General features: G+C 44.5%; 2 protein-coding genes and 2 long non-coding RNA genes across 5 annotated transcripts; 2 read left to right on the plus strand and 2 right to left on the minus strand.

The window, feature by feature from the left end:
• The first annotated feature begins 1010 nt into the window (after nt 1–1010).
• Nucleotides 1011–19338, plus strand: LOC311219634. 2 transcript variants are annotated; one of them, XR_014619189.1, is made up of 3 exons: nt 1011–1112; nt 4778–5370; nt 16941–19338. It is a non-coding gene; the product is annotated as an uncharacterized lncRNA (long non-coding RNA). The 2 variants fall into 2 exon arrangements; XR_014619190.1 differs by lacking the exon at nt 16941–19338 and having other exon boundaries at nt 4778–8610.
• LOC311219621 (protein FAM243B) lies at nt 9431–16924 on the plus strand. The gene has a single exon (XM_084302825.1). It carries the CDS (start codon nt 11084–11086, stop codon nt 11843–11845), a length of 762 nt encoding a protein of 253 aa, XP_084158951.1. The 5' UTR covers nt 9431–11083; the 3' UTR covers nt 11846–16924.
• Nucleotides 19339–22890: 3552 nt separating the features above from the next.
• Nucleotides 22891–27545, minus strand: LOC311219628. The gene is made up of 3 exons (XR_014619187.1): nt 27486–27545; nt 26989–27050; nt 22891–22978 (listed from the first exon to the last, which is right to left on the minus strand). It is a non-coding gene; the product is annotated as an uncharacterized lncRNA (long non-coding RNA).
• A 2055-nt stretch (nt 27546–29600) lies between these two features.
• Nucleotides 29601–29978, minus strand: KCNE2 (potassium voltage-gated channel subfamily E regulatory subunit 2; the record flags this gene model as incomplete). The annotated part of the gene is made up of 1 exon (XM_084306288.1): nt 29601–29978. The coding sequence occupies one exon, from the start codon at nt 29976–29978 to the stop codon at nt 29601–29603; it is 378 nt and encodes a 125-aa protein (XP_084162414.1).
• Nucleotides 29979–72089: the final 42111 nt, after the last annotated feature.

Below are 72089 nucleotides of genomic sequence, written 5' to 3' on the forward strand. Positions count from 1 at the left end.
AAAAAAAAAAAAAGGGTAGTTTGAACTGAGTCCCAGAGCAAGATTTATGAATCTGTCTGACTGCAATTTAATAGCAATAGCTGCTGCTGCTTGCAGACATACCCTGCTGTCATGGGGCCCTGGTTACCCTCAACTTAACAGTCCTACTCCCTCCTGTCTTTTGGCATGGAAGGAAACCAAGCCCACATTAACATGAGCTTTCCTCTTCCCTGAGGTGCCTTCAGTTTTGTTCTGGTTGCACAAAGCAACCCCAGGGCAGCAGTCATTTGTGACTCCCATCACGAGGCTTGAGTTAAATCTGAAGTGTTGCAAGCCGTGGCTGGTGTTATATGTTGATCCTAAAAAGAGACTTAATTGTGAAGGGGTGTAATGTGTGCTGTTTTGCCATGTGGAGGGTGTATGAATGGAATAAAACACCCATGCCCATCTGGCAGAACAGGATATAAGACATTGTGGCAGGAGGATGCGAGATGAAAGATAACAAGGTTGCTTCATCTGACATCTTCTTTCCTATTCCCATCTACTTTCTTTCCCCATCCTTTCACCAGAAGGGTAGAGCAGGAAGAGCAGGGCTGTACGTGTGTACTACGAGCAGACATAACTGCCTAGCCTCTTGCTTCTGGCACAATGAAGTGGCATCAGCCAAATGCATTGGGGGGGAACAGGGACATAGACTCTTTCTTTCCCACTTCTGAGACCTGTTGGCTTTTCAAATGACAGATCTTGGACAAAACTAAAAATCACCCCAGGCTCACATCTTCTCTCACATGGGCTCTGTCCAGCAACAAGCACTTGCCTGGAATGGCCTTCATGCCTTATTTTTCCCAGTATTGATGCAACTGAGTCCTGGTCAACACTATCCTCATCCTCTGCAAGATGAGGGAACACAAATGACCACTTGCCTACAAGCCTGATATGCCTGTAGTATCCTGTTACCACATTATTTTGGCGACACTCCCTCGTGCATAATGTGCCCGTGATTACTTGCTAGAGGCGAGAAGCAGAGGCCACTCCTCTCCTATGCTCCTTAAATAGTTAAATGCTTTGGTCAGCTGGGCGCAAGCCTGACAGCTGAACGAGGTGCTGCTCCCCAGACACAGACAAGTCTGCATGTAAGTAAGCTGTCCGAGCAGGTACAACATTTCGTAGCTCTTGGTATGTCTTCCTCTATGTAGTGATAAGTAGGCATTGTTTAAAATGTTTATTTCATTTTTTTTTCCAGTGTTTTGGATACATCTACTAGATCGTTCTTTTTCACAGGTGCTGTCCTCTGAAAAGCAGCTCTGCTTATCACTCAAGCTACCAGTCGTTCTTTGAAAATTTCCTAGATATGGCATTATACATGTATAATATGTGGTTGTTTTTATATCTTAGTGTTTGTTTGTGTGTGTAGGGAAAGAAGTATGTGGATGCACATCTGTGTGTGTGCATTTTTGTTCATGGACTTATGCCAACTTATGAGACAAGTGATAGTGTGTATTTATGGTTGGTGTGTGTGGAACACCGCTTTGGACATATACAGAAAACAGCTGAAATGGAAAAAAACACAGCAACAACAACGACAAAACAAAACAGTCTTTAGGCTATAGAAAAGTGGAGAGGGGAATTGGTAGAAAGGGGATGAGTCCCACCATGGAAAGAAAGGTTGATTCCTAACCTATGCGTCCAACACAAGGGTGGGGAAGAGGTCACCATACAGATGGCTGAAGTCTTGAGGGGGTGCTGATGTGTGGGGGATGTGAGGGTACACGTGTCCATAGACCTGTGACACACAGCCCTATTTATACAAAACCACCTGAGACCTCTTTTTTCTCTTTTAGAGGCCTGGTGTGGCACAACCGCAGTCACTAATCCTTCCCTAGTTGCCACCAAAGACCTTACCCTAGGCTTCTTTCTCACTTTTGAGTGAACTCAGGTTCTGCCTTTCCATGACGTTACACTCGTGCTTGGCCCCCACTACCTGCTGGTTAAAAAATCCCACTGTACTGCTGTCAGGCCTAAGGGGAATGTGGTGGCTGTTCAGGTTAGCAAGTGATAATCTGCCCTTTCAGCTTGTTATGTCATTTGCCTCAAGCCTTTCATTATTGTTTTCTGAGGATCAGTACTCACACCTTTGTTTTTTTCTGTCGTATTTTGTACAGAAAAGCATTAAAAATGCATATATACATCCACCCCCCCTAATTTTCTGCATGTGCAAGATTTCACTATGGTGAGGTGGCACGTGTCTCAGTGATACCTATGCTTGCAGACCCTTTAAGTGACAGTCTAGTGATGTTTAGCTAGTTGCACTTTTTAGAGCACAAAGCAGTGTACCCTTTCAAAGGCAGTGTCTGAGAACCGTGTGAAAAAGCACTGTGCTTTTGTATTAAATCTTGAAGCCCAGCAATTTGTATGCATCATGAAAGGACCAGTCCTGCTCCTGTGGTGGCAGGAGTCATGGGAGCCTGTGCCAAGGGACAGGGAGGGCAGAGCAAGGCTGTGGTTCCCAACCTGAGGTCACCCTCCAGAAGGTGAGAGGGAAGGTCCATCCAGCCTGTCCTTCCCCTTACTGCAGCAAGTTAAAAAGTCTGCCTGTGAAACAGAATAAGGGCAAATGGTATAACCCTGAACTTTGCTCCTCTCCAGGCACTGCAGCTCATCGTGGCATTAGCCACAAAACTAATACGTGGGGTGTGGAAGCAACAAAGAAAATCTTATCAGAAAGTCAATCTACTTTCAGTAAATATTTTTTTTCAGAGTAAAAATAGCTACTGTTGAGGCATAGATCACTTTTCTTCACATTGTGCCCCATTCCCTCTCTGGAAGGGGAACACCAGGACACATTCCACTTCTGCAGAGCATCGTGATCACCAATTTCTACCACAGGCAAGCAGATGTAGCCAAACACCCTTTTTAATCTATGGGGAGTTTTCTTGCATCTGTCTTGGAATCTGGAGTGAATTTTGCCTGTTTTTCTGTACAGACTGAAAAATCTTGATTAGCTAAGGGCTGTACTCTACATGAACCATGTGGTCCCAAACACCCACTTTTGTTGCAGTTCCTGATGTTCCCCAGGCACGTCTCCAGTTCCCGTACTGTGGTTGTAAATCTCTGTGTGCCTCTGTGAATGGGTCCCACAAAACCTCTGTGCTCAACTGATGTAACTGCTTGCAGTGGTGATCTGGCTATTAATAGATGCCAGGTACGCCAGTCACCACCCAGCCAGCAGAGTAAACACCTTCATTAGAAGATAATAGTTGCAAGAAGGAGGAAACCTAACCAGGAATAGCCAGCCTTAATTATCCAGGATGTTCAGACAATTTCAGACACCGGATCAGTGGTTCAGCACTCAGGTGACCGGCTCATCCTAGCTGGACGGAGAGGAAATGCCTGCCTTCCCTGAGTCAGGAGCAGTGCTCGTCCTGGTGCGAGCACAAGCAGAAAAGATCCATCACCTGCTCTGGAGAGAGAAGGGAGGGAGGCTGCCAGGCGGGGATGATGGGCACCGTGACCCAGGCCATGAGCTTTTCCAAGGGTTACGCTTGTTTTAATCCTATCAAATATCTCTTGGGTGACCGACAGGTGGAGTTGCTCTGAGGAAGCTTGCTATAGTGTCCATCAGAAAATGTTATTCATAATTAGCTCTTTAAATAGCTTATTGAAAATATTTATGGAAGTGGTCAGATCATCAGGTGTTGTTAATTCCCAGATCTCTTTATTGCAATACATGGGGTTGCATCCTCAGTTTGTACAGAGCCTTTCCAACAGGAGAGCTCCCCAGGTTAACCAGTGCTAGCTGCAAAGCAGTGAAAACAGCAACACGGAGAGTGAATGACTTTAAATTAGTGGGGGTTACACATTCAGGATAAAAGTCTTTGCTTCTATTTACAGCTGGGCAAGACCTTACAGGCAGATTTACACAGAGCTTTTCTAAGATTAACACATACTTCCCAAAGAAGGGGATTTCAGAGAACCAAAAATTACCCATAGATTTGTATCAAAATTGGAAAATTCTTGCTGCCAAAAGAAAAAGCTTATTATCTGGATGTGGAATTGGGAGAAGGAGTCAAAACTTTTTTGTCTTGAGGTTTTTGAAAATAAAATGACTTTGTGGTTTGCTTAGAGACAATGTGTTAAGTTTTTCTTGTGCTAAAAAAAAACTTTTAGAAAAGCTCATAAAGAAAAGGAAGACGACCTCACAAAATGTAATTTGGCAGTAAATTGTTTCTCTCTCATTTCCTTCTCAGCAAGATAACAAACTTACATAAATTTGGATTTATTTAGTTCCTCCCGACAGCTCTTTTTCAATTCAGCATGTTCTGCTGTGGGTGATTTAGTGCTGATGGCCCTTCCACTCAGGAGTCAGAGCTTAACACTAGTTCTGCCCTCCTCTCGCCTCGGTGTTGTTGTTGTTTGCGTTGCGGTGGTACCTTGGAGTGAGCCGTCCTGTTTCCTTTGGGATAGTCACTGGAATCACCAGTGTTATGCATTGACATGTCCTGATTTGGATGCTACGTCACCAGCAAAACAAAGCCAGCATGCAGGAGTAGCATGTGCCCGTGCATGTGTGTGCACGTCTTTTTGAGCGGGTGGCAGAAGTGTTTAATTCCCTTGGTTTCTGCATTGATTTCCTGCTGGCTTTCACAGCAGCTCCATGCATGTAAGCTGTGTAGCTACAGGACAGCCAAAAGCAGATAGTTACACAGCAAAGGAAAGTGTGTAAGGCCTGAGCTAGAAGACACGAAGGACAGGAGTGCGTTAGCCTGCTAAGTTGGTTCTTTTGCTCTGTTTTGTTTAGCTTTTGCAGCCAGAGTGGAAACAGAAGATGGCTTTCAGCAACCACACAAATGGCAGTTCAGCCGTGCCGGATTTACTCCACATGCTCGTGGAACAAAAGAAGACCCTACGCTTCAATAATTACAGCAACCCGGCCTTGGAGATGCAAGAGGAGATAATGGCCTCTTTTTATATCCTCATCATCGTTGGCTTTTTCGGCTTTCTGCTGTTTGTCATGATGCTCAGCAACATTGTTTCCAGCAAGCCTGAAAATTACATCGACTATCTCTATTCTGGGAAGTTTAACCCTCAGAGAAGCAAGGTGGAGCTTCCAGGAAAGGAGAGCAAAGACACTTTTGTTATCATTAACAGCACTGCCTTACTGGAGCTGCAAAGGCAGGACGGTAAATACAACACCGGGCCTGAGGCACCAAGTGCAGATGCAGTTCTGAGGAATGTATAAAAATGGTTTCTTTTTTATTATTATTTTTCTGTTGTGCATAAGGAGCTCAAACAGGAATAATTTTTTTCGTTCATGAAAACAAGAAAGGAGGAGCTGTGCCAGGAAAGAAGCAGACTGGTCTCGTGCAAGCTTCCCATATGAACGATGTGAAGGTAACAAGTGCAACGTGCAACCTGTGTTATTTCAGCCCTAGGCCTTTGGAGAAGAGGCCGGGAATCATGTCCTTGCTGGTCTATCTCCTTCATGGCTGTGTGTATCATGCATTTTTATAACCTGCCTCTTGGGAGAACGGAAGCTCTTCCTTTTCATGCTGTTGCTTCAAGCAGGGCCAGTATGCTTCCAGCTGGGGCATCGTCGTTGTGCCTGTTTGCTGTTATTATTTTTTATTTGTTTATTTATGTGGGGGGGAGGGGGTTGGAGCTACACGTGAGCCCACTGTGTGTGTGCTCTGCAAGCAGAAGGAGCAGCAGCTGCCTCCTCATCCACACTCCTCACCATGCTGGGCACCAGAGGTGGTGACAGGCTGACCCATGGAGGACCCGTGAGACTTGTACTTGTGTGCTCGCTTGGCAGGCTTGGTCTGCAGCGGGTTTTGGACAGTGGTCATGCATTTCTCAGCAGCTCTCTTCCTGCACATTGGACTTTTACAAAAGCTCAGGACGACAATGAGGTGGTCTCAGACATCCTGATGTCTCTCCAGGGTCCATCACAGGGCCTACCTGGCCATCATCAGGGCCTTCCAGGCCTCAGCAAATACAAGAAGGAGCAATTTGCCCACCACACAGCTCAGGGTTGTTCATCCCATGTCCTGCAGAGCCCTGGCACACAGGGGTTCAGGACAGTAGCTATGGGGAGACAAACAGCAGTGAGCTTCAGCTTTCTATTATCAGTGCATGTATTGGAAAAATCTCTGGAGTCTGGAGGTCAAAACAATTGGAAACTGCTGGTGCAGGTACTCTGAGAACATGAAGACGTTTTGTTATAGCTGCAAAAATCCTATAAAACCCTATAAAATTTTGTGCCTGGGGGGTGGCGTTGCTGGCTCCACTCAGCTTCCTTTGTGTTGCTGCATTAGCATTTTGCTATTGATAGGAAGAAAGCTCTCAACAATTTAATATCCTAAAAAACATTCCTTCCCTTTTCTTCTCTCTAATTTTTCCCAAACAGGGTGTTACTAAACCTGTATCTTAATTTTGCTCTTTTTTAATGCATCCTTTGCTGCCATGATATAGTGTTGTTGTCATGGGTTTTGCCACCATTTGGCCCAGGCCAATTGCCTGGAAATGATTTACTTCGTGTGGTCCATCTCCTTAAAGGGAATTTCCATAGCCTGATCTCATAAGACACGTTCCAAGGCTGATACTCCCAGCTGATAGCCAAGATGAAATCCACACTGCTCTCTTGGCTTTCCACACTCCTTGCTTGAATTCCAGAGATTCAGCTTTCCAACACAGACGTGTCCTTTTTTGGACAGGTGAATATTCCCCAGACACTGTCTCCAGCAGAGACCAATTAGGCTGTTCAGATAGTTTTGGACCCCATTAGCTTTGGCTTCATCACCATGTCTGGTTTAATAACTGCTTGGCTGGAGCCAGGATCCACTATTTATGCTCACTGCTCCTGACTGCACTTGGTAGCCACGCTCCCATTACTGCAGCTCAGCTATTCAGATCTTAAAAAAAAAAAAAAAAAAAAAAAAAAAAAAGAGAGAGGTGTTTTGAAGGTGGAAAAAAAACATTTGCAGTTCCATTTGTTCCTTCTGCTCAGTGTGTGTATTTTCCACAAGAAGGCAAATATTGCAGTCAGTTTTGAAGAAGGATCAATTTCTGCCAGCACTGAGAAGAGATTTTAGCCTGCCTCCTTGCAGTGGTGACAATTCCTCCTGCTTTGTGGACTCATTTTATCATTTTTATAGATATTCAACAGTCCAGTCAAATCTCTTTTTCCATCACGAGTGTTATAAATAGGCTTCAGACATCCATCACCCCCATGAGGTTCTGTGCAGTGAAATTTCACCTCCTTTAGCAGTGGCTGCTCCTTTTCTTGACAGGCTGAAGCAGGGGAAGCACCAGGCTAGAGGGTGAACTCCAAAGCCCTGGGAAGTACTATTTGCCTCCCTCCAAGCTCAGGGTGAAATCAGAAGAGTGATCCTCTCCGTGTTCTCTGCAAAGGAAAGCTCTCTATGAGGGATGCTTTAACAGGTTCTTTCAGTCTGGATGTCTGTGGGACCATGAGCTCTAAGTGCCACCTGAGTGTAGCTCAACCTCTATGCTGAGGGAGCTTCCGCATCACCACCGACCTGGGCCATACTCATGAGGGAGGCAGTCTTCCCAAAAGTTTTTGGGTTGTGGTGGGTCAATAGGGATGAGGTGCTGTCCCCTTTTTCTGGCTGTGCAGGGGCAGCATATTTCCTTCTTTCTGGTGGTCCTGGAGGGTTTGTAAGTGCTACAAACAATGTCCTGCCTTGCAGAGCTCCTCTGTTTTTCATCCAGGTGGTCAAGTGCCAGTGCACTTTGAAACACTTTTCCTTTTCTTTTCCCTTCCTCACTTCAAGGAGATGCAAATGTGTGTACATACAAATTCCACCATGAAATATAAGAGCTTTTGCTCCTAAAGGTGCCCCATTCGTACACATTCCAGGTAAAGGTGGCTGTGTATTTCAGCTTAGCAGCGTCTCTGATACTACCAACAGGAAAGCTGCTAAAGTCGACTTTTGCAGAGAATCCCTAATGCTGGAAACCAAAATTCATCAGTTTTCACAAGGTGCATCACAGATCTTTGTGGGAAACCTCTGGCAGTTGTATTAATTCTGTTCTGAGGAGTTTGGCACTGTTACTTGAGATATGAGCTTAATTTATTTTCTGAAGTTTCCACTTTTTTTCTGTGTTTCTACCCGTAGGACATCTTTGATTTTGGCAAGTGCTTCTCTTATTGGTTCCATCGTGGACTGAGAGCTATAATTACACACCTTTGGAAATTCTCTTTTGATACCAGACTTTGGAGTGAGACTTTAGCTAGTGGTCAGGACTTCATCAGACAGCTAGGAGGGAAAATGGATTATTTAAATTGGGCATGGTATTTGTCAGAAAAAATAATCTTATTTTCCCTCATTCCACATAAGACTGGAAAAAAAGCCACCACAGATTTCCTGTAGAATAATATTCTCAAATATTGTTTTTTGGGAAAAAAAAAATGTACTTACATTTTATATAGATAAATATAAAATGTTAGATTAACTTAATTTAAGCTGCTGTACTTAATACAGTACATCAGCAGAAACATTCACTGTTTGCCTAACATCATGCCTACTGTCTATGTGTATTTCATTATGTTCCATATTTCATTATGTTTTCATTTTGTATTTTAAAATAAAGGGTTTGTGATGATTTTTAGCTTGTGTAAACATGGTGAGTGGTAACCTAATCACATAATTACTACTGAAATGGGTAATTGGTATGTACTGATAATTGGTATCCTAATTGCCTCATTAATAGGGACTTTGTTCAGGGGTAATTGGTAAATTTGCCATTTAGCTAAGTGGTACACTGGAATTCCAGAAAGCACCAAAAAAGCTCGTTAAGGGGGGGGTCAGGCCTCACCGTCCTTCCTGGGCATCCCTAGGGAGTGCTCCACATGGCTCTGAACCCACCACCCATGCCCACAGCAGCCAGGGGGCAGTCACCCCCATCTGGTGCAGTGTGCTCAGGGTGTCAGGTGCAATGGCTTTGCACAAGGAGGACGGTGGTCCCAGCCACAACCTTCAGGGCACTGCCTTGCTGCCAGAGGCAGAGCTCGAAGGAAGGGCAGCAGGGCAAGAGGAGAAGGCTCTGGTTCAATATTTGAAGGATGAGGTAACAATTGGAGGTGTCTTTTCCCAAATCCTAGATGCACTTCAAGGCAGGGGCTATGTCCATGCATTTTGCACTGTGTGGCCATGTTAGGAAATATCAGAAGTCTGAAACTGCAAAAGGAAAAAAGGTCCCTGGCCAGTGCTCACTGTCTGTGTAGACAACAGCTGGGAGGGAAAAGAGGCAAAAAGTAACAGAGCAGACTAAATGTAGCATGGAATATAAAATACGTGTTTTTATGTCAGCCTACTACCTTATGTCTGCTGCCCAAGGTTTTTTTTGTTTTGTTTTGTTTTGTTTTGTTTTGTTTTGTTTTGTTTTGTTTTAATAGTATTGAGATGTTGGAACCATAAACAATTGTTTCTAAAGCAGGTTAACAGATGGTTTTCTGCCATATACTTGACTGGAGCAGAGGGGAATCCAATTCTCAAATAAATCCTCTGAAAAGGAGATGAGAAGAGTTCATCCCTCTGGTCTCAGTAGGTATCAGCGACTAGCATCATAGTTAGTGTTTTTGTAACCACTTAGGTTCAGACCAATTTTATTAGGGGCTGAAGGAGACAGGGCACAGTGATGTCACCTGACAGGCCAGGAGGGACACTGTCTTCCTGGGACAGCACCAAAATACAGTGGAACAGACCTCGCCCATGCCTAAGGCCTCACAAGCAGAAAGGCTGGTTTGAGCCTCCTTCATCCACCTTGCCAAAAAAAAAGATAAACAAAACAAGTGGTGCACAACACAATTGCTCACCACCAGCCAACTATGTCAGCCAGTCCCCAAGCACTGGCAATACCCTTGCCCCAGCCAACTCCCCTCTGTTTCATTGTTCAGCACGATGCCTGTGGCATGGGACACCTCTCTGGTCAGCCTGGGCCAGCTGTCCTAGCTGTGTCCCCCCAGCTCCTGGTGCACCCCCAGCCTCCTTGCTGGCAGGGCAGCATGAAAAGCAGAAAAGTCCTTGACTTAATGTAAGGTAATATAAATTACTTAACGTAAGGCTTAATGTAAAGTAAATCACAGGTGTGTTATCAGCATTATTTTTTCTCTAAAGCCAAAGCATGGCACCGTAGCAGCTACTAGGAAGGAAATTAACTCTATCTCAGTTGAAGACAGGGCAATCTTATATCAGATTTCCAGAGTTCTGATCTCCACGTGATGGTGCTAACATGATGTGACCCACCACTCATCTGCCTCAGCAAGGAGAGCATGTAGACAGCTGAGTTAGCCCCCACATTCCTGCTCACACATATTTTGAATTCACAGTTTCCCACTGCTTTAGGGGAAAGGTGTTAAGAGGAGAAATGTTTTGGAGAGAATGACCTGTCCTATGGGGTATCTTCATTTGCTGCTACCTTTCACTCTCAGACTTGTAGGTACAGCTAAGTGTGAGCAATTTACCAGTCAACTGGTAAATTTACTGACAAGCTTGTTCCTGTGGTAAGAGTCTGTGTGAGCATCTAAGGGAGGAGAAAGGAAAGGTAAGAAACCAAGCAGGTCAAGGTAGTCTTCACGTGTGTGTTCAATAGTACAGCATGAGCAATTTTCTTTTCCCCCCACAATCACTTCCCTTTCTCTAAAGGGGCTGCTCACCTTTGGATGGTGTTGGTGTCAGGCTCAATGCAGGTTCCTCAGGGGTTCATCTGTAGAAATGGGTGCACAATGTGGAAAGCTAAAGGTCTCTAAAAGACAGATTAGTCCTGAAAATACATTACCCTGAAGCAATGCCCAAGGCATCAAGATTTCTTCTCCCTCCAGGGCCTGAAACTGGGCAGGCTGAACATGGTGGACATCATACACATGGCTTCAGTGTTGGGATCCAGGCTCGCTGATAAGTTGCATCCTCCTCAGCCTGATGGGACCACTGATTTCCAAGATTGGGTTATTTCTGATCAGCCCCCTGGAAGCCCCAGGGCTGCTGCTGGCTGAGTGTGACACCACAGGTGGCACCAGGGCAACCGGGTTCTTTGTGAGCTCAGCGGCTTCCTACCCCAACTCTCTGTCCCTTGAGATGCCAACATGCAGCGCTTCACAAACCCGCTTCTCAGGCACGTAATTTCCAGGGGCTGCTTTGATGCTGCTTCAAAGAAACAGTGCTTGCAGTATTTAAGAGCTCTGAGGGCTCTGCAGCTTAATGGTTTCAACACTGTTTTTTTAGGGGAAACAGATATTCCAGAAAGTCTTATTACAGGAGAAAAAATCGACGAGGAGGCCAGCCTGCGCTGGCCAGTATGGACACTCGTTCACGCTGGCAGCAGCCAAGGGTGGGTGCCCTGGAGGTACAAAGTGCTGTTAAGAGATGAACTGCCCATCCATCAGCAGAACAGTGTCTTCCAGGAGCTGTGTGATTCTCTGACCATGTCCTATGGGAAATGTGTAATTGTGACAAGAGACAAAAGGCAGCTGACACATGTTGAGGCAAAAGATGGCAAGGAGCAGGAGACAGAAGCTCTGCCTCCAGTTCCACCAGTGATCTACATGTCTGGCATTAAGTGTTGCCCTGAGATTGCTAGAGCCAATGGCCATGAGCTGCTTGTCGCGCCTTCATCTTACAGCTATCTGTCTCCAATGGATGTTGCTTGGTCTTCTTTGAAATGGTTTATTATAAACAACAGGAAGGACTTTGCCCTGAAGTCTGTTGAGACAACCCACTCCTATAGGTGCATCCTCTTCAGTGACTTGATTATTAAAGGAATAGAGAAGATGACCCCAAACAAATGGAAGGTAGCGATTAACAGAGTGAAGAAATGGGAAAACTACTACCTTGACACATTTTCTTGAACAGTTCTTCCTACAGTCACACCTCCGATGTGTTTTGATAATGGTTCCAGCTCTGTTGAGCCCTTCCCTTCAAAGGATATAAACTTAAAACAAAACAAAACAACCCACCATGCCAATAGTGCCAATAAAAGAGATAATTTTAAATCTGAATGTTACATTTCAGATGTATTCCTGGACTAGGCTGATAAGTTCCATACTTGCACTGAGAAGGGACAGTTAATTTGCCTTACTGCAAAATGGGCTAAAGCATGCCTAAGGCCCAGGTTAGCCTGCCTTCTGGATACGTTCCTCTGACATGGGAGGCTTCAGACCATGCCACAGATGGAAATGTCCTCAATTTTTAGAAAGACTGGGCTGCAAAATGAAATCTGTAGGTCAGGCCCATCTCTGACCCCCATGGAAGATCTGCTCCTGAACAAGGAATATGTCGGACCATGACTGATGCCAGAGACCACAGCTTAAGGAAGCCAGAAGAATTTATTGTGCCTTGCCCATAACATAGGCATTAATATCTGTTATCAGCTCATTATGCCCAGTAGTTCATTACGCCTAGTGCCTTGCTTCTAGAAATGCTCTGCAATAAATATTTCAATGTCAGGTAAATCTTTTTTTAAAAGGGAAGTTCCTTTCTGAAGCCTAATAATTAGTAGTCGGTTCAGGCTTTAAAGCATGAAGAGTAGTTTGGTCTCTCAGGATAAAATACGGCATTCATCATTGCAGATTTTCCTTATCCATGACATCAATTCACTCTTCTTTGAATCCTGCTGGGCCCTGAGATGCAACGATTTCTCACAGAACTGAGTTCAAAAGATTACTTACGAGTGATGAAAAGTAGTGCTTCTTAACATCAGTTTTAAATGTGTTGCTTTTCAAGTTCATTGAATGCTTTCTTGTTTTTGTAAAGTGGCTCCCAATTTACTTTCTCCATGTAGCCAATTACTTTGCATGTGTTTACTGTGTACTTTTAAGACAGAAAACTAGAACCATGAAAACATAAATAAGTTATAAGATGATTCACAGGTTCACTAAAACGTTTCAATACACTGAGGAAAATCTGTGCAGTTTTTCTACAGTGTGTGGAAACTATCTAAATGAGCATTGTAATTTGGTGTGGCAGAGAGATATCTGAACAGGGAGTCTCATTTACCTTCAGAAGAATCTACTCGTATCATTCTCTAAAGCCGAAATATGAATATACAGGGAAAAATAACCATCTTTTCTCAGCATCGTGTTCATCAGCAAAAACATCTGTTCATTTTTATAAGCACGGAAGTAGCAGAGAATGGAAAATTAAGTGCTTCAAATTCAGGGCAGTGGGGGAGAAAAGGGAAGAGATTGGAGAGAGGCAGGAAAGTTTCAATTGTCACAGTATCACAGCCCTGAACAAAACTTCATATTGGCTTGAAGCAGGAATTTTGCCACTAAATATCAATGAATATGAAGTGGTGTGAAAAATCTGATGACTTCACTGCTCTATTCTGGATTTACATGAGAAGCAGCGAGACCAAACATGAACAGAGCAGAGCCCCAGACTGCTTCCCCACTGCAGCTCAGCCCTATGGGTTCCTCCTGCCCCCGGCTTACACAACTGTGGGTTCAGGGCTACGTTGCAACACTTATGTGCTGCTAGGGTGTGTCTGCTGCCATCTGTAATTCACAGTGGGGACCACGGGACCAGGTGCAGAATCACTGGCTGTCCAGCTGTTTCAGCAACGAGGAAGAACAGTAAGGAAGTAACTTCTTGACAGGAATTGATCAGTCTTCCCTAATTCATATTCTTTAGTAAAATGAGGGTGAAGCCTTCCTGAAAACAAGCATGAGGAAAGAAGTGTTTGATGGCACATCATCCAGAGAGCAAAGGAAAAACATCCTTTCCCTGCCAAGTACCAGGAAGGTTTGAGAAGGCCTCGCCAAACACCTTCACTCTTCCCAACCTTCTCCTGGGAGGCTGAGGGCTGGTGAAACTTTTCTACCCAGTCATATTTAAAGTGAATGGAAACCTGTGGGCAGGAAAAGAACTAAGTCTGAAACCAAATGAACTTTGGTATTTTGTATAAAATCCTCTGAGATGAGTCCTCTTCTTTCTTCCTCCCTCCCCCTTTGCTGCTGCATAAGGGTAATTACAGCCCATGTTTTCTAAAAAACTTTGTAGCGCTTTGTACTGAAGAAAAATATTGTGGCTCATGCAGTTCTGACTCAACTGGCAATTTAGGATGACAAGCAATTCCTTTAACATATGACTAAACAATCTAATAGGAGGATGTTACCAAATAGCACGCACCTCATTCAAGAGCACTTGAAATAGCATGCATGAGTCCAATATCTTCTTGGTAGGATTTTAAATAGCTATTATTTTATTAGGTAGCTCTTGTATTGAGGCCCAGAGTGTTTGGCCATCGCAGGATGTCAAAGCAAACATCTTTGTTCCCATTCCCAGCTCTGTGACTGAAACGCACCACTAGAATAACACGATTAAAGTATCTTTGCATAAAGAAGAGAGGCAGATGCAAATGTGTATGTTGATGAGGCAGCTATAACAGATGTCCCTCTCTTCTAAGCTAGCTGGAATGCAAATCACCTGAATTTTCATGATGTCTCATTGACTAATTACTTCTAAATGCTTTTCCAAGCCTTGTCTTCATGGAAAAAAAAAAAAAAAAAAAAAGAAAAAAAAAGAAAAAGAAAAAGAAAAAGAAAAAGAAAAAGAAAAAGAAAAAGAAAAAGAAAAAGAAAAAGAAAAAGAAAAAGAAAAAGAAAAAGAAAAAAAAACCCACACTTTTATTTTCTTCCAGTCCATGAAGCAGGCCTGTAATGAATGGCTCAAAGCACTTTTTTTTTTTTTTTTCCACTATTTTCAAGTCTACTGTCCTAACAATATGCTGCAACCCAGAGCACAGATGGGGCAAATGCACTTGGGCCAAGAGCCTACAGAGACCCAAGTCAAGGATATAATGGTGGGACACAAGATTTGAGCTTCATGGACAGAGCAGGCAAAGTGGAGCACACTTCAGGCCATGCACGAGAACTGGGAGAAGGCTGGTCAGGCAATGGAAAGACAACTTTCAAAGCTCAGCCTCTGCCCCTGTGATCCTGTTCCTTGAAACCTCCTGCTGAAATGATCATACAAAGATAGAAAGGCACAGGGGAAAGAAGAAGGAAGGCAGGGACAACATTCCATGCAAGAAATGCAAAAGAAGAAAAACGCTTTAGAAAACAAATATACATAAGGGCCAGACTCATTAATGTGACTTACATGCCACTTATCTGCCAGTGTCTGACCTTTCTTGTTGGCTAGCTCTAAGCCTCCTCAAGTCAGTGATGAGGCCAGAGGAATATGAGTCACACCAAATTGAAAGAGCAATAGGACTGGAAAAGTGCTACACAAACAGAAGATGAGGCACTGGAGAGCAAAACCAACCAGTATGAAGAAATCGAGGAAGAAAAAATGACATAAAAAAAAAAAAAGACACCCATGTTATGTTCCTAGTGATTGAATGGGAGCAGCCATACACGTTCTTCACCCTGTGACAGCCATCTCAAGAGCTTTTGGATAGACTGGAAACAGTCTCCCAGTGAGACACAGCCTTTGATGCCATTACAAACAGACATTTTCAATAGCTCTTTTATCAGATTCAAAGTGGGAGAAATTGATGCCATATGGAGATTCACATGAATACATGCCTAATCACTTATTTGTGCCCAAACAAACTTTTTCTCTACAGGAACATATGAGAAGCCCATTGCTGTGGGGATAACTATTCTGGCAGCTATCAGGTACTCCTGTTATGAAGTGGAAAAGAGGCAGCTGGTGCTCTGATTATACCCATGATAGAAGTTTGATTCACACATAAGCCAGTCAAGGTCCAGCTGAGCCTAAACGATATGCTGAGCTTGCTCCAGTAGCCAAAACGAACCAGCTCGAATAGCCAAAGTCAAGCTGTGTAATGATGTAGGTTGTGTGCAAACACGCAGCCACCTCTGAGTCCCTGAACCAGGTGGCCACTTACAGCTATCCTTTCTGGAAATGACTTCTGGCACGTGTCAGGGGGTAGGGGGGATGTAAACACAGGTTCCAGAAATTTTACTTGATGTGTCTCCACCCACTCCTGTGGGTTTTACACTTGCACAGCCATATAGCTTGGTTCATTTTCCGTGTGATCAGACTTGAGACTGTCACAGGGGTCAGGTTCTTCAAGTGAGGTCTGTCAGCTTCTCCCTAAACTTGACTTGAAGGCTGAGGTTAGTAAATAGGTAATGAACACGGAGAGGATGTAGCAAGTAGATGTGTCTTTGGAAGCAGTTCTGGGGAGGCTCTGGACAACTGGGCCTGGTGAAGGCTGAAACAAGAGAGGTGTGTGTCAGCTTAGTCTACTGGTTTCTCCCATGATGGAGCTGGCATGGATGCTCTGAGGGCATGTCACAGTGCTCCTCTAGGCCAGCGCAGGTCGAAAGTCAGCAGGTTGGCAGAGATTCTGACTGACCTCACAATGCTGAGCTCCTTTGTGCTGGAATAGCCTTGTTCCAGCAGCCACTTCAGTCCTCTCTCTCAGAACCTGTGCAATATTTAGTGTTTTCCTTAAAATTAGAACAGCTAATTTATTACCTTGCAAGGATTTTGTCTTTTGTTTAGAACCACACAGCCTTCATGTAAGCAGAAGAAAGCTTAAAGATGCAAACACTAAAAGCTTTAAACAATTATTTTGTCAGCCTTCTTCAACTGGGCAGTATTGACAGTGACAACATCCAACAGTGACACACCCGTGCAAGTGAGGTGCTGCCTAAGATTAAGTTGCCCATCTGTACAACATGAGTGCTCTTTTTGAAGAGAGTCATTTTGGGGAACAGGGTGGGTGAAGGAAAGAATTTGTAGCTCTGGAGGCACCAGAAGAGTGTGACCTAGCTCGCTTTCTGAGATGGGATCATCTGCAAAGGAAGCCTGTGTAGACTACCTGCTGTCCAACAAGCTGCAACCTCATGCACACTGCACTTCAAGACTCTCTCTTCTTGCTGCCTCCTTTTGCTTGCAGAAACTCAGATGAATTCTCTATTCCCCTTGTAAACTTGCCTAGACTAATGATATAATGCTTTTTTTCAGTAAGAAAACAGGCTTCGAGATCCCCAGCTGGTTTCTGAACAGGAAACAAACAAATCTGAGCTGCTGTCTCCCCCCAGTGTCAGCATATTTTCTTGTTCAAGGATGCCACTGCGGCACACACAATGCCCACGGGTAAAGAAACCTGCTGTAACCTACACAGTGAAAGGAAACACAGGTATGTTCTCCTTGGTTGGCCTTCATAGCATTAGTCAAGTCTCTGTCCACATATAACACAGAAGAAAAAATGGTTCAGATTTGGGAACAGATAAGATCTCTTCTAATTTTTGAACCTACAGGATATCAGCCTGTTACGAGACCAGACCCATTACAAGCACTAGGGGTTGCCTAGACTGTATTGCTACTATGAAGGAAAAAAAAAATAAAATCCAGGTTGAAACCAGACCTGAAGCCTTAAACACACAAACAGGTTTTCAGATATGGCTGTGGATGCAAAGAGGTGGTGATGTGGAGCACTTCTGAGGAGACTCCTTGTAACTGCTTTTTTGTCCGTGTTCAGTCCAGGAGCAAAAAATGGGCTCCTCGTGTTAATTCCAGCCCTGCACATGTTTAGCATGCTATGTCCCCCCAGATTTTAATACCAGTCTTCAGTACTGAAGGGAGGTCAATTGTTTTGATGCTAAATGACTTGCTTTAAAGGGAGATTGTGTGCCTTTGGTTCTGCTTATAGGGTGGCTTTATTGAAGGGGAGAAAAGCTCAGCTTTCAGATAAAATATACAAACAAACTACACAGCATTCTTACTATTGGTCTAGAAAAATCTACTCCTGGTTGAGATTCCAAAAAAATCTAGTGAGGCCAATATTCAAAGGCAAACGATGACTGCACGGAGCCAACATTCTGCTTGCTTTTGGGGCTGGAAGACACTACACAACCCTGACAATTTCCTCTTAAGGTTTGGGCACATGGTTTAGCTAAACTTCTTGGTGTGTTTCCTTCAACAATTTCCCTCAAAGCTGTTTAACGGAAGTGGTTAGGAGAGTCTGTCCTCACCGAACACCGCAGAGCCATTTAATTAAATTACCACTCAGTCCCATGTTTGCATACACAGATGACTGCTGAGACAGTGGAAGAAAACAGCTGATTTACAATGGTACTGAGAATTCCCCTGCCAGGCAGTCCTGACACTGCTCTAGGAAAGATACTGCTCTGTCTATCCCAGGAACGGGCTTCTGCAATGCTTACATTCCCTGGTCACCAAGGCTACTGCATGAACAGCAAGATTTTAAAAATCGCTGCAGCTGATGGTGAGTAACCCAAGCACACCAAGAGCTGTCTGAGCACCAGTCGTGCCAGCTGCACACGCAGTCAGATAACGCTTGTGAAACGGGCGCTGCGGCAGAGCATCCTTGCGTGACCACACCAGGCACCTCAGCCTGTAGCCACAGGGAGAGGGCAGGAGCGAGCTGTACCAGACGCCTCCCATGTCCTGCTGGGGTCCCAAAGCTTCTCCAAGGGCCCTCCATCTCTGCTCTTCCCTCCTCCTCACTCTACACTGTCAGATTTCAGTGTCATCTTCACTTCCACAAGATACAAGGATCTGGAAAGTGCTTTATAATGGAAACATGAAGGCAAACATATCTGTTGCCACTGCTACAGATGCCAAAAACTTTATTTCTGTGCAAAAAAAACACTATTCAGATAACTTACCATGACCAAGTTAGCTTACCCTCTGAGATTTGGTGTTATTGAACATGCAAGAATGGCTAGTAATGGCAATTACAAAACTGTCTCTATTTCCTAGGCCAAGTAACAAATAGAGAGCCATACACAGTTTTCAGACACTATACAAAGCAAAATAATACAAGACACCTCCTATCATTAAATTTCACCAAAGGTTTTCATACTGACATTGTGATTTGCGTTATTCTAAGGTAAATCCCAGGTATGGAAAGTGGTTTGAAAAAGACCTGCCCTGAAAATCTGCTGTATTGGATTTGTTCATGAAGATTTAATAAAAGCCCCACAAGTCCAAGATCTACACACCTGCAGGAATAAGTTGGTCTGAAGAAGCTGCACAGAAACATCCCCAATTCCTTCTGCCTGTCTGTGTACCCTGCACACATCCATGATGCACTCAGTGTTATCTCTTCAAAACCAGCCTCCTGCTTTCAGCTAATCTTTAAAAACTGCCTCCCCTGCAGCTCCAAAGTGTAGCATTTGAGTAAGCAATAACCAAGGCCATTACTTTTTCTTTTTTTTACAAAGTTTTTTTATTGCATAAATAGAGGCTTAGATATTTTGCTGTACGTATAAAAAGTTGAGATACAGTTTAAGTGAATGTTACTCTTGAGGGTTTTATTCCTTTGACACATCCTTCATCTACGGGAAGCCTTCGTTCTCCCAGGAAAGGAATCCGAGCAAGCTGCCAAGTGTCAGAAAATCTGCAGGGTGGGGAAACAGCAGTGAGAACAGCAGGCATGATATGCTAGCAGCACATGGGCTAAATCTGCCTGCCCACGTGGCACGCTGCAATCGGAGCTAATCACAGCTCCGCAGTGCTGACACGGGAGAACATTTTTAGGGCAGGAGCATTCACCCCTTCTCACAGACCCATTATAGAACGACACGCTGACGGTCCTAGAGACAGCAGAATTTAGGAAAGACTGGGCCTCTGCTGGGCTGTTCTGGGTGACCAAGAAGATTTTGGTCAGGGATGCTTTAATGCCAGTCATTCAACAAGGTCAACGACACACGCCAGACCCACAGGCCTTGTGGAATGAGCTCCTTACCCTGGTGCAGCAATCCTTTGGGCTATGGGCTCTGCCAGGCAGAACTCTCTGCAGCCCAGGGCTGCACACAGAGCACAATAAGGTCTCCTCATGAGAAGCAGCAGGCCCGCTCGTTCACAGGGCAGCGTGCCCTTGTGCCCATCTCCCATTTGTTTATTACTAAAACTCCACATAACTTACACTGTCCGACTTATTCAGCCTAAGCTGAACGTAAAATGTTCTCACAATATTTTCCTGTGGCTAGCTAAACTGATTTAAAGTAAGAATTTAAAATGGCAAGTTTGCCCAGACACGAGTCCTCAGTATGATGTAAACAGGGGACTGAAAAACACCTTTGTATTTGTTGGTTTTTGCTATGTGAGTGAACCGCTCTGTTCCCATGGTTATTTCCAGGCCCCATTTCTAGTCACAATTTCCACTCCCCGTTGCACGAAATAAGACAGTGATAGGTTTGAAATCAAAATTAGTAAACATTTCTAAAAACTGAAACTCTCTTCATATGTCAGGTGATGACCTCAAAAAGGAAAATTAAGTTTTCTAGCTTAGTGAAGAGTAACATTATATCAAACTCCCACTGAGTTTACAAAGGGCAGGCAGGAATAGAATTCCCATTTTGCTTCAGAACAGAGAAATGTGAAACGAATTGATACAAAAGTCACATATCAAGCAAGCCTGGGAACATAATCTTAGAACTAAACCACACTCATTTTACTAATGGATTTGATCCAATCAGGCAATGATTGCTTAAACTTTCAAAATAGTGAGAAGGAATCCAACATGGGGATTGAAAACCCCAAACTTCAGAAATGTAGCTATGTCCATTTAGCATTTTATGCAGAAAGATATCCATTTTTCACAGTGAAGTAAGGATGATGGGTGTTACACTGTATAACCTGCAGCATTTCTGTTACCTTGAGAAGCTTCGTGGCATGAGATTTGGCCCTTCAAGCTGAACCATCAACAATTTGTCATGTATTCAACTAACATGGAATGGCTGACTCTTTTCTATCTTAACTATGTGACTTAAGGCCAAGGGCTCTTAATACACCATTCTGTCTGACATAGCCTCTCAAGCAATTTTTGCCCCAATTTAACCATCTCTTTGTTTATCAGGACTTCCTGTGCAATTAGTTGGGCATAAAAAATTCAAGGTGATTTAGAACAGAAAATGAATATTGTGCTAAGACCCCCTAACCCACAAACAATGGCTGACAAGTTGTTTGGTAGTAACTGCATTTCTTACAAAGATGCGGCATGATTTGGATGTGTAAATAAACTGAAGCACCACAGGAAGCAAGTATTAGAAGGACTCAGATAACTGTAATAGTTCTAACTGCACAATCCAAATGTATCCAAACCAAAACATAATGGGATTAATATAGCACTGTCATTATCAAACACCAGGATGTCAAATAAATTCTATACCTGAGAGACTCTTCAATCATCCTTCTTCTCTGCTTCTCTTTTCAATTTCTCTTCACGTTCCCTCTTCAATTTTTCTTCAATTTTTTTGCTCTGGTACATTTTTACGCCAGCAAACGCTAAGCAAAGAATCAACGTTTTAGCTGCCAAAATGTACATCAGCAGTGGGAAATTCTCCAAAGCCTGAAATACAAAACAATATATTTAAGCAGTTACTGGAACAATTGTACAATTAAAAATTATTCTACAGGGTTGCTATATAGCTTCCTAGAGCAATGGCATTATTCAAAGCAATGGTAATGTTCCTCTGTTGACACTTTTTTTTTTTCTGTAGGGAATTTTAGACTAGGTATATAGCCCAGGGGGAAGGGCAAAAACAGGTTCACTTTACTCAAGTTTGCATATGAAACTCTTTTGAATAGGTCTTTGTTGCTTTTGTTTTCGTTACAGGAAATGGAATATTGGCAAAAGCTGGAGCTGAAAAAAGGAAAGAATTAGGTATCTTAGGATGCTTATAAAAGATAAAATGCTTCTGAATAATTTTGATATGAGTGATGGAACCATGCATATCAGCTGTCAAGATAAGGTTCCTGAATGTACTTCTGTCCCCCTAGAAATTTTAATCCATGGGAGTTTTGCAATTAACTTGCCCAAGTATAAAAGGTATAGATAAATCCCTTCGAACCACAGAAGTAAAAAGGACACAGCCTCCAATTATCCAGTTTCAAGAGTTTTTAATGCCTGGAACCAGAGAAATTGCACAACATATTTATATGTTATAAAAGCACGCTTTGTAAGTGCATATGGAGTGGAAAATAAGATGCAAATGGTAACTCTGAAGTCAGAATACAACGAGAGCTGCACAGGCACTCAGCGAAAGATGTCAATTCCAGAAGGATATTGAAGGTACATGAACTTCCCAGCACACTGGTTCAAAAAGCCACCTGGCCAGCAGGATCAGTCCAGCTTTTTAGTGATGCACAGTAGGTTCACAGTGTAAGTCCTCCCTTGGCAAGCCTCCCAGTAGCCCCCCTGTACCCTTAGAAGGCCTTCCAGCACCTCATAAAGCTGTTTGGCCATTGTCAAATACTGAATTTTAAAAAGCCTTGCATCCACACTCCATTAGCATGTGCCTTTAAAGTCTGCAAATGAGAGAGTCTTAGAACGCAAGCTGCATGCTACCTTTGACATCAGGCCACTCCATTCTAATTTTGCTAAAAACATCATTTTTAGTGGCAATCTCTTTAAACTGCAGCTCTCCAGCACCAGAGAGGTAGAGCCAAGGCTTGTGGTTAGTGTTGCTTTTATGACAAATGGTCTAATTGAACATGTTAAAATTGGTAGTGCACGAGGCACTTGCTCAAACATTTCCGTGCCTCACATGCGTACCCCGCAGAGTGCTTATGGCCCCAAGGTACTAAAAGATACAGCGGAGAAACCACCCTCCAGTAACAAAAAGAGCTGAGGAAAGAACAGCCAGAGAAAAGCCTAGAAAGAGGAAGGCCAGGAGGACAGAGGTGAGCAGAGCAGAGCACTGCTCTCAGGTTCAAGGTGTGATGCCCCAACCTGCAAGTGTGTCTGGCAGGAAAGGACACCAACATCGAGTCCTCTGACCCTGCGGTGCAGAGAGCGCGGTGGTTAAGCCACCTTCACCTAGGCAAGGGAAGCACCTTTAAACACAAGACCTACCCAACCACATCTCAGATCCATTTCCTTGAAAGAGCAGAAGTTCACTGCTTCATGAACGTGAAACATCCTCACCTTCCAGTTAAACGCCACCATCCTGGCTGCGGACCGATCCTGCCTGTCTGGCACCCAGCACCGACGAGCGTCACACTTCTAAAGGCACAGACCAGGGCAGAAGCATCTTGAAGAAATGGAAATTAAAAGAAATAGATATTCAAAAAAAAAAAAAAGAATTAACCCATCTGTTTCTAATCTGCATGTCCACCCAGCACCTCTCTGAGGGGCTCATCTGCTGCCCAGCACCCAGCAGGGTATCTGCGCCACGTGGCTCAGCAATGACCTTCGTGGGCCTTTTTGGGGCTGAGTGACAGGAGCAATGTCCATGTGGGGTGCTGCTGAAGGACAGGGGCTTGACGGGCACCGGGCAAGTGCCGCACTTGTGCACAGGGGAGGCTGTACTTTCACCCCACACAGCACATCCCAGCAGCTGCCTGACTGAAAGCACAACGCTGCTGCTTTCAAAAGCCTGGCGTGTGTGCACATCGAGCTGCCTCACTGGTGGCTGAGATGTAGAGGACAGAAGCACACCCAGAATTGCTTCTTGCGTTTTTTAAGCCCATCTGCCCTGTTCGAAGCCTGAATGCCTAATGGATTCCGGTATATGGTACCATTTCCCAATTCTCTCCTGTTTGCTCCTAAATTAATTTTTCAGTACAGCTCACAGCAACACCTCAGAGAACCAGCCAGTCAGCCGATCCCTCAGGTGGGCAATGTACATTTCAGAGCTGAACTCTGGGACTGAGAAACGCCCAAGGGGATGCCAAAGGCTGCAGTACAGAGCTGCAACGTTGCCCTCTGGTCTCTGCTGCCGCTCCAGCGGTGCTGACGCCGTTTTAGCTGCTGGATTTCAAATTAAGCTCACTTCCCTGCCTGAGTGCCCCAAGGGATTTCCTGTATGTGGAACAGCAGAGTCACTATTGGAAAGCAGAAGCAAGGCTTAGTCAAAACCTTTACTGGCAGCCAGGCTGAGCAAATCACCACCACACCTCAACAGCTGCTTCTGACCCATCTTCACAAACAGGGAATCAAGGAAATGTTCTTGCAGCTTCTGTGCAGCTCAGGTAGGCATCCTTAGCTGCCACACTGCTCAGGGAGCAAAGGGAAGCCCTTCTGTTTATCCTAAAGAAGCCCTCAGAGATGCATTCCCAAGCTTGGAGGTGGTAGACTGTATCACACCACATGGCTCAGTGCACATCATGGGGTGTTCCAGGATTATATCCCACCAGGGCAGATTCAAGTCAGGAATATCAGAAGCTGTGAGGTCAGCCACTGTTACCAAAATCCAACTATATTTGAGCAGTAGAGTGGCCAACTTATTTGTCATTCTGTATTTACTGTGCTGACCCTGAGTGGTGCAGCTCCCTTCTCCTCTTGATAAAATGTCAGGGTAGCTGTGAAATAACAAGTCAGTAGTGTTTCACTTACAAAAAAAAAAAAAAAAAAAAAAAAAGGCCTTAAAACTTCTAACATTTCCTCCAGAATTCCAGTCACCAATAAAATTTAAAGTCCCCTGCCAGATGGTCACAGACAAAATCACCCATCAGAGCACAATTTGGTTCTCAGTGCACGGTCCAGATTGCTACATGCTTCTCAGGAAAGCCCAAGGTATAGAAGCCTGGCCTGCTGTGAAGAGGCTGAACTTTCCAAGTGGTGTGTCCTCATCTCAAAACCCTGACTTCAGTGGGGACTTCATCATCAGCCACAGCCTTCACTCTTCTCCTAAATTGCTTTAAATTCTGTGACTCAGTTGGAATCAATTTTGCAACACGTTGTAAAGAGGCATGAATTCAGCCATTCAAACACATGCCAGCATCTGGCATACGATGCTGAAAATGGAGTCTTAGTGATTTTTACGTACAGAAGAAGGTTTTGACTCAGCACACGTTATGCAAGCCCATCTGTGGGGTCTGATTGTAGGGTACTGTCCCACTGGTGAGAAGCAGCATATAACGCGTATCACAGTGTGCACTCCTGCAAATGCTTGTTTGCAAGGCGATTATCTAAACATTCAGCACAACATTTTAATATTTCCGCTCTGCTGAGACACAAGCCTGAATCTGCTTTGATTGTGTATCTACTAGGAGTAGCTGCAGTGAAGTCACACAGCAAGGCAAGCAAAGAAATTCTCCCTTTGTTCTGAACTACGGTGTTTTAGTCTAAAATGCTTTCTGTGAGAGCTGACACTTTTGGTGGGCTGTCCTTACAGTGTCATCTGCGGCTGGAACTGAGTGGGGAAGCCACCACTCTCTCCCTGTTGCATTCCCACATCCTGTGCCACCAGCCTCCAGTGGCCATACACTTCTCCCCACTTCTCCTCTTGACTCTTCTGATCTCCATCTTGATTCAGACCTTATTAAATATAGCTGAAACCCCAAGACAGAAAAAAAAAAAAAAGGGGTGGAGCTGGGACATAGGGTGGAGAGGAGAAAGTGGAAGAGAAAATGGCCAGATTCACTTCACACTGAAAAGTAACGTTTGTTACCACTGACGTTGTTAATTCAGAAGTAAAAAGCTCAGACACTGTATTTTCAAGGTTGTGATATCTTAAAAGCAAGCAGGCAAATAAACAGCTGAAGTTTCGTGTTTGCCTTTTCCAGAGGCAGATAAGGCAAAGATAGGAGTTCAGAACACATCTACAGTCAGGCATTGTTCGTTCCCCGAGAAAATACAGGCTCCCTTAACAAACACTGCACTACCGGGAACGGAGAGCGGGCCCCATGGAAGGTCACTATTACCTTCGCTCAGAAGCAAGAAGGTCTCATGCTGAGCCATGTGAGAAAGAACTGGGAGCACTAGGCTCTGCCTGAAGCTCTGCCAGAGACTTCATAATCTATCCATCACATACTCATACGCTCCTATGCAGGGCAAGGATAAAATGACTTCACTCTCACACGTGTCTGTGGCCTTCTTCCCTGTGACTGCACTTCACTATCACCAGCCTAATTACACTCAGACCTCTGTGAAGCAGATCAAACTACTGTAAACAGGAAAGGGGAGAGTCTGCCCGTGCCATGCACCCTAGCTCTGTACTCGCAATCCTCCATCAGCTCCAAATGCTGTGAGGTCTGCTGGGTCCAGAGCCGGCAGACAGGGTCACCAATGCAGCACTAGAGGCTCGTGTCCTCAGCAGGGCTAACGAGCTCCCAGGGAGGGCTGCATCAATTCCCTGAGCTAGCTTTTAGCTGATGCCAGCCCCAGGATCTCTGCCCAACGCTGTGTTGTGCAACACAGACCACCCCGGACAGACTGACTTGGGCTCCAGTCGGATGGGAAGTCTGTGGTGGAGCACAGAATTGAATCCAGATCTCTCAGCCACTGAATTATAGCTTCACTCCACCACAGCAACCACATCACAGCCCAGCCACTCACGCCATTGTTTTCTTACGCAGCAGCAGAATATCGACTGGCCTGCATGCTCCAGAAAACTTCCACACAGGCATCCGGGTGCTCACAGCCCCACTTGAGTTGTCTTGGCTGAATGTCTCACTCAGCCTGCCAGTAACTCCATCTACTCAACAGAATAGGACTCGAGATATTCCTCTGTCTGCTGGGTGTTTCCGAGTGCCTCCTTCTTATTCACTTTGTGGAAAGCTATAAAAGTCACCAGCCAGAAGGCCTCAGAAAGCAGCGAGCTACTTAAGGTAACTGATGCATTTAAAACTGAGTGATGGCTGAATATTCCCTGAGGTAGAAAGGGGACGTTTCATTACACCTGTCTCTTGTTGCTGCTTTCTTTAAGGCTTGTTTTTCAGTAATCAAAATGCATGCTTCCCACCTGGACAGTCACTGGAGGATCTACCACTGCCTGCTGCGACATGCATCAGGCTCAGCATCTGCAAGTCAGGATCGAGCCTCCTCAAAAGAGGGAGGCTGCTGGGCAGAGGAAAAAAGCAGTAATATGAGAAACACACTGAGCACTGAGAAACACAGTGGAGGCAAGTGGAAGCCAGAGGTGCTACACTAAGAGTCCATCACAGACCTGTGCACACTTACAGCCTGCATGAGTATGTATAGATCGAGACACCACTCTATAAAAAGGCCTGCGTAATCACTCAGTTTGATATGGGAATTCCTAACCTGTCTCCAACTCTAGGAACATCACAAACACAAAGCTGTATAAGACCTTCATACCTGAAGAAGCTGAAATGAAAATATGAGTGATTCCTCGGGCGGCTCCTTACACGCTCCAGCCGCTGTAAAGTAAGCACAGAGCAGACGGGAGGTGTCAGTGAGGGCATCCAGATAAAAATAAGACCGAACCAACCCCCAAAACCATCGGTGGCACATCTGCACCTTGGCTCCCCGTCACTCCAGCCACATCGCTTGCCGCCACCGCCTCGCCCCCTCCCCACGCAGCCCTCCCACCCGAGTGCCATTTGCAACCAGCGATGGCTTCAGATCCCTCTCCGCTAGATTTATTTCCTCCAGCTCCTTTTACAAAGACGACCCCAGGGAGGACGGGCAGGCCGCGGGGCCGGCTGCAGGGCTGGGGTAGACCAGGCCGCCCTGCGGGGCCCCGACCCGGCCATCGGTGGGTCCCGCCCGGCCGCCGCCGCCACCCCCTGCCCGGCGCCGGGCGGGTGAGGGAGGGAGGGCGGCGGGGAAAGCCCCGGCCCCGCGGCTCGTACCTCAGCGGGCGGCCATGGCTGTGGGCGGGAGGGACTACATCTCCCAGCAGCGGCAGCGCCCGGCCCCGTTGGGGAAGTGCCGTCGAGGGTTTAGGATGTGTAGTTTGTGAGGGAGCGGTGTGCCCCTCCAGACCCTAAACTCCACGAGGAGCAGGGCTTTGCTTTCGTTTTCCTGTGAGATGTTCTGCACAGCCTGGGGATGTGTGCTAAGGGGGGGACTGCGTCTCTTCCTGAAACATTTGAGCTAAAGCACTTTGCCCCCATGTCCCAAGGGCAAAGCCAGGCTGTGTCCTCGTCCCCAGTTTTGCTGGTCTGCAAGCAGCCAGCAGTGGGGCACGGCCAGCGGTGGAAGCTGCCACTTATTTCTGATGGCGAGTGTAGCTGCTGCTGAAAATGTTGTTACAGCCGGACGCTTTCTCTGGGCACACCTCTGCCGTCATACCCTGCCAAAAGCCACATCCTTTCCCCAACCACACCACCTGTGTAGCCAGATGGCCACCAGGCTCCCTCCACCTCATTGAACACGATAACTGCACCCTTACAGCCTGCGGGCCACAAGGATAAGCAGCAAGGAAAGTGCTTCCACCCAGAGGTGGGGCACAGTCCTAAAGAGAGCTTCAGGGCTGGCAGACACCCATGGGTCACCCAGGGGAGATGGGAGGAACAGGAGTGTGCTTGGTGGGGAGATACTCACCAGCAGTCTGCCCTAGGATCTGACAAACCTTTGCTAGCACTCGAGGTCCCAGACAATTAAAAGACTTGTTATTATGCCAGCTAAAGGCACATCTGGAGCACGACAGCATATGCTGTGCCAAATCTCAAGACCAGTCTCCCAAACAAGCCAAAGCTTCCCAACAAAAGAAGCACTTTACTTTTTCATTTCTTCTTAATTCGAGTGAGGCAAACTTGTCAGGAATGCAGTGGCAGGCATGGCTGAAGTGTTTCAGCCAAAACTTTATAAAAACATACAACAAGCCCACACAATCAACAGCCAGCAAGGAAGTTTTAAGCTTAAGCGGTTTAAGTCTGGCAACATGAATAGGAGCTGAACCCAGAGCCTTACAAAAAGAAGCGTGTTTTAATACCAGAAGTGTTACCAGCTCTGCTTCTAATTATTCCAAGAGCCAACATTATGGTACTTTAGCAGCACAGGAGAAGATAAACCATCTTGAAAATCCATTTCTCAGCCAGTGCAAAGCAGTACCCAACATGGGAAGCCCTTAGAAAGCACATCAATGGGACAGCCATGATAGCTGGGCATAGAAATTCCCCTGAAAACCACAGTGGGAGCCCAGTGGTTTGCACTAATGGGTTGCATCCCGCTAGTAGGGATGTGGCCGGTGCTGCCATCAGCCAGCTTGCATCCCAGATTGCTAGATCACTCTGGAGAGCTGAGGAGCAGCAGAAGAGAGAGCTTGGCTAGCCATGGACTTGAAGAAAGGTGGTGAACCTCTAGAAGCTGCCCTGCACAACCAGGATATGCTGTTAGATGAGACTGCTAGTCTAGCTGCACTTTTGCATAAACCAGGCCTCCTCAGAAGGCCTTGAGTCAATCTTTGCAGCCAATGAATAACAACAACAAAATAGGAGCCAGATCATTAAAATAATTGTTTGGCATAAGTGAGTGTAGATATAGGTTACCTGCTGTGATTCATACCACAACATATTGTTCAATGAATAGATAGAGGTTTTGATATTTTGTTATACAGATTCATGTTATTTTTAAGATGGGCTTAAGTCACACACTTTGGATCTAAATCAGCACTGTTGACCACTCAAAAATTCGTAGTTATTTTGTGACCTGTTTTTCAGTAATCCAGATCTGCTTCTGGATTTCAAAAAAATGCTAAAAAAAATCCAAGTTATTCTTTCTCATGGCTTTATTTTCCTGAAGAACAGAATATCAAAGCAAAGCACAATTATGCATTTTTCTTGGGTGTTCCCCAGAGCAGCCGTACCAAATTTCTCACAGAAAGCAGTCACGTTGATTTCCTCAGCAGTCTGTTCCAGCTTGACCTGTGTTAAGCTAATAAACATTTTCACAGCTATGTATAATTTCAGTGAGATCCCTGTATGTGGCTTAATGATTTCCTCATTGCCAATGTTTCCAAAACGTCAAGGTGATCCAGGGCTTGTTTTGTCCCTTGCACCAAAGTTTTCATGGATCACACACTTGAGGTCTTCTCGATTCAGAACCTGGCTTTTATACTTCTCACCCCAGTCCTCAACGATGTACTGATGATAAGGGTCATGGGAGTGCTCTCGCCTCTTTGATTTCACAGTACTCACCAAAATTGCCACAATAATGAAGGAGAACATACCAATCATCACCATGAGATAAAGGATAACATAGTCAAAGTTTTCAGCGTCAACCTTGGCTTGCAGTTCGTCTGCTGCTTTTGTCATGTTTTTCCTCCAGCCATTCATGTAAGTGAGAAAAGTTTCCTTGAAAATATCTTCCACCGCCCAAGTGAAGTTCCGTATTTCAGCCATCCTTCCAAGTTACAGGTACTAAAGACAACATGATACTTATTTTAATCAAAGATCCATAATATAGCAATTACATTCATTTGTTTTGTCCGCATTATGTAAATTAAATAACACCTGCCACTTGCTGGTGAAAATGTAAAACCAATATTAGACCAGCTAGAATCCGCATCTCTGAGTGATTCAAGATGTTCAGAGGCCCAAGGAGGTCTTACTTCTCACTCAGGTCATTTCCAGTCTGTTAGAGTCCAAAAATGCCTTGGTGAAGTGCAATGAGCTCATGTCACCCACGTTACAGGGGTTCAGGCACGCTAACTCCCCTACTGAAGTGAAACACTACATGAAAAAAACACATTTCACCCAGGAAAAGACAAGATATACATTGGGTTTTCTGAAGGGCAGCACAGTGCCACTCCAAGCAGTTGCCCAGGATCTCTCCACAAAGGATGTGACCTTCCCCATTTCCTCTTTGGTCTCACACGTTAGATCTGGTGTGAAGGCTGAGTAGTGCTGCAAAGCCACATCTCTCCTGCCCCTGTCCCAGCCCCCCAAGCTTGCCCAGTCTGACTCAGCTGCTGCTAAGAAAGCCATGCAACAGGTCTCTATCCCACAGGAGATATCTCCCTTCTGCACAGGGGCTAGGTTGCCCCAGTTTTGTATGGGCACAGTGCAGATACCCCTGCACCATGGCCTGTTGGGATCTGTTTTTTTCAATAGTCTTTATCTAAGGCTGGATTTCAGTGCTGCTAGCAGAGGTGCAAAGGGTAGGAGAAAGAGACAGCTGAGGCTTCTAGACCATCAACCCCTGAGCAGAGCAATAGGGTGGGGAGACAACTCCTCAGCAACTGATGACTTAGCTCAAATAGTCACTTTGTGCTGATCCATTTGGGCTTACTCAAATTGAGCTGGGTCCAGGGCAGAAACTCTCACATAACTCCACTGAAGGAGTTCTCAAGGAGCTCTGAGAACAGCTGCTGTCCTATTCTGCTTTTCCTACATAAATAGGAGGGTGTGATTGGATTGCCTCCTGCTAGCCTTCAAAAAAGGAAAGGGTTTGGTGTAGCATTTCAGTCTGATCCTCATTTATAACACCTGTACTTCCCTGCTTCAGCCCAGATGAGTCCTACAACATGTGGCAAAGCTTCCACAAAATGTCTCTCAGTCTCTGTAGTCTTCAAGCAATGATGAGTTTACTACAGCCTATGGTAAAGGGTGATGGATTTTCATCACTAGTACAAAATTATCATGTCTTTTCAACTTGAGTTCAGCAGTCTGCCTTCCTCTGCTTCTTAGACTAGCCTTGCAATGTCCTTATGCACAGAACAGGCATGCACATGCAGAGAAGCACACTTATACACATGCATGTATATCTCTGTATGATTAGACACACACACTCAAACATGCAGGATAAAGGCAAGCTAATGGAAGCAAGCAAGATCTAAGGAAATCCAAGCCCAAACTGTCTTGAAGCTATTTTTATTTTTTGTGCAAAATCTCTCTGCTTGTTCTTTCATTCAGAAAGAAAATTATTATGCTTTTCAATATGAAATAAAAAATTACCAACAGAAACTTACCTTTCCTGTGTCCTTTACTAATAAGATTCACAATAACAACCAGGATTTTCAAACTCCACTGGATAATACAGTGATACTCAAAAAAGGAATAGAGGTATCTTAAACTTCAGGTAGCCTCCAGCCTGCTGCAAGGCTTTAAGCACTAAGTAAGTGCTTTGTACTGCACACTTTATATTAAATTAAATGCTAAATCTAATCTCACCTGGAAAGTCAAATATTGGCTGACAGCTTACATCAGTCATCCTGTCAGATGCTGAGTACCACTCTTTATGCTTATTACTGCAATTTCATATATTGTAAAAAAGAAACAGTGCTTTCTAGGGGTTTACAAGTTGGTCTTTTCTGACCCAAACAAAAGAGTAAAGATATATTCTATAAAATAATGATAAGAATAATAATTCCATTCACTGATATGGACACAAGAGACTGAGCACTGATTAGGCACTGTAAGAGGCCTGCAGGGCTGCTAGCACCCTAAGGGAAGAATTTTGTACTCCCTCACTTCCATAGGGAACTCAGACTTCAGTCTTCATTTCTTTTTCTGGTCTCTTTCTCCTTCCCTTGTTCCATGTTTCCCCTGTCCTTTGCCATTAACAAGACCATGGCCTTTCTCTCCCTTTCTGCTAGATCCCCCACATTTTGCTTTTCCATTTCTTTCACCAAGGATGTGGTTGTTAGTGACCAGCCCCTCCATGAAACCTATGTTGTGAGAAGCTGCTCCCCCAACACAGCCAGGACCAGCCTCTCTGAGCTGTGCTTTTTGTGTATCTCACTCATGATCAGGAGTGTGAAAAGACAAAAACCCACATTAAAAAAAAATAGGCAGAATTAATTAATGTTGATTTTATTTCTCAGCAAACATGCTGACACCTCACCGAAAGTCACTGAGTCACACCTTAGTGAAATGAGACAGCTTCGGTTTTAGTCAGCAGTGGTTCCTGGCTGTGATGGGGAGATTCAGCAGAAGGGGATTAGGGTGAAGATGCAGACATCCAGAAAGTGCTCCACAAGCACATAGGCAGGGACAGACTCCTTGTAAAAAAAAAAAAATATATCTTCATTTTCCAGGTAGACCTGCCTAAGCAATTTGCAGAGAAAACAGTTTCGCAGGTAGCTCTGCTTTGAGGAAGATAAAGCAAACATGGACTACCACTGAATCAACAGCATACATCAGAAAAAGGGAGATATGCACCTGGTGCTGAAAAGTGCTAATCCCCGAGGAAGCCCCGCTAGTGCCGTGCTGCTGACATCGTCATGGTTACTGCTATCATTTCTTCCGGATGATTTTCTGTGCACAAACACCTCCCAGCATGGGGGTGAGCTGCTGGCAGTGTTTCCTCTGTGATCCCACACACCTCTCTGGCAGTTTCGTACATGCCCTCAACGTCAAAATAGCTGGCAAACTGCTCCTGCTTGCTTTGGTGAAACCCCTAAGCCAGAGGAGCCACTGCAAGTGCAGCCAGAGATGAACCCTATTTGGTCCTGGCTGTTTGAAGGCAGTGGGAGCCTCCCAAATGCAGGGCCATGAGCTGGGACATGGGAATGAGAGAGGAGGCACAGCCCTGGAGGTTAGGCTGCAAGCAGAGCAGCTTGGGAACTGCTGCCCTGGGCTGCCAATAAGCAGGTGACAGGATTTATTGCTTCGTGAGCCAGCCTCTTCTGATGCCTGTTCCTGGCCAGTCCTGCTTGGCCAATACTCGCAGGCATACACTCACACACATAGACATATATACATACATAAAAGATGCATGTTGTGAAGCAGACATGGAGTTTAACTGCCTGCTCTGTTCTCAACCAAGCAAGAAGAGTCCTTGAATAATCCCACCCTGCTACGTGTCCCCCTGAAGGTCACATTTGCTCGGGGTTTGTTTAGTCTCTACACCAATGAGGTGATCAAGGACAGGCAGTGTGAAACTGTTGGAGAAGGAGGGGCAGCCAAATGCCTTGGTTAAGAAACACAACAGCTGTAATATTGGTCTCTGTTTGTAGTAGTAAAATGCTCCTGTCCTCAGTAGAGAAAGGTGGGAATGCTTGAGCCTCCTGCACCCACCCCAAGAATGGCTAGGTCATGGCAATCATGTAAGGTCCCTGATGACTGGAAAAAGGCAAATATCTTTATGCTTCAGAAGGGCCATGGCAGCCCAGGGAGCTGCAGGATGCTCAACCACACCTCAGACTTTGGGAGGATTAAGGGGCAAATCTTGCTGGAAGCCATTACCAGGCATGTGAAGAACAAAAGGTGATTGGGAACAACCAGCTTTGGTTTAGCAAGGGCACAGTGTGACTGACCAAGCTGATTTTTTTTCTGTTATGAGAAGATGGTTTCAGTGGATGAAGGCAGAGTAGTGGTGTTCACCACCTATAGGATTGGAATGGGATGCTCAATTTTACCTGTTTCTTATAGAAAATGAGATTTACAGAAGATTATTAATATTGACCTTTGTCACACAAACAGAAACGTTTCCCTTCATAGGAGCTTCCAGTATGATGTCACTTTTTTGACAATCTTTCATTAGTTCTTTCCCTATATTCTTTAAAATAAACAGTCAAAATTTACTCTTCAGTTTAAATCAGCAGCTGATATATTTATATGCAGATTTTACATTTTTCTTCCCTTCATATTAAACAATTAATGAATTATAACTTAAGATCATTAATTATATAGACTTAATTCTCAGAAACAAAAGAATATAGCTCTTAAGCACTGCTATTGGAGAGGTAGGAGTATCCTCTAATACTTATCTATGCATTTTTTCTTCAGTATTTCTTCTGTTCTGGCTAAGTCATAATACTGTACCCATTTACTGTGCCTCTCAGACCTTTGCATACACAGGTTTAACCCACAATCTTTTCAGCCTTTAACTACTGATATGCTATACTGCTAACTACTGATACATAAAGTGCTGATAGCATTTAATTAGTTTCCCCACTGCCTCACTTTTTACCTTCCTGATACCCCTCCTAGATTCCTTCTATTATTTACACATTTGCCTAATAGAGCATTAGTGAAATCAGCAATTCTGTCCCTCGGTCTGGCTGTTTCTTTTCAAGCTGTTGCTCTGCAGAGGATCACCCAGTAAAACAGAGTCCTACCAAGGCCATTATGTTATTATAGTTTGTCCTTAACTGTGAGTGCCAAAGTCTTTCCTCCTAAGATTACTCGAGATTACATCTACTACTTCCGTTTGAACTATTTTTTCCCACAGTGATTTTTCTTTATAATCCATTTTTTACTACATCTTGGGACATTTTCCAGCTCTTCTGGTTTATCTTAACAGCGTTGGCAATTAAAGATGCTGCCTCCTTACATTTTATTCCGCTTCTGTTCTTCTAAGTCTTTTATCTGTTTCCTGCATTCTTATGAGGAGCCTCTGCAGTGGGCCAGCATGTGCAAGCTACCACCTCTGCTGGAGCTTAGACTTCCACCTCCCACCTCTTAAACATTTAACTCTTATGCCTCTGTTTGCCATTCCCATGAGCAACTCATTATCACTTAATTTCCTTTCTGCATTCACCTCATGCATGCATGGTGGATGCTATTTTCTTGCCCAGTGCAAAGGACTATGAATTCGTACATCCTCTCCTCCAAAGACGATTGTCTTCAGCACAACTTGGCATTGTGATGTCTTGCCCTGTATAGGCTGGATTTTCTTTTTAAGCAAGAAAATCCTTTTGCAATTGTTTATTTCTTATGTAACTGTTCTTCCATCTTTCGGGGAGCAATGATTGCAGTTTTCATACTTAACCTATTTTCTTGGGCTTTTGTTTGCTCTAAGGCAATACATTTGCTGGTTCAACACTTGTGTTATTCTGCTTTTCTGTGAGACCCTAAGACTTAGTTGTTTGTTATACCTATTTTAGCACTTTGGGTACATTTGAAAAGGTATTAACTCCCATCCTTTCACACAGGATTTCTGTCCCTGTCAGTTCAGCAGAGAGGCAGACCACTTCTGCCTTTTTCTTGAAACCCTTGGTCAGATTCAAGATAGCTCACAGGCTAGCCAAAGGTTCAAACCCTAGCCATAGTAAGGTTTAAAGATTATCACAGAATCATGAAATGGTTGGGGCTGGAAGGGACCTCTGAAGGTCACCTGGTCCAGTCCCCCTACTCAAGCAAGACCACCAGGATCAGGACCATGTCCAGAACCATGACCAGATTACTTTTGAAGATCTCCAAGGAGGGAGACCCCACCACCCATCTGGGCAACCTGTGCCAGTGTTCAGTCACCCGCACAATAAAAAAAGTGCTTCCTTATGTTCAAACAAAACCTCCCGTGCTCCAAGTTTTACACAAAATCCACTGAGAGAGGCCTGATGCCCCCAAAATATTCATAAATGGTAAAAAAAAAATCTCTAAATATGAGACAAACTCTGTCTAAAGATCACTCCCTCTGTAGGTCCGAGACCTACATCAGGGTGCACTGTCCTTAATGTCTTGTATAGAAGCAATGAAAATAGCGTGGACAGTGGAAAGGGCCACCTGGAATGGTCCTTTGTGACTGAAGGAAAATATGCTTGGCAAACTAACATCTTGCAGTCATAACTGAAGAGAGAGAAAAAGTATTCAGGAGGAAAGTGCATTTTAAACAAATTTTGTTATTCAGTACAAGCGTAAGCAAGGCTGCAAGGAAAACCCTTTGTGTCTGTGAGATAAGAGCATATCTCATCAGGATGCATTCAACAGTGAGGGACTCAAGCCTAAGCAGTTTCTCCAGCTCTGAAAGCTGGAAAAAAAACAATCAGGCAGAATAAGCCAGGTCCTGAATGTTGTCTGTGCCTGGTGCTGGGACTGCAGAGCAGCCGAGATACATGCACCTTCCACCCTGCCAAGAAACGCATTGCTTCCCTCAGCCCAAGCTGCAGGGATGGAGAAATCATGGCCAGGCAGAGACTGCAATCATTCGGCTTTGTTGCTATGGTTTTACATGTTGCTGTTCCAAAAGCTTTAGATGATAAATAAGGGTGTTGCCTGCACATAACGTTTAAATGAAAAAGCAAACACTAATAATTCACCCTGTCTGATGCTTAGGTTCTAGTGACTTTAGGAGATTTGCTTCTCAGCCCCTTTGAGGTCACGTTTCTAAAAGCAGGATAGAAAATAAACACCTTTCCAAACAATGACCACAAGGACAGCTTTTGCACCCTCACAATGAGAGTAACATAGCTCTGAGAGGAGCATAGTCCAACATGTGGGAGAGCAGCTGATAAATTCAAAGTACTTTTTGCTATTCCTCATCAGTATGCCCACCTTAGCCTTGGTGAAGCTGCTAAGTGATTCAGGTTATCTTACAGGCTGGCTAAAGGTTCAAACCCCAGCCATGGTGAGGTTTGAAAGCAAAGATAAATAACAGAATCATGAAATGGTTGATGCTGGAAGCAACCTCTGGAGGTCACCTGGTTTCCCTACTCAAGCAAGGCCACCAGGATCAGGGTGCCCAGGACCATGTCCAGATGACTTTTGAAGATCTCCAAGGAGGGAGAACCCACAGAACCTGTGCCAGTGTTCAGTCACCTGCACAGCAAAGAAGTGCTTCCTGAAGATCACATAGAGTCTCTTGTGTTCCAGTTTGTACACACTGAACCAGTGCTACTGGTGGTATGGAGCTTCCACTGTCCCTTGTGCCCCACTTTTATGTTCTTAGTTTTGTCCATTCTCTTGACTGACAAATTCTCTTGACTGACAAAAAACTGACAAATTCTCTTGACTGACAAAACCTCCCCACCCTGGCTGTTGAAGTGGAGGGAGAAGCAGGAAAGCGGACAATGAGGAAAGTAAATAAGCATGTAGAAAACAACCTGTCCAGTGGAAAATGCAGAAAACAAAGCCAAGTTTGTAAAGGCCACCAGGATGCTCCCATCAAAACTCTTCCTCTTGGGGCAAGGGTGCTATGACTTGATGGAGCTTCAGATGATACAAGGTAAATAAAAAGGGGAAGGCAGGGATCATTCAGAGCCTTGCTAGGAGGCTCTGGAAGGGTCAGAAGAAGAATAACAACCTGCTGATAGATGGTATTTTGGGTGATGCAGAATAGCCATCCTTAAGAAGCTGTAGCCTCCTGAGGCATTGGAGTGGGCTTCAGCCCTGGGTTTGATGACACCAGAGTCAAGGGGTCAGAGATGGATCAGGACAGATGTGCATGGGTGTTTAGCCCAGCTTTGGCACCAGCTTGTCTATGGGCTGCTTCTCCAGCACAGCCCAGGTTATAACTGGGCTGGTTCTGTACTCCCAGCTCAAGTGAAATCCACAGAACCTGGAGGGGAATTTGAACAGAACAAATTAAAGGAGTCTGATCTCCAGCTGGAGTTACTGCTGATACCCACTTTTGCCGGGCTCAATGTTGTTAACTCACATGTCTACAGACTTATGGACTCGTTGCTGAAAAATGGCACATACGAGTGAATCATCTGTTTTCATAACTCCTCAGCAAAACAAACGGTCTGATTCACACGGTCAGTAGAGTTCAACCATTTCTCCAGAAGGGTTGCTGAGACTCCTTAGCAGGAATGCTTTTCAAGGCACATTTTTAAATGATGCTGTTCAGAAGGGAGAGGACCGAAGAGAGGGATTAAATTTGAGCCTTCCCTGCAGCCTTTGAAAAATTACAAGACACTTCAGGGCCTCTCAAGCCTTGCTGGAAGTGTTTCCTTAGATTACCAAGCACTGTTATCCTGTGCAATTGGGAGGAGGAGTGCACCCAGAACTGGACACACCAGTATGAACTGCTACCCACCCATGGTTACTACAGCTTACAGCTTGCTGACAAGCTCAATATTTTACAGATACGTCAAGTTAGATCTAGATCTATTTTTGGTTTATTTGAACTCCACCTATTCTTATTAAAAAAGTGGAGTTTATTTTTCCCAACTTATTGGCCTGGATATAACCTAGTAGAGATGCCCATTGGTTATACCTGGGACATTAATAAAGCTCTGTGAGCATGAAACCAGTTGATACTACGTACACAGGGATAATGAAGGGGAAGCAGAGGCCAAGCCAAGAGATATTACTGAAATAGAAAAATAGTGAGCACCCTACATAACCCCATGCAATGGTATCATCTCATGAGCCTAACTCCACTGTCAGAGTACATTAAACCAGTATTTATTTTTGCAGAAAAATCTTTTACAACAGTCCATAGAGGTCACTGAGACCAAAACATATCTCAAGGCCTGCATCACCCCGAGAGCTCTTAAAAAGTAAAGGGAAGCAATCGTTGCAAGTCCAGTGACAGGGAAGGAAAACAAGTGAGTCAGCACATGATGTAAGAAATAATTGCTTAATTAACCTGGTGCATGTTGCACACAGATAGACATGTTTCTTGTTTCCTCAGCCTTCCTTGACCTTGGGCCCGTTTGTTTATATGGCTGCAGTCCAGCCGTGCAAACTGGATGTACGATCTGCCCACCGTCAGCTCAGACTCCAAGAAAAAAAAAAACCCTCACCACCAGCACAGCAAGCAAAGGAAACCCACATGTGTATGTCTGCACGGTGCTGGCATTCAGACACTTCTACTGGCTTCATAGCATTGCCTGCACCATCACGTCACAGCCACCACATGGGCAGGGACGTCCTGGGCCGTCTAGGGGTGCAGGCAGGGATGCCAGGAAGGTGGCAGGCATGGGGATGTGGCACTACAAGCACTTTGTGCTGGGCTACACATCATCATACCCCTGGAGTACTGAGTCCTGTTCTGGGGTTTTCAGCCCAGGAAGGACATGGGCATGGTGGAGAGAGACGAGTGAAGGGCCACAAGAAAGATGAAGGGACTGGAGCACCCTTCCTATGAGGAAAGGCTGGGACTGCTCAGCCTGGAGGAGAGGAGACACAGAGGGATCTCATCAATGTATACAAATGCCTGAAGAGAGGGTGCAGAGAGCACAGAGCCAGGCTCCTTTCTGTGGTGCCCGGTAACAGAACAAGAGGCAGTGGGAACAAAATGGAACAAAGTAGATTCTGTCTGAACATCAGCAAGCACTTCTGTGCTGTGCAGTTAACCGAGCACTGACACAGGTTGCCCAGAGAGGTTGTGGGATTTCCCTTCTTGGAGATATCCAAGAGATGCCTAGCCATGGTTCTGGGCTCCCTGATCCTGGCAGCATTGCTTAAGCAGGGAGATAGGGCCAGGTGACCTACAGACATCACTTCCAGCCTCAACTGTTTTGTGATTCCAGGATTCTGTGGGGTACCAGAGCCACAAGGATGGCTTCTGGGCCAGAATCGACATCACCACTGCATTAGGCATAAGAAGACGCATGCAGCTGCCCTGTGTAACCACAACACCCAAACACACGGCATCCATTTTCTCCACAGCCCCTCCAGAGCTCAGGAAAAGGATGGGGATTAAGGTATCAACTTCAACTTGGTTACATCTCAACATCACTGTTTCCTGTCAGATGATGGGAAAAGGAAGATTACAGATAGTGAATGTTATGATGGTTGGACTTACATGTTTGGGGGACCAGATCTCCCTACCTACTGCCCCATGTCTTTTGGAGCAGCCCGTTTCTCACAGAAACCCTTTTCTCCCCATTGTTTTTATTCACAACTCAAGTACGCATGCCTTTAATGAAAGCGTCTATTTTTCTTCCTTTTCTCTCTCATCCTCTGCATGGTCACGTTGGTAAAACTGCAGGGTCGCTTGGGCCTTGTTCCCACTCTGTCATCTGCCTTTCTCAGAAGGACGCTTTCCCCAATGCCTCAGACACTGGTTTGTACACGTGGGGAGGAAGATAGGTTCTCTCGGTTGGCAGACCTCTTCCAAATGTTTCTCCACAGCCGAGACACAGGCCTGTAGGGAAGAGGAGAGGCTTTCTTCATACTGCTTTTGACTTACATGTTGTGAAAATGGCATTTCTGTTATGAACAGCCCAGTCTCACTATTTCTGCTTAGTGGAAGTCACGTTAATGCCACCGGTACCTATCCCAATCTGTTTCCACTTACCACAGGGCATAATTTGAGCTCACATTAAGGCACCTTTTTCACACTGCCTGTTGTTCAATCTTAAGAAATAGTTAAGAACATTCTGCAGAGTCAGGCTTAACTGCAAGCACTTGAGCTTCTGAGTTGGTGGCGGTTTGTTTTTATTTATTAGTATTATTATTTTCTTAAGGCCTGGAAAGGGAGCTTAGAATCCACGGAAGTAATTTCACTGAAAACAGACAAGGTGAAAGAAGTACTCAAACTCCTCAACATTAAAGAACTGTAGAACCCAGGAACACTTACCTGCCAGCTCCTGAACTTGAGTCACTTCCACGCTGCTTCACAGTGAAGTCACACCACCAGGCTCTCACTGTACCGAGGAGGCACCAACAACGCAGCTAGCTCATAGAATCACTCAAACTGTTTCACAGAGATGGGAGAAAACACAAAGGAAAAGCAGCCCACCGGGGAACACTGAGCCCACTTCACCACGACAGCAAAAAAGCACCCTAGAGAACCTGAGCCTCAAACTCCCCTCAGGGAGGCACTTCCCCACAAGTCCTCAGGCTTCCTATCATAGAATCATAGAATCATAGAATATCCTGAGTTGGAAGGGACCCTTAAGGATCATCAAGTCCAACTCTTGACACCGCACAGGTCTACCCAAAAGTTCAGACCATGTGACTAAGTGCACAGTCCAATCTCTTCTTAAATTCAGACAGGCTCGGTGCAGTGACCACTTCCCTGGGGAGCCTGTTCCAGTGTGCAACCACCCTCTCTGTGAAGAACCCCCTCCTGACGTCCAGCCTAAATTTCCCCTGCCTCAGCTTAACCCCGTTCCCGCGGGTCCTGTCACTGGTGTTAATGGAGAAAAGGTCTCCTGCCTCTCGACACCCCCTTACGAGGAAGTTGTAGACTGTGATGAGGTCTCCCCTCAGCCTCCTCTTCTCCAGGCTGAACAGGCCCAGTGACCTCAGCCGTTCCTCGTACGTCTTCCCCTCCAGGCCTTTCACCATTTTCGTAGCCCTCCTCTGGACACTCTCCAACAGTTTCATGTCCTTTTTATACTGTGGTGCCCAGAACTGCACACAGTACTCGAGGTGAGGCCGCACCAGCGCAGAGTAGAGTGGGACAATCACCTCCCTTGACCTACTAGCGATGCCATGCTTGATGCACCCCAGTACACGGTTGGCCCTCCTGGCTGCCAGGGCACACTGCTGGCTTATATTCAACTTGCTGTCTACCACGACCCCCAGATCCCTCTCTTCTAGGCTGCTCTCCAGCGTCTCATCGCCCAGTCTGTACGTGCAGCCAGGGTTTCCCCGTCCCAGGTGCAGGACCCGCCACTTGCTCTTATTGAACTTCATGCGGTTGGTGATCGCGCAGCCCTCCAACCTATCCAACCTATCCAGATCCCTCTGCAAAGTTCAAGAGAACTTTGAACTTGAGACTTTTCTTCTTGAGACTTTGAACTTGAGACTTTTCTTAGACTTGTGGTTATACAAGGGTATGTAAGACAGAAGGTCACATTCATCACACCGTGCGGCCCTAGCATTGTTCCATACTGACACAAATCAGATGAACATATCTCACAATATCTTTATCGATGATCTGGATGAGGGGATTGAGTGCACCCCCAGTAAGTTTGCAGATGACACCAAGTTAGGTGTGTGTGTCGATCTGCTCGAGGGCAGGAAGGTTCTGCAGGAGGATCTGGATAGGCTGCACCGATGGGCTGAGGCCAACTGCATGAAGTTCAACAAGGCCAAGTGCCGGGTCCTGCACCTGGGGCGCAATAACCCCAAGCAGAGCTACAGGCTGGGAGATGAGTGGTTGGAGAGCTGCCAGGCAGAGAAGGACCTGGGAGTGATGGTGGATAGTCGGCTGAATATGAGCCAGCAGTGTGCTCAGGCGGCCAAGAAGGCCGACAGCATCCTGGCTTGTATAAGAAGCAGTGTGACCAGCAGGGCTAGGGAGGTGATCGTCCCCCTGTACTCGGCTCTGGTGAGGCCGCACCTCGAGTACTGTGTTCAGTTTCTTCGCTACAAGAAGGACATGGAGGTGCTCGAGCGAGTCCAGAGAAGGGTGACCAAGCTGGTGAGGGGTCTGGAGAACAAGTCTTACGAGGAGGAGTGGCTGAGGGAGCTGGGCTTGTTCAGCCTGGAGAAGAGGAGGCTCAGGGGCGACCTTATCGCTCTCTACAGGTACCTTAAAGGAGGCTGTAGTGAGGTAGGGGTTGGTCTGTTCTCCCACGTGCCTGGTGACAGAACGAGGGGGAATGGGCTAAAGTTGCGCCAGGGGAGTTTTAGGTTGGATGTTCAGAAGACCTTCTTTACCAAAAGGGTTGTTAGGCATCGGAAGGGGCTGCCCAGGGAAGTGGTGGAGTCACCATCCCTGGAGGTCTTTAAAAGACGTTTAGATGTAGAGCTTAGGGATATGGCTTAGTGGAGGACTTGTTAGTGTTAGGTCAGAGGTTGGACTCGATGATCTTGAGGTCTCTTCCAACCTAGAAATTCTGTGATCCTTAGGGGACCATTCCAACTCGGGATAATCTATGATTCTATACCCGCCTTTGGTTTCAGTGAGAATTCAGGCCCTGAAAACAACCAAAGTTTCTTCTGGATGGTGTTTTTTTCTGAATAGGATAACTTCATTTCCCTTTTGCAGACTTACAGGGATGTGGTAACAAAAGTGACAAAGGCAGAAAACAGTACCCGAGGCATAGGCTACTTTTCAGCCGGCATCAGACTATAGGTATGATATTATCATTTCAGACAAACATGATCTATGTAATGCAAAGTGTTCTGGCATGCTTACGCTCTGCCAAAGGCCAGAAAATGGGACCTTCATTTTAAGACTGTATGGAAAAGGAAACAAAAACAACAGAGAAGGAACTTTTGTTCACCTACATTTTATTATTTTGCCACTCCCCCACCCCAGTAAAAATAAACAAAACAAACAGAAAAGAAAAAAAAAAAAAAAAAAAACAACAACAACAACAAAAAAAACCAACACATTGTGGCATAGAGGTATAATTTCAGTTCACACCAGAAGACATTCTTCTCACTGAAGCACAGTTAAGCCCCACAGAGTGCCAAAAAAACTGCCAAAAAGTAACATATTTACAAGTCAGTTTTACATGTTAGCATTATTTACTTGTCCGGTCTTGCCTTCAGGGCTTGACCTATCCGCCGGGGGCGGGGGGAGGTGGAGAGGGGGGGAACATGTAATGCCATGCAAGGTTGTTTGGGTGTACGACTGACAACATGACTTTAAAATTTGGAGCTGTTTGTATAGAAGCAAAATACAGAAGAGTACACTATCCCCAAGGGAAATGTAGAAACTACCCATTGCTTCTCAGGTTTAAAGGTAAAAGGTGTAAGCATCCGTTAAGGTGTAAGAAAAAGTGTAATCAGCTGTTTGAGTAGAATTCTTACGTATACAGGAACATTTTCCTCTCCAATTTCCAACGTGGAGCACAACATTTGACATCGTGCTCTTAGATCAGGATTCTGATTCTAACAGCGGTTCCTAGTGCAAGTTTCTGGAGAAGAGAGAAGCCAACCAGTCCTGACTGCTTTGGATGGGATGGAGAGAGCAAACAAGTGTAAATGAAGAAAATAAACCCATAGGAATGTTTCCAAGTAATTGTCATTGTCCAAAAGCTTTAAATGGGTTGAATCCTTGAAAGCTAATTAAGGGAAACTCAGGTAGCATCACTGAATTTGAAGTAGTAGGATAGACTTGCATCTAACTTCATGAGAGCGGAAGAGAAAAGCCTATCTTTCTACCGTGTCAGCTACTGGCGGACTTGGGGGGAAAAAATAAGTTGTTAAAATTAAAAAATACTGTTTTCTTAGGACATTTCACCCAATACGTAGTATTTAGGAGTAACCAGACTACAAATGAAAGGGAAGATGAAACAGTAGAAGGTACTTGCGTGGCCTTAATTTACATGGCAATTGACTACAACCACAACCTGCAATGATTTAGAAGTATTTAGAAGTGCCTCACACCATTCCCCCTTGAGACAGAAAAACGGGATTCCCGTAGTATTTACGGGGAGCGCAATCCCTCTCAAAATATGAGGGCCTGAGGTACACACACCACCAAGTGCTGCAAATCTTAAGACTAGGCAGCACCGAATTCAACTGAGAAGGGAGGAGGAGTCCCTTTGGACCTTCAAGTAACAGCAAGGAAACTCAGATTTTAGCCCTAAGCAACTGTTCTTGGAGACAGGCTGGGAACTGGTTCTTTTGAACCCAGGGTCCATTTCAGCATCTTCAAAGATGAAGAAATGGTGGATTGCCTCGTTGAATCGTGCTCCAGGCGGAAAAAGTCAAGTTCCTATTAGAAGAAAGAGCTTGATGTCTTGCTTTGGTCCTAAAGATGGGTTTTGCATTCAGACGTACCCCCTCCAAGATGAACAGCTAGCTTTACTTTGTGGGGCTCCTACTCTGCATGAGAGATTTGTAGCTTCAAACTTTATACTGTCTCCTCTCGAGGAAGGGAGGAGGTTGCAGATGCAGAAGAGGGCAAGACAACTTCCCAAACTACATTGCATTGCCACAAAACTACTTTAAAGTATTGCTGCCAGGGCACAAGACTCCTTTGCAAAGCACCACAGCTAAGACATTACGGCAAAAAAGGGTGGAGCGCCCTGTTGACTTTTTTCTGCATACTTGCAACTTCAGGAGCCAGTCAAACTGAGATGACAGCTTGAGATCCCAAGTGTGGCTTAGGATACGCTGTGCACCACAGAACTTGGTCCCCATAAGATGCCATGCTTCGGAATGCCATGGCCGGAGGCGACGTCCCTTCTACAGTTCCTCCAAAATACTTGCAGCAATGTGTTGTGTGCTAAGTCACGGTGCCTTTAGAGAACAGTTTTCCTGGGGACCAGATCTGGGGACCAGATCTGGGATCCCGCCAGGATCCGGATCCTCACTCACTATTCAGGTCAAGGACTGGGCTGAAGGTTTGGGCTTTGATTTGGGTACATGCCTACATTGCTGCTTCCTGGCAGCTCGTGGGAAGAAGATCGGCTGGCCTGGGGGAGCTTATGTACACGTGGCTTTTAGGCTGCAGCCAAAGTGTTCCTCTAGATCTGGAAGTCTGAAGAGGGTTGCAGTCCCCAAGCTCAGATACAACCGCATGTTAGTCTGGCGCAACCAATTTTTGTGTTCCTTGCACTGGCTGTTCTTTCACCTCCTCTCCAGAGGCAAGGACATGCGTCTCTTTCGTGCTCCTTCGTTAGTAAACAAAGCAGGAGAGATTAAAGCCTCTTTCTTCAAGTCAGTAAGATACTGGGCTACAAAGATGGCAAAGCGCCTAGAGGGGAAGACGTATGAGAAGCGGCTGAGGTCACTGGGCCTGTTCAGCCTGGAAAAGAGGTGGCTGAGGGGAGGCCTCGTCGCGGTCTACAGCTTCCTCACGAGGGGGAGTGGAGGGGCAGGTACCCATCTATTCTCTCCAGTCACCAGGGATAGGACCCACGGGAATGGTGTCAGCCTGAGGCACTCATCTGCTTTCAATTTATGTTTCTCCCCTCAGCAGTAGCAGCACACACTTAATCAGTGAGGCCTAATCCTGTTGCCATGGGAGCCATCATTTAGAGCCTCCTTTCCTCCCATGGAGGCTCTCCAGTAACTTTTCTACAGCAGCACACTCAGCATGGGCCTAGCAGCTCCTCTGGTTGGATGTATTTCTGTGGCTGCCTGGTGCAAGGATGCCCCAAGCACCTGTAGCCATACAAACACCAGCAGCCACACCTGGGTGGGGAGCCTGGTTTCCAGACAACACTTTTGAGAATCCATGCAAGTGTGGTTTCTGACATACCGTGTACTGCATAGCTCTATGAACACTCATTGGATGAAGGAGCTATGCAGCAGCTACAGAAATGGCAGCAGCCTTGTTCCAGCTTTCTGAAATCAGCTGGAGCCTTTCCCTTGCCATTAATCTCAATTTAGGGAGGCAGGTAGGTTGCAGTTAAGTGCAGCCTTCCTGGAAGTGGCTCTTACATACATGTCTAATGTTAAGCCCATTCCACTGCTCTGGATAAAGAAAATTTCCTGAAGCTGAGCCTCCGCCAGAAGCTGGAGTGGGTCCAAAGAAGGTTATTCTGGGTGAGCTGCCTGAGGGATTTCAGCAGATAATTTTGTGCGTCCCTGTAGCACCCTATCCTGGAGATCAGGAAAGTAATCTTTTGATTGGATTCCACCTGATTAATTGCCTTCTTGGATTTGCTAATGTCCAGTGCTTTAGAAATCGTATTCTGGCATCTCCATCAAAGCCTATGGTAAAAGCTTCAATAGAGAGCCATGAAATGTTGCTTCATTTTAGATTTCAAAAATACTGTGACTATGGTGTCAAGGAAAATATGCTGAAATCATTGTGGCGTGGCATATGCATTTATCCCATCAAAATAATGGAAATGCTTTTTTGTCCTGCTTTCTCTCTCTTTTTTTTTTTTTTTTTTTTTTTTGGACCTATATAGCATGCATTTCCTCAAAATGCTTTCTTCAAGAAGGCTGAGTTTAGCATTTCCACTGCTGGGTTTCACTCACCCTTTCTGAGATGGGAGAAAGAAGAAATAACAATTTTCATAAAAACTCCATCACTTTTGAAATAAATTAGATTTTTCACAGTTCCCAAGAACATCTGCAGACCTGCATTACCAAAGTATGCGTACCTTGTTCTGCATGTAAGTGTGTGATTGTTACGTTTAATTTAAGAATGTGTTCACAAAATTTCCATCATATGTTGATACCATACCTTGGTTTTACCTTTACCCAGATCATTCAGAGGTCTCATCTTCTCATTGGGATGACCACAGGCTTCACGCTGTTATCTTCTGGATGGGGATGAACCTGCCTACAGCAGCCTGGAAAGCACCAGGGCACAGGAGGCAGTATGCAGACTGCCAAGGGCAGGCTTGGGTCTCAATCCCATGAGATCTCAAGGATAAGGAATAGCTCCACAGTCCAGGGCAAACTGTTGAATCAAATTCCTGATTTATGCTATTCTGCAGGGAGGGCCATACCTCAGGCACCTACAGTACATGCAGAGATTTACCTTTACCATTACCCCTCCTCCACCACCAGAGCTATCTATGAGCTCAGTGTTAACTGCAACCCTCCAGCCCCAAAGCAGCACCATACTGGCTTAACTTGAGTTTATACCCTGACATGTGCAACAATTCACTAAGCACACACAGTGGCATGTGAACTATGGGACTAAATGTATCAGCCACTGAGGTATCTATACGCTGGAGGAGAGGAGTCTTAAGATGACAATGTATTGTCTAAGTGGCGTCCTAGATCTTCATTTTAAAGTGCTTAGTGCTATTGCAATAGCAGGAAAATGTTTCTAATGCAAATTTCAGATAAAAGTCGGTAGTTTCTTCCCACAAACACTACAGTGAATAGTCTGGAGTCAAGTGGGTGTTTATTTGTCTGCTAGCCACCTCCTCATCTGCTCCAGATTCTTTCAGAGCTGACAATCTTCAGTTTATTGTCCTGGAGAGCTGGGAATCAGTAGGGTGCAAGGGACAGACTGCCTGCCTGGTTTTGAGCATATGTATTTCCACTCAAATTAGCATGAAAGGCATCCCAGGTTAAAAACAATAAATAAATAAGAATGACCCATCTCTGTCTTTCCTACCACTGACGTTCTGCAGCCTGGTGTTACAGCTGCTAAACAAGGAGCTTTTATGGGATAATTTTAAAAGTTGTTACTGGCTGATAATCAAAGGCCCTTAAAAGAAAAGCAGCACTGGAGGTAAGGAAAGAGCAGATGGAAAAGCATACACAGGAACTACCGCAAATACAGAATCCATATGATACAATAGCAAATGTTTTGCCATGTAATGCCTCATTCACAATAATGATGTGAGGTAAACTGTCTTTCAATGGTCATGAAGGAAAACAATTCTCAGGCAGAAGCACCATCTGCTGGTGGACACCAGTTTTATTACTTCACTTGGGAAGTTTACAGTAAAACCATTCTAAGCAACTGCCTAAGAGATTGTTAGAGGTGCCTAGGAGCTGTCTTTGAGACCTTAATCCAAGTCTTAAATGTGATATTTACTCACTTTTCACGTCAAATCCCTCATGGCGCTGTGTTACTCCAGTCCCTATCTGAGAAGCTCCACAAGCAGGTCTTTGCTTTGACAGAAGCAAAAGGTTTCTTACATTTGGAAAAGGATCAGGCTTTCAGTCTCTTCTCACTTAAGTCAATACAACAACTTTCACTGCCTCCCAAGCACCATAAGTGTTTCTTCAGTGACAGCAGGAGATACTTCCTAGCCTTGGGCTACAAAGGCTGTATGTCTCCCCATTTGTCCATAGAGATTTTTTCTATAAATGGAAATTGCTTTCTGCCCAGAAACATGGAGTAAGGGCAAATACCTTACAAGCTTTCAAGAAAAGGTTAAGACACTGGGCTATGTTTTGCCCAGTGGATATACTGAATGATTAAAAATTTCCTTACATTTCAGTCCAAAGGAAATGTGAAAAACACTGTGCTGTATGTTATACAGGAAATGGTTAGTGTACTTACAGAGGCTCTATTTTGAGTTAATTTCCTATGTTCCTTCATTAAAAATTTACTCCAGTGGGTAAACTGAAACCTGAGATCTCAATGCAGCATCATGAAGTCACCCCTGCTCCTGGCCTTCAATGAAAAATCAAAGGGTTCCTTACAGCAAAATGCTTCTTCTCCAGAAGGACCCCAAACATTCCAGATCCAAATGTAATAATGTACAGGGACTGGCTGAAGAAAGTCTTGAATCATCTCTGTGATTTTTGATTTTGCCAACCCACACTCACAATTAAAGTAAAAACACAGTTTCCGTAGCTTGAGGCTCATCCAGATTAATTTCATCTTCTTGGAGGGGAAGTCTCCAAAATTTCAGCAAGGAGACTCTTTCTTAAAACTGATCTGCAAAACTTGTGTTGTTTTTGTTTTTGTTTTTGTTTTTGTTTTTGTTTTGTTGTTGTTGTTGTTGTTGTTTGTTTGTTTGTTTGTCTGTTTTCCTGCTTTCTCTGGTCAGATTTTAGTTTTGATATGTAAACCTTTGCATTACAGCTAAGAACTACCCTAAAGCTAACACACCAGATAAGTGCTCTGTAATGGGTTGAAGAGAGTGGTGTGTCATCTGTGTGCCCATTTATCAGGAGGACCAAACCCATGGGGAGATCACTCACATTTCTTACTTCAAAGGCTCCATATCAGACCATATTTGGCACACATCTCAAAGCCCTGTGCCTAACCTGGATCTCTGGCTAAATGTCATCATAGAAGACAAGGAAGCTGATTAGATATAAAAATATCTGTGTCTTTGGAATGCCTGCCAGTGAAGCAAAAGTGGATTTAATCTCTTCCAGAGACATGTTTTTCCACGGAGCAGAACAATGAGATGTCCCTTGCTTTTTCTCTCAGAGAACACGGAATACCAGAGATGATGCAGATCCCTTCAACCACAGCTGGCATTGTTGCTCTAAATACCATTTCCTATTTGAAGGGCCAACTGCAGTCTTATTAAGGTAGCAAACACTTTATCTTTCCCTTCAGATATCAGGCCAGTAGCAAAAGCACTCTAAGGTGACCCAAAATGGGTTCCTCCTATTTCTTTCTGTCTGCAGCTGAGGACTATGAGACAAAGAAGCAGACCATGAAGAAATGGCTGTGAAGAAATGGCCACAGAAGAAAAAGCGATGTTCTACCAGTATTAGGCTACAGGCATTTTGTTTAATATCCTTGCACTGATAGGTACACTTCTGTCTGGAAGTCTCAAAGTTGCTTTAAGCACAAGACCGGCTCAGTCTTAGAGCGAAAGCTCTTTTCACTGGAATCTTTTGACAAACTCAATGTATTTTTAAGCTCTATCTTTTTAGAAGATATTTGCTGAAAATACAGATACAGTTTTGCTCATGTAACACTAAACAATCTGGAAGCTTCCAGACGCACTGCATGTGGTGTGAGATTTTCTTTAACAAGTTGGAACTTTGAAGGGAGCTTTATCTCACCAGGCAGGAACAGCATGAGCTGTACCCTGCAGCATCTCACAGCTGATACGAGTCTGAGGAAGGGTGAGAACATTACTTGTGAAGGACACAGACACATACCACCCAGAGACAGAGCCTGGCTACCCACACAGAGCAGCCTCAAGGTATGCCATCCCAGGAGGTCCACATCTGCAGGACTGCACTCTGTGCTCTCTTGCTGTCTGTGGGACTTTTTGGGTAATAGGACCACCATGTACCTGAGCAGCTCAAATGAAAACATTAATTTGCGGACTGCATTTCAGGAAAGGAACGGAAAACATAGACTTTCAAGGAAAATGAGGTGTGTAATACGATTAAAATCAATGGGAGCTAGGAAATGCAATTGCTTTGAGAAACAGAGTGAGTGTTTTTTATGGTCACTGAGTGACTCTGATGGGACAGAAGGCTGAGCCTAGGTCTTCTCAGCTGTGGCTGTCTCTGCTCACCCACTGACCCCTGATAACTTTGCCATAGAGAGATTTATGAACCCTGTCCTCCACATGATCTGCATCAGAGTTCTCATTCCTACATAATGCCCTACCTTACACCTAACATCCATGCTACCTGGATGATGAAAATCTGTCTGAAAGTCCCCAGAAATCTGGCAGTGTCCTAGAATTGCCCTTGCTCTTTTAAACAACGGTCCCTATATTCACAGGTAAGCAGTATTTTTAATTGATCATTAATGACACATCACAGGTAGCTGAAGTTCATGAGATGAGTGATGACCAAAGGCTCATCTGAACCATCCTGAACTTTGCGGAACTGGAGATCAGATACTGCGTCAGGAATCATTAATAATGGATTGAAACCAACTCTCCCATTTAACAGGAGGAATTCAGGAGCTTAGAGCCATCTTTGTGATAGAATCTGATCCTAATTCATATCACTGTGTACCTGAGCTCTTCCTAGGTTAGCCATAATCCCAGAACAATGTCCCTGGTAATTTTTATGGTATCATCAACTGTAATCAAGGAAATGATCTCAAATGCATATGCAAAATAGGGTCTAGAATCACAGCCTGTACAGCATCAAAATGGCAAGTAGGCAGAACACAGAAATCCCCTTTTACAGAGTATTATTATTATTATTGAATACAGTTGCCTTCCACCTCAGACAGAACTCTAACAGTTCATCTTCCTCTCGGAAAGGGGATGGAGTCTCAGGTTGGTGTGTGGGAAGGGGGAGGAGGAAGCACAGGTGCAGTCTGCATGATGCCTGGGCCACTGAGGAGCTGTAAGATGGGTCTGTCAAAATCTCATCCAAACCTAAAGCCATTAAGTTTCAACAAGTTGGTGATTTCCTTGTTTTGTTGCTGTTTCTTCAGCCAGCTGCCATGGTGATGGATCCAGTCCAGAGGGGGTACTAACACAATACTGCTGCTGTATTCTGGAGAGCACTGCATGCTCCAGCGTGGCAGTCTCCCTCTGCTGCTACTGTCAGCTGCTGCAAGGGTTTGACAGGAGCTCCTGGGTGAACATATGAACAAGTTAAAAGAGAGGTTAGCCCATGGTCATCAAAACCAAGTGCCTCCTCAGGACTTGCTCTGATTCAGAAACCCAGACAGTGGCACCCACAGTAGATAAGGATAGGTCTGGGCTTGGCCCACTGGAGCTGATGAAGAATTATTTGCTGACACAGTAACCATGTGAGCATCCTTCTGGCTAGATGATAAATCACAGGGAGTGAGGAATCAGTTGCCCAGCTTCAGGTTTGAGGTATGCAGTGTGTATTATGATCTACTGAAGATGGGGCCTGAATCTTGGGGAGGCTACAGAAGTTCCCATGGAAGGGTTGCTGCAGCTGTAAGCACACTGAGGACTGAAGTGTATGGAGGAGGCCAACTTTTATGGGAATAACTCTGCCAGTTAGGTTAGCACTCACAGAGAGACACTTGCACACGTGTGGTTACTGTGCAGGCAAACCCCAAGATGAATCTGGTACCATTTACCAATGGAGCCAGGAAGAAGAAGGCATGCCTTATGCTGGCTGAAATGCACTTAGCCTTTCTTCTCAGTCTGGCTGAGAAAACCGAGGGCAAAGTTATCAAGAATCAAAGTGCAGAAAACTGCATCGATATTCTTCCTGTTTACAACCTAGTCAGCGTCAAAGTTTGGCCGCCCAAAAGGCTGGAGCCGACGGCTGGGTAACCCTACGAGCTGGCACTTCTATTTACTCGCCTTTGCTAAGCCACAGATTCACCTTCACTCTTGCACTCTGACTATATCCAGACAGCAAAGGAGAAAGCCAGAGGCTGAGCTCGTGCACGTCAGGTGCCGTTTTCGGGAGTGACCACACCGTGTCCCCACAGAGCTGCACTTCCATCCCTCCATCCACCCGCAGAAAGGCTTCCAAGTGGTAGCTCATCTGCATGCCCATAAATACACCCCCCTCCAGCGCTGCTGTAACCCCTACTTATATGGTTAGAGCTGGCAGGAAAATAGTCCTGACCTTCAATTGCTACCAGTCCACTCAGTCCAGGCCCGGTGAGGCGAGTACATAAAAAAAAAAAAAAAAAAAAAAAAAAAAAAAACATGTAAAGGTCAAAATTCAAGGTCTGCTGCTCATTACTAAAAAATAGCACCAGAAACCCTCCTCATTTGCATAAAACATTTCGTGCTGAGATCTGAAACGTCCTGAAAACAAAGGTAAGCACCACTAGCCCCATTTCACAGATGGAAAAGTGACCCGATTGCCAAGACCACACAGCAGGCACGCAGCAGACCTGAACCAGATTAGGCTTGTGGCTGTCTCTTATTGCCGTGCTGGACCACACTCCCAAGCCTGTGCGATAAGGAGACAATGTGGGGTTTTGTTTTCCCAAACTCTGGAACGCCAGAGGTTACTATCGTGTATCTGAAAGGGCAGAGCAATGTGGGCCGTGACACCTTACCTCCTTCCCTTGCCCTTTCAAACACAGCACGTCTCTTCAAAAGTTGGGCAATTCAAGGCGGACATGGGATCCTCTCATCTGCAGCCAGGCCTGCCACCCACCTGGTTGGTATTCAAGGGTGGGAGCACTAGGGTCAGATGAGGCCCATATCATCTTGCTAAAATGGGGAAAGGGGTGGGCAGAAAAGGGAGAAGAAGTACATGTAGGACCATGGTTTCACAGTGAAGACCATCAACAGCCACCAGGCACACAGAGATCCCTGGCCAGACTGTTCACTGGGATAAAGGCAAATTTGAGAGCAGTGAGAGGCAAAAGAGAAAAAGTTTGAAGGACACCTTCAAACCAAGAGCAAGAGCAACAGCTTTCCATAGGGCAAGATACTTCTTCCTTGATTATAAAGACTTTCAGGAAGCCCACAGACAGGAAAGCCCTTAGATAAAAGAAAGATGACTGTTCATCCACCAGCAGATTGCAGCAGATTTGAAGGAAAGCTCACAGCTCTCAGAGTGGCATGTCAGCACATCGCTGTGACAGTAGGACTCATCTCACTACAGGTACACCACCAGTCAGCAATAGTTACTCTGTGGCTCAGATCATCATTTCTGGGCAGAAAGATCTAGGGCCAGACCACCAGCCCCATCTCAGCAAGGCGCTCGTGCCATGCCTCCACCTACTGAGGTCACATCACTAGCTCTTCCATCAGTCCATTTCGCATCAAGGATTCTTTGGCTAGTCAGTCATCTGATGATTAGCCATCTTTGTTGCTCCAGAAAAAGAAGGGAACCAGTGAGTCTGGTTTTCAGCAGTGTAATTGTATGTTGATGGCTCATGGTGGAGGAGCCCGATGGAAAGCCATGGGACACAGCCCCACATCTACAAAAGTGGAAAGCCAGAGGATAAGCTCCTAGGATCAGATCCAAACACAAAGGTTCACTCTCTCCATTGCCACATAGGCCTTCAGCTTAGAGGCACAGCAAAACACAGACTCCTTCCCTGCACACGCCATCCTAATGGAAAAGACTGTCTTACTTGGGAAAATTGCAGTTGCCCTACCTACCTCATTTCATGTGAGCAAGTTGCTTCAGTTTTACCCCTAGTGGCATAACCTGTTCACTGTCCATCCAGGCCTGAATTGCAGAGAAACCCTGCATCCTGCCTTCCCCAGCTGATCACAAGGCAAAACCTTGGCCACTGGAAGCTTCACACAGGCTATGGAGTGCATGAGGGAGAGCAAGTGGCTCTGAAGTGAAGTGGCATAGAGCAGCAGAGTCTACACAGTGACTACACAGGGCTGGAGGACTGATACCACAGGAAACGTCTGCATTGCTGTTCAACAGCACACTGAAAGTCCTTCCTGGAAGACAGCAAAGAGTGGACCATAGCTACCATGTCCAGTGGGATTTCTTCTTTCAGGCCATCTCGCTCCTGGATGGATCAGCATATTTCTGTTTTGGTCAGGTTACTCCATCAGCGTGCTCCTTGAGGCCCCATGTCTATGGCTTCAGGAACTGAAGCCAGGCAAAGTGGCTAGAGGCTCAACCCTATGTTCTCAATATCAAGGCTGAGCCCTTAAGCCAGAAGCAATCAGGCCATCAGGGTCAGGGAACTCCTTGAAATGGAGACAGAAGGGCTCCATGCTCCGTGAGGGCCCTGGGGCTCTGTTTCAGCTCCATTGTTTTATAACCCTCTCGATTTTTGTAATTTTTAGAGAAGGATGCATCTTGTACTTTCTTTTACAGGTTCTGATACTACTGACTGTTTAACATGTGAAAGGGCAAATAGCTCTTAACCCGGAGTCACTGCCATGAGCAGAGGGTTTCTAGGCTTAACTTTTATTTTGGTTAAGAAAAAAGGCCAGGAGAGCATGTGGCTTGTGATTACACTCAGCCTTTCTGCCAGTATCGTGACCCATCTCTTATGGGTACAATGAAGATGAATGATCTCAGGGATTGCAAATTACCCCAGTGATCACTGAGGAGCTTTTTTTCTCCATTTGGTGCCTAATTTGAGCTGTCTTGATCCCTTCCCTTCTGATTAAGCAAGACATATGTGGTATGAGGGAAGGGGAAAGGAGGGGGGGAAAGAAAGGAAGTGGGGAGATCTCTGTGCCAAGCCTGTCACTGCTATATGTCCTCTCCTTACCTTCTCCCTCCCCATACCAAGGCTGGGTTACAACAGCTGGAGTCGCTCACCACTCTGAGCTGGTCCCCAGTGTGCAGGGAGGTGCAGTGGGAAGAGGGCTGACCAGCCTTCACATTTCCCCTGGCCATGCGCTGTCTCCACGGAGCCAGCAGTCCCAAGAGCCCTGTATAATGCAAGCTGGCTTTCAGGAATGATGTCTTGCCAGGAGCTTCTCTGTGTGAGGCCAATGCAGTTTGCTGGTCCATGACCACAGGAAAAAGCTTTACACTTGACAACCAGAAAGCATTTTTACAACACACACCCTTCTCTGGACTTGTTGACCTGTAGAAGGGCCTTTACCTCTGTCCCTTGCTGTCTTACCCCACGGGCAATGTGTCCTTGCCATGTCCCATCCCTGCTTCTGGTTGAGCAGGACTGCTGCTCAACCTGGAGTAGGCTGGTGAAGAGGCTTTTACCTCAGGGTGCAAGCTTTCACACATAGGAGAGGGACTTAGGAAGAAGATGAACAAGCAGGCAGAGAGGTGGCCCCAAAGCCAGCAGAGCAGTTTGTCAGCAGGTTCATGGTTCAAGAAGCTCATGGGTGGCACCCTGTGGGGCCAGCTCTTGGGAACCAGCACATGGGTGGGGACACTGCTTGGCATGTACCACAGCTCATAACCACAGCTCACCAACTTCACTCTATCCACCCTCACGGGACCACAAGCCAGGCCTGCACACAGGCAGCAAAACCCAGCAAGGACAGCCAGATGTGTGCACTGTGGCCTCTCCAAGGCACTCATTCCTCATGACCTGGGGTTATGAAGAAGCTGGGGGTGTTGGGTGCCATGGGGGGCAGTACAGCACTTTTCTCCATGGGAGCCTCTTCCCCCAGATTATGGACAAGGTCAAGGCAGGCCTTTGTCAAGATCATGGCCATGGGCAAGGCAGGAGGAGAGCTCTTAGGAATAACGCAGCCTGACCAGACCTACAGAAGCTGAGAGCAGCCATCTCTGCCATGTCCTAGCTTGCAGCCACACCAGCAGGCATGGCAGCACCCACTGTCTTGGTGTACAGCTGACCTCCTCTGCAGCTCTCAGGTACCCAAAGACACGTTTGGCAGGAGCTCAGGATGTGACTGAACTCCCCATGGTCATCTGGGTGGAGGCTGTGGAGGATCACACAGCACTGATAAAGATGAAAGCGGAGATAATCACACTGTGGAGACTGATATCTCATGTCAATAGTTGAGAGTCAACATTTGGCACAGGTGGCAGATCAAGGACTTCCCAGAAGCACAGGCACAATGCACACAGCTTGCGCTTCTGACTCGTGTGTGCCAGGGCCACCTGCAGTGACCAGAGGGGCCCTGATAAAACCTTTTGTGGCTGCCCTACTCAGGGATGTCACAGGGTAACGCATGCCCTGCCTATGAGCTCAAAAAGGGGAAGATGCTTTCGCATGTCCAGGGCAGCAGGAACAGAATAATAATCCAGCCAGTGTATGGTGCTACTGACCTCCACTCTGACACTGGCCACACTGCAGTGACCTGCTGTGGCACACAAATGTGGCAGCATTGTTCTCCTTACCAAGATCCATGGCAAAAACAGACAGCAGGCCTGCTCTGCAATATGGTCACGGGATCATAGGATAATTCAGTCTGAAAGTGACCTCAGGAGACCAGCTAGTTCTGCCTTGCACTCAAGCATGGCCAGCTCAAAAGTGTGTGCGTCAGGCAGATATGTTGGGACTGAGGATATGTATTAAAGGGGGCTTGCATGAAATGCTATAAGGACTTGTAGGAGAAATGCCATATGCTATGGACTGTGGTACCTGGGGACAGATATGGTGTTCAAGCCCTTCCCTGGAGCCCCTTAAAGAGCAGTATAGGTCCAGCCAGAGCAAGCTACATTTCTTCATTCACTGCTCCTGCTCTGGAATTACCCTTACTGAAGGTTTCATGGCTTACCCTTACATGGTTTCATGGCTGTAGGACTACCTCTTTCTCTTCCCCACTCTGTTTTCACCAAGCACATGCCTAGTGCAAATCTCCTACCAAAGTTCCCAGCTACAACTCCTTAACACTTCCACTGCCATCAGAAGCTACAAGTTTTCAGCTAATTGGTAATGACTGTTCATTAATGCAGGTGACTTAAAAGGGTCTTCTCAGCAGTAGAAACATGACATCGAATTTTAAAGCTTCCAACACTCTCCATGTATGTCTGCATCCCCAAAACTGTGAAGAAACTTGTACCTTCATCTCACCTAAAACTTGTAAACCGTCTTGGTCCTGAGTAAACTTGTTGTCTTCAGCCACCCATGCAGTATCTGTCAGTGATGTCTCTGTGACTGCAGCCTGCCCTTTCAGCCTTTCAGCAATGATGACGATCTTACTGGCTTTTTTGACTTGTGCGTTGTGTGGATGTAGCTTCTTTACAGCTTGCAGCTCAGGCATAATTTTTAAGAGTTCCCGATAAGTGAACCAACAATTTGCTCTTCTGGAAGTATGGTGTGTCTTGACTATTAAGCTTAGAAAATGTATTCATGCACGTAATCATCAATAACCAGATGTAGTGATACAATAATTATATCTATAGGCAGACTTCATGTAGGATTCACAAGCTATTACAGGCCAGACCCAAGCCCCATCTTAAAGAAATAAATTAAAAAAAAAAAAAAGACAGAAGGAAGATACAAAATATTTTAACATTCAGTTCTCATTGTTTAACTGGGCAAACAACTCATTTATGCACAAACTTATATGCATACCAAGAGACTAAGTTAACACAATTAGAAATTTAAGTTTAGCATTTCCGGACTCCCAGGGACAGAGCTGTTAATACAACTTCTAATTCTGTGCTTGCATGGGAAAGAAGGGACAAAAATTAGTTGCTAGTAGTTGGGGTGACTGGTCATTTCTGCTCTGATCCCACAGGCTACTGAACAAAAATAGTCCTCTGTAGACACCAGGAGCCATTGAGAAGAGTTCAAAAAGCATGGTCTGTAACATATGACTGGACTCAACTGATTGTGCCTGTCAAATTTCAACCCTCAGCAGATTTACTCTCACCCTTCTTAGAAATGTGGTTAGATATTTTTCTTCCCAAGCTGGAAAAAATGCATTTTTTTTCCACTCTCCCATAATGTAAGTGATTAAAAGTCTTTGCTAAAACTTCCATTGACAAAGGCAAATTTAACCTCCAGGCAAACTTCAAACAGGGAAAACTTAAGCTCCAAAGGTGTTTTGGAAAATTATGAGTGTGAAAAATAGAGGCTATAATGGAAACTATTCCTGCAATAGTAGGCAAATGACTGTATTACCATATTGGATTTCTTCTCCACGTTATTTTGTGTTTCAAGCCAACCCTGAAACGCACAGTGCACCGAAGACAAACAAAGCCAATAATGAACTGACCAAAATTCAATGTTATTCCAAGAAACATAGTTGAGGTGAAGTAAGTTATGTGGAATGGAAGTTGAGGTTAAGTGAACACAAAGACAAAGGAATTTGCGCAGTTTGGGGTATGTGTAGTAAATATCTTTGCCTTTGCATCTGGTACAAATTGGAGATTGCCATGCACAAAGTGCATACCCTGGGCCAAAACAGTGGTTGGTCTTAAAAATATTTCAATTGTCTTCGAAAACTAAATATTGTTTCTCCAGGATTTGTGTTTGTGTAGCTTCAAGATATTCCATAGGGATCTCTGTAGAGTGCCAATGTTAAGATAAAATTACTATCTGAGGCAGAACTGAAAAGTTGAAAAGACTCCTGTACCTCTGAGTCAAGGTCCCTGATGAGATTCATGTAGAAGACTCACCAGAAGAAGGTGTTGATTGAGAAGTGCTCCCCATTCCACCTTTCCAACTAACTCCCTATCTTGTCATCTTTCTGTTGGCTGGATTTTTGTTTGTTTGCTTTTATTTATTTATTTATTTATTTATTTTTTGAACCACATTCACTGCAATTTGTTTGTTTGCCCTTCACTATACACTCCTTCACTGAGGGGAAAGGAAGGGGGAATGACTGTAAAGATCCATATGCACTGGTCAAAACGTTAATTCAAATCACAAATCCCTTTTAGTTGCACAGCTGGACAGAGAAATTTTGTCTTTCGTTGGGCTGAGCACTCCTGATTCTGCTGCTACTTTCCTTTTCCACTTTGCAGTATTTTTTTACTCCACAGCATGAACTGCCCTACGATGAGTAGTCGAAGAGATACTTGGAGCCAGCACTTCAGAGCTCATACATGAGACAGCAACATGGAGAGAGAAATCCCATTAACTTTAGCAAATACAGTACGGACACCTGCATTAAACTACTCACACTAGGCAACAAACAAATGCTCTTAGGGTGTGACTCATCTGGCTAAAGTAGATGATTGATTTAGGATAGGATGAAATGTGCTCTGCAAGTGCTTATTTGTCTTTATTGACTTCAAAGGGTATGCAGGGTGACCAGTCCTGCTTTAAATGCCTGTATTGTCAATATCAGCACGTGATCAGATGGATCCTAGTGTTGCTTTCTGGTGGAAATGGGGACACTGACCACATCTAACAGACAAGGTCCTGATTGTCAGTATTGCCAACCAGCATGTTACTAATTCCAACTTACGTTCCTTGCTTGAATGCTAGAAAAAAAACTCTGAAGCAAAAGAAGGCTGTGTTGGCTAGGGAAAGCCTGCAAGCTTTTATATGAAACTATGGGACATTTCAAAATGATTTCTTCAGAAAAACAAGAATCAGTGTAACCTGTTAAAATGACTGCATTCATTGCTGTAGGAACCTGGACTCTTGAGCTCTGAGGAGGTAGGAATCTGAGCCCAGGAAGAAAAATGAGAATTTGTACAGAACATAGAAAGACAGAGGGAGAAGAAAAGAAAAAGTTATATGAGAGTAAATAAACACAGGTATAAGACAGAAAACCACAAAGAAACATGAAAGTCTCCAACTAAGCCTTCCCTAGTTTAAGAAATCTCATATCCAGGAGCAGAAATCTCACAATCTGTGTGAGGAAAATGGCAGTGTGCTCCTAGCATGTAGTACTGTCATCAGAGACCAGAGGGTTCCCTATTTGCTACTGGTCTTGAATGTCTTTATCAGCCACATGGGACGTCAATGTTTTTTGAGATCCAGATGATCTTCTTTTCTTCTCACTGTGCCCAGTACAGTTCCCTCTTCCTATTTTATCTGTTTTTGTAATTTTCTTCTGCACTTCGTGGGTCCCAAAAGCTATCCGACTTTGAACACAACCCTGCAGTGGATTCCCTTGTCCTACACAATGCTTAAGTCTTCAACCACTTCCTGACAGAAGGAGAATCGACGCTTCTCACCTCAGTAGGTAGCTTCCTTGAATCCTCACAAGTCTGGCCATTGGGCTTACAGGTATGTCCAAAATATTTTTTTCTTCCCTGTTTCTAAGAATTAAGAATCCCCATTATTAAAAAATGGGTCACCTGGGAATTTGTCTTTATAACCGCCTGTTTCCACTCCTTCCTTCTTTTGTTCCCTGGGAACATCTTCCCCCAGGCTATTCTCCTTTTCACACGTTTATCCCTTTGCTTCATATCTGCACGTTCTGATGCCTTCTGGCCTAATCATGCTCATGTGCATGTATTGTTCTCAGTTACAGTCTACTATAGAATGGTCATTTCACATCTCTGGTCACTCTCTTCTTTCTGTGTTGCTACTGCTCCCTTCATACAGGGTATCTGCCATTTTAGTGGTGGAAAGTTCTTTTCTCCTTGTTCCTGGAGCACAATGGAGGGGTAATAATGGCTGGAAGTGGCATTTTCCCCTCTAGTCTTCACCTGAGGGTAAGATGCATACCTTTTCCCCTGCAAAGGCCAAGGAGATCTTGCCTCTCAGCTGAGAGAGGCTTTAACAGGTCACTGTCCTGCAGGTCAGTAGACAGATAGGCTGAACAGAAGAGAAACCAGGATCAGACACAGTATTATTCTCTCTCACCTTTTCCCTCTCTTGTGCCCAAGACTCTCTGTGCTGACTAGCTGCCAACTGCAAATTTGTATTCCCTAAGCACCTCAAGGAACTTGGCGCTCTGTTTCCATGAGCGGATAACTACCCAGGACCTCGAGAAAGCTGTGTTGGTTGGACAAGAAGCAGAACAGTGGAAGCCATTCCCATGGACAAACTTGTGAAAGACTGGAAAGAAAAAGGGCTGATTCAGCTTCACAGCTTGTTGGTCAAGGCCAAATTCTGCCTACTCACATCCATGAAAGTTTGTGGGATCTGTGAAATTCGGCACAGTGCTCTGCTTCGGTGAGGCACAGGATATAAATATCTTGGTTTAGGACTGGAAAGACAGACAGACAGATAGAGGGTTTGCACTTAGTTTCGGTGCTGCAACATGAGCTTCCCCAAGGAGCCAGTCTGAACGTAGAAAAGTTGGCCACTGCACTGAAAGATAAAACGGTGGAGAACTTACATGGCTTGTAATGACTTGACTGAAGCCAGATGAGAGTTTAAATGCTATTTTCCTGCAAGCCCATCGGCAAGGGACTGCTGGGATGCAGGACATCAACTTTGGCCCATCAGCACTAAAGTTCTTCTTAAGCTGTCTGGCCCACATTCACTCACTGGTTAGCTCAGCCATTTCTAAGCCCAGGAAAGTGCCAATCCACCTCTGCCTCCAGTTCTCAGAAATGTTAGCTAAACAAGACTCAGAGAGCATTAAATTGAGAGCAAAATGAAAACAGAACAGAGCAGGGAAAAAAGCTTGTTGTTGCTAATAGGATACAAGGCAAAGAAAGCTTGATTTTTGTGTGTCTACGTTTATTATAAAAACTGCATGTGAAAATGTACAAGCTTTAAGATTATAATGGTAGGTAAATAAAAATTCTGACACAGTAGCTTAGGCTGCCTATTGCCTGTTACTGAAGTCCAGAGAAATTTTGCACAGGTAATCACTCAGAGGGTGGTAAGGCACTGGAACAGGTTGCCCAGAGAAGCTGTGGGTGCCCCATCCCTGGAAGTGTTCAAAGCCAGACTGGATGGGGCTTTGACCTGGCCTAGTGGAAAGTGTTGGAACCAGAGGGTTTGGAACCAAATGATCTTCAAGGTCCCTTCTAGTTCAAACCATTCTTTGATTCTTTGATAAGGGAAACCAATGAAAATAAGACCATCATAAGAAACCCACCATGCAAGAGTAGCAAGTCCACCAAATTCAAGTTTGTGCTCTTGCAGCCAGATCATCCAATGAAACAGTATGTCCTGGCCAGAGCCTCACCTGAATTGCTCTTTACTGCAACTTTACATTATGAGTACCAGTAATCAACACTGTTCTACCTGCCATATAGTTAAAACTATACTGACACTACACCTACCATGAGTAGGGGTAGATAAAATCATGATCTGAACAATGGCAACCATGAAATGCTAGCACCTTAAGCAGAAATTTTCAATGGTATGACTGCCGGGTAAATGTTTAATTCCCTCACATTTTAGTGAAAGCTAGGCAGCAAAACATCTGTTTGTGCCTTTGAGAATCTTCGCTGACACCATTACTATCACAAGAAGAAAAATTAAGGGGACAAAGATGGGTACATATCTTTGCACATGTATCTCCCCCTTCATATATCTACCTTGTGTTGGTGGCCCAGAAGAGTATAGTGAAGATATAAAGGTCTGAGGTACAAAAGGATTGGACTTCATGTTTACCTTCATGAATTCTCTACTGTTCTGAAGACAAAAATCATTCCTTTCCTGCTTTTTTTTTTTTCCCCAATACTTTTATTGGAATTACAGTGTCTCTACAGCTGTTGCAATGTAAAATAATACCATTTCCAAAGAATGAGAATGTCTATGCCAGTTCATTGCTGCATTTCTAATCATCTCATTTTGCCCTGCATGTATATGATTTAGAAGTCTTTGTGGTGCTCTATAAATGGGTCTCCATTAAGTAAGCCATAAAAATCTTTTAACCTAAGGTCAATATTTGGCTTACAGTGACTATATTTAAATATGATTAGTGGAACTCTGTATTCTGATTAAGCAATTCCATATAAAGTAAACTCTCTGTAATTTAATTTTTTTGAACTGTAGGCAGAGTATGAGATTTACATTTCTTCAGTAAAATTGTGGGGGTGGGAATGTGATTTGATTACAAGAGTAAATATAAGATCATATGATTGAAAAATTAATAGCTTCCCTGATTCTTATTTAATCTGTTAAAATAACTTTAGAAAAGGCTCAAGGCCTGAAGTATTTGACTGCTATTCAGTAAACCAGCCAAACAGCTCAGTCCCCCATGGAAAATCCTTGATTGACATTCTGCATGATAACTGAATACTTAGGTTTTCATCCAAAACCTTTATGCAGCATTTTCTTACTCATTCTTACACATTTTGAACAGCTGAGAATTTATTGGGCTTTTGCCTGTTGAAAAAATTCTTGTGGATGTTTCAATGGAGTGTTTATTGTTAACTGAGTTCAGGCTCCAGGGACAAGTAATATTTTCTATCCTAGATAAATCGACACTGAGAAATGGACAACGTCACAACTGAGTCCCATCAAATAGATTACAATAGGTCATTCACACTTGGTGTGGCAAAAAATGTCTACAAAAGCCCTGTGGGGAAAAATAAATAAATAAAAATCTATTACACCTTCTGAAAATTATAAAGCAAAATTTCCCTCAAATTAAAAAGTAATATTTGAAAGAATCATTGAAAACTTGGCTTAAAAATATTTGTTGCATGAGTGCAGAACATATAAACTATTCAGTATCTGCTGCTGGAAGATGGAGTGCTATTCCACTGAGATAGCATACTAAAAACTTCTAGGTCACTCCTGAAAATAACTCCTGTCTAAAAGAGCTGAAGGACAGAGTTCAAATGAGCCAGTAGCCTGAAGTTGATATGCTTCAAGCCCTGCACTTCTTTCTGTTCTCCTTCACATATTATTCCCAACTAGGTTATAATGATAATGCACCCTACTGCAGAAGACTGAGTTGAGACTGTAGTGATTTCTTCTGGTAGAACCTTGTGCCTCAAAAGGTCATGGGCAATGCAGTATTCTGGATTGCTTTAGGTCAGAGCTAACCATACTGAAGGGCTGTGGAGAAGTTTGCAATATTCTCAAGTATTTCAGCATTAGCAAACACAACTTACCTTTTAATGCACTTCAGCAAAACAACAGAGATTCCATGGTGTTTCCCCATAGCCTTTGTGTGTTTAAGACGTGGAGGCTATGATAGTAACAGGGTTCCAGGGTAATCGTAACAAGTCACTATCAGAAAACAAGGGTATATCCAGAGTTAGGGCTAGATCTCCACAGTGCTGAACAAGGCAGAAACACACAGAAACAAACACAGAACCTTCAGTCATCATTCAGCCTCAGCACCGTGATTCCTTAAGGATCCTGCAGCATTCAGCAAGTAATAAAGTGTTACCCCAGGCTGAGGGAGAGCTCCTTGTGGACTCAGACATTTCTTCAGTGCAAGGAAAAATGACAGCATGAGCAAGTGTTGTTAGAAAATCTTATAAAGATACACACTGCAGTTAAGTCTCTGGTGAGGTCTTAATACCAGCCTCACTGTCAACGAGGGCTACCTCCGCAGTAGCAATGCCACACTGCTTTTGTCCTAACAGAGGGATTCAGTTACAATCCCATCTCTGTTTGCATGGCCTCTAGAAGTATTTCCCGTAAAGCAAGTAGATAAACCTTTAATCAATGCTCACCTCATCTAATACTAAAACTGGTAAAAAGTTGTGATTATTGCTCTAGCTCAATCCATGCTGCCTTCATGCACGCCACACATGGCAGAGCACTGATCTTCCCAGCTACACAGCCCAGGACATGGGTTGCAGACACAGGCTTACCTGTTCTAAGTTAATAAAAATTAAAAAAAAAAAAAAATGCAGCAAGGTATACAACTGCTCAAACAGTTGTGGAGTCCTCAATAATAGCAAGTTTGTCTCAGGGATTGAACTGAGACTTCCTTTCAAACACCTACCTTTCAAATACAGAGGCTGTTTTCTCTTATGCAGATGCCATGCCACAAGTTGACGCAAGGGTAAGGTTCAAGATCCATCTCTTCTCTAGACATCTACAGCCTGAGGATATCCTTAGGAAAGGATCCATCCTCAAAAAGCTATTGATATCATATAAAAGATATTTGCGCATGACTTGCAACTACCTTTTCTGACACACATTATGTGTTATGGGGATATCTTCATGACATGGGAGAGGTGATACTCCAGGAAGGCACATATACTGACTACGCAGCTGCTGAAAGCCGTTCATTTTCTGCTTCAGTTACGTATATCTTCCACCTACTCAAATTTATACTGAGGGTCAAATAAATATCTGGAAGAGCTGGAGAAGGAGAATGCCACCTCCTAAAACTCCCTAACACTGACCACTTCTCTTGCCTCTACACAGGGCAAATTTAAACAGCATAGATGGTTTGCTGGATCTGAGACTGCCTCTAACTGTGATCAGGGATTCATTAGTGGAAAGACTGTAGGAAATAGCACATACACCGTAGTCCTTTCCCTAACACACCTGCATTTCTGGCAATCGGTTATTTACTGTTTGGGCTGGGGCTGTAGCCAGTGTTTATTAGCTACAAACAAACCTGTCCTATGTGTATTTGTTTAATCTGTCTTCTAACTGATTTAAACCTTTGGCCTCTACAGTATGTTGTGATGAAGACTTTCACAACTTAATTACATACATTGCATTAAAAAGTATTTCCTCTGGCCTGTTTTAAAACCTCTGCTTGATACTTTTATTAGCTTCTCCTTACTGCTTTTATTACAAGAAACAATGAGAAATCTTTCCCTTTTCCTCATTCTTCATGGTTTTATGGACCTACATTACTATCCATCACCTCCCTAATCCATTAGTCTCTTCTACTACAGAAACCATTCTATATTTCTGATCAGCTTTATTGCCCTCTCTTCTATCTTTTTTCTAGCTGTGGTAACCAGAACTACACATGATGTATTTGAACAGAGGCATAATGTATTTCTTGTTTTGTTTTTGTTCCTCCCTTCCTGTCTCTCTTTTTGACCATCACTGAACACTGAGTTGGCTTTTCATTGAATTATCAGTGACTCCCAGCCCAATTTTCTGAATAGCAGTAGCTCGGTTAGATCCCACTCTGCTCATAGCTAGGGTGTTTTTCCCCCCATATGTACTATCTTGCATATGTCAATAGTGCTTTTCATATGCCATTTTATCACTTGATCATGCAGTATTTTCAGAGCCTTCTGAAATTCTTTGCAGTTTACTTTGGATTGTGTAAAGCCATAAAGTAGTACCACTTGTATAGGAAAGTCTGTGAAATTTCACCGGAGGTCACTGATAGGTGTGATGGGCAGCACAGGTCCCAGCTGACATCCCAACGGGATTCTCCTGGCCAGCTCCCTCCACAGGGAAATCTGATAATTTTTTCTTACCGTTTTTTTTCTATCTTTACATTTTATCTAATGAACCATTTGTGTTTGTTTGTTAGTTTGTTTTTTAACAGTGTATAGTGAGTGGCCTCATCAAAAGCTTTTCAGAAACCTCCATTATCCCCGTGCACCATGGCTCTTTATTCCACCAGGTGTGGTGGTGACAGAGAGCACACTGTAAGCACCATTTCAGCTGTTTCCATTTGTTTTCCCTCTGCACTCCAGGGTAAAAGCCATCCAGCCCTGATAATTCATTACTATTTATTTCATCAGTTGCTTGTTTAGCTCCTTCTCTTGATGTTTCACCTTCATGTGTTTTCTCAGGTTAAGATGGCATCCTGCATGGGAACTTCTACATGAACCTCTATAGAAAACATAAGCACCACAAAGTTCAGTGCTATTGGTGTTGTGAAATACCTCTCCCCATTTCTTCAGATAGTCATACAGATTGATTCTGAAAGCCCTCCGCTTGCCACTGGAATGTAAAATCAACAGCGAAAGGATTGCTGTCCCTAAGGCTACTCATTCCCCACAGGACACCCAAGGCTGTTCTCTGTCCCTGCATTAGCAGACAATCTGATGTACAACCTCTGTCTCTTTCACTGGCTTTTCTACAAAATAACAGCCATAAACTTATTTAAGCACTGCACTCTTGTTATCATCTGCATAAGCTGCAAGAACTTAGCCATGAAAAAATTGCTACCCCCTACCTGTTGGCCAAACAGCTGCTGTAATTTGATTTCTGCTTTTTTCTTTTTGGTTCATATTCTCCTGGAGAATTGCTAGCTATTGCTGAAATTTGTATTGTGCCTGTTTTTATTAATTCATCAAATGCCAATGAACTGGTTCCTCATTCTGTTTGGCCAGCTGTTTCATATAATCTGTTGTTACAACTGGCTTTAAAAATCTCCCAGGGGGAGCACAATAACTCAGATTTGTCAGATCTGCAGTAATTCATGAAAGATGCTTAGTATGTGGAAATCCACATTTCTTAAATGCAAGTATCAAGATATCAGTCCTATTGTTGAAACCAAAATGTGATTTCCAATATAACCCACTTGTCACTTGCAATTCCCCTACCCCTCTTCATATGACTGAGTAGCCTGAAATTTTCTGTGTTTTGTCTGTCCAGAGTTCAATGTATTTCTTTTTAAGAGAGAAGAAAATCTGTTCAGATAGAACCAAACAATCAGAACAATTAAGAAAATCACTCGGATGCTCCTTGCACTTGGATAATTCAAGAAACATTTTGCTTAAAGCCTCATATTTGGCACACGTTTAAGAGGAATGTGTGGTTTGCCTTGATATAAGAAATATGGTAATGAATGTTCAAACATTTTCTACTTTGTAATTTGTAATTGTCCTTACTGGTTTAGCAATAAGTATATAAGTATATGTTCAGAAATTTTTTAGTTATGGTAATTTTACTGCAACACAGACCTTTTTGTTATCTTACTTGACTCAGGAGTTACATAAGATGTCATTTGGAAACCACTGTCTAGCATTATACAATATCAAATGCATATACCCTGAAGAGAGTCCCAACATTTTCTTTATAGAAGACATGGCTCAACGCCTTTTTCCTATACCATTCTTACCTGCACAACATCTCCATATAAAACAGTTCAAGATAATAGACACAAACTGCAATGTGCAATAACAGATTTTCAAACCCATTCTGGTATTTATGGGAACTGTAGTTAAATGCAATTTGAGAGACAACAACTGGTTCTTTCATAAAAACCAAACAAAATAAAATTTGATCCTGATAACATAAAACAATATAACATCAATGAACAACTAGTTCTATCAGTTTAAGCCTGGTCTTAGGATTCAATTGGTTTCAATATGCTTGATATCATCAACCTGGTGGCATGACGGAAGTTATGTTTATACAGAGATCTCCTAAAAACATTCTAAGGTCATCCCTGCATTGCACTGGTGGGCTTAAGAGCTGGCTTAAAGCACACTTCTCATCCACACTACATGGACTCCTTGAAGAAACCACATTTGTGATGCCTGTTGGACACCTGACCTGTGGTGTGCTTCATCATTCCTGCATGCAGCCCACTGGAAGAAGAACCTGGGCTCCAGCTCTGGCCACTGACCTTCAAACCCTTCTGCTTTAGAGAGTCAGAAGTCCACCCCTGCAGCCACGTGCATGCAAACGTGGGCGGGGGGCAAGAGCAGGTTTAGAGCCAGAGAGCCACACACAAGCTGATGCTGGCCCTGCGGCCATATGAGCAGTATCAGGCAGAGGACATGACTGGTGTCCTCACGGACTGGTGTCCACCTTCACATGGCTGGCAGCAGAAAAAATATCAGCTGTGCGCAGTGGAGCTTCTGTCCTGCTGGATAGCCCAGAAGCAGCTTGTTAAAGAAACCAAAGGGCATGCCCTATCACTCCCCTCCACAACTACAACAGTGCTTCCAATCTGCACAGTTACTACCCATGCAGCAGCCTGAAATGCAGATGAAGCAGATGTGGACACACTGTTCTTTAGCCTTGATGTCCAATCCTGCGTGTCCTAAAGGAGACAGACTCTTCAAAGTACCCAGCTGCTGTTCCAGGGTCCTCTGCATAACTTAGTGCTCAGAGAACAAGGAACATCTTTTAGCTTCATTACCAGAAGGTAACCCTGCTGACTTGAGAAGCAGTGAGATCCCTGGTTTAGTCTCCTTGTGGGAATGACTGCTGACAAATAAAATATAGCCAACTTGTGGTTAAAGCACAGGATCTTTGCTCTATTCCTGGAATTGCAGCAGATTTCCTGTGTGGCTTTGGACAAGTCACGTAAGCCAAAATATTCAAACCTGTGGCCAAGCCACTGGGTGCTCAGCAGCTTGAAAATCAGGTGTTTGTTTGTTTATCTAAGCATAGATTTAGGACCCTTATTTTCAGCAACCACTTCTTAAAAATCTTTGACCTATACGTCTCTGGTTCAACACCTATGTAGCCATGTTACACAGCTAGTCAAGCATCCCACCGAATTTTGGGGAGAGCACCATGTTCCCTGGCTGTCAGGCCAATTATCTATGCATAAACTTAGGTGCCTGTCTTCAGTTTATAAGGCTGATCACACAGGGACTGATCTCTCTGAGCCAATAACTTTCCACCTACGAATGAAGAGGACCCAGGAGCACACTTTTATTGCTTCAGGCCTTGCAGAGCCTCAGTGTGTAATAGGTGGAAATGCTCTAATCCCTTATCCAAACAGAGAAATGCAAAAATGATTGTTCCTACTGATGTTTATTATGCCTCTGTAATTACACTTGATTTTCAACCGTCATTGAATATCCCTTTTGTGTTTTCAGTGGTGAAAAACTCAACACTTGCTGGGCAGAAAGGTCTAGCAGTTGTTCTCACCCTGAAAATTAACTAGAGGCTTTTTCCTAAAAAAGGAACCCCAGAATTTGCCTGCTAGGTTTTCAGTCCCACACTTCCCCAAGAGATAAGCCTTCTGTTAGGATCCAGTCACCAGCAAATATAATCTAAGACCTTTTTAAAGAGAAAAATACAAGGTAGAAGTCCAAAACCACTAATTATTTTTCATTCTCTGTTTTAAATAACCTGTCAAAATAAACAAATACCTTCTAGGCTGGGACTTGCTATGGCAATTTTTAGTCTTGGCTGAATTTTAACAGCCAACTTATAACAACAATACACCCTTATTGGCAGTGGCATGTATGCTACCACGGTAAAAATATTTTCAATGTGCAGACACTGTATGGTATTTAAATAGAAATATCCTTTTTATTTTTGCTGACAGACTCCTTAGGCAAAGCTGGATGATTGGAGAAGGAGAACTTTTATTAGCATACCCAGGGGCCAGCTGGATGTTGTGTTCAACACTCTGTTCTCACACAGAAGGGGTTTATCAGGAAGAAGGAACAGAGTACCTAAGCTGAATCCCCATTAAGACCTGCACAGTACAGCCTAATAGAAGATACCAATATGACGTATTTCACATTTAGAAACTTTCCCTGGAGGATGGAGGGCAGTCATTTTTTCCAACATGTATTAGATCTGGTGAATATGTGGTAAGAAGCAAGTACAAAAGCAGGTGAAGTTTCTCAAAATAGTGGTGGTGAGTGAGATTTCCTAGCAAAGTGGATTAAAAATCCAAGGGAATCTTTAAACCAAATATTGGCTTTTGTAGAACAACAAAACCAGGATAGTGTTTCCACTCAGCCATAAAAGTTACTGCGGTTGTGTAATCATGTTGAGTTGCGGCCTTAGGAGAAGTTATAAAGCAGCTGCAGCAAATTAACTTTTCAAAAGTTATTATGGATTGGACGGAATCTAGAAAATTCCCCCATGTTTTTTTTTTTTTTTTTTTTTTTTTTTTTTTTTTAATAGAACTGTAAAATGAACAACTGTGGATGAGATCTCATCTCAAGCCTCTCACCCTGTGCAAGCACTAACCTGAAGACTTCAAGAGGAAATGAAGCCAGCAGCACCCTATACTCCAAAGCAGAAACCTCCCCCTCAAAAATGGATGGATATGTTTTTTCCCTCTCTAAGTGCCTGATCTCTGGTCCCCAGAGTTTAGCCAAAGGCATCCCACAGTAGGGTCTTGGTAGATCTTAAACAAGGTATCCATTTCTGGGGTGATCTGAAATGTCTGACTCCTGGCAAAACAACTGGGGAGCCTCATGTCTGAAAAAAAAATGAGGGGTATGCAACATCAGGGAGAAAGTTGCGGGAGGGTTACCACAGCTGGTGGGGGGACGCTAGGGTATTCACTAGGCTGCTGTAAATGGGAAGTTGCCGGTTCTTAGGTGAAAAGACAGCGCTCAAACACATGGCTGTCAGAAAACCCTGAATTCAGCCAGCAACACCCTCTGGCCTCACATGGGAAGAAGTTACCACCACTCGGCTAATAGGTGGCCTCTTGACGTAGGAGGCAGCTCCCAAACTTATCTGAAGTGTAATTTGGGGAAGACCTTCCCAGCCTAGCAGAGCACCTTGAGGCTGCCAAGCCCTGGGTCTAAGCAGAAGACAGAAGGTGCAGAAGAGAGCAAGTAAAGGGAACAACAGTATTGTATAAGAAAATGTGAGGTAAAACAAAAGAAGATACTGGCGTCATGGTCACTTCAGTCCTAAGTATTTGAACTAGAAAATTTGTGATTTGGGAGATTAACAGA

The sequence above is a fragment of the Netta rufina genome (genome assembly GCF_964035555.1).
Source record: "Netta rufina genome assembly, chromosome: 1".
NCBI lineage: Eukaryota > Metazoa > Chordata > Aves > Anseriformes > Anatidae > Netta > Netta rufina.

Excerpts from the sequence above, each read along its gene's own strand:
- LOC311219621 (XM_084302825.1), top strand. The coding sequence starts at position 11,084 with ATGCAGCGCTTCACAAACCCGCTTCTCAGGCACGTAATTTCCAGGGGC.